General features: G+C 40.3%; 2 long non-coding RNA genes across 2 annotated transcripts; both read right to left on the bottom strand.

Moving 5' to 3' along the window:
- Positions 1 to 24921: 24921 nt before the first annotated feature.
- On the bottom strand, positions 24922 to 56154 carry LOC147574752 (uncharacterized). The gene is made up of 2 exons (XR_015243289.1): positions 56031 to 56154; positions 24922 to 25180 (listed from the first exon to the last, which is right to left on the bottom strand). It is a non-coding gene; the product is annotated as an uncharacterized LOC147574752 (long non-coding RNA).
- A 1108-nt stretch (positions 56155 to 57262) lies between these two features.
- LOC147574751 (uncharacterized) lies at positions 57263 to 66738 on the bottom strand. Its single transcript, XR_015243288.1, has 3 exons — positions 66675 to 66738; positions 57968 to 58428; positions 57263 to 57598 (listed from the first exon to the last, which is right to left on the bottom strand). It is a non-coding gene; the product is annotated as an uncharacterized LOC147574751 (long non-coding RNA).
- Positions 66739 to 72089: the final 5351 nt, after the last annotated feature.

The following is a 72089-nucleotide window of genomic DNA, read 5'->3' as shown; positions in this document are numbered from 1 at the left end:
GCATCCTCTCCGATTCCCCAATAACTGGTGTGGATTTGAACTTATCACTTCCTATTCTGTGGTCAACTCAGCAACATTCCCCTCTTTGCAAAGTGTTATAGAGCACCTAGAATTTCTGTAAGTAACTTGAACTCACCATTTGAGTGCAGACAGCTGGGATGTGAAACACCCAGAGTCGGTTATCACAGGGATAGGGAATCAGGTGCCCGCCCCTATGCTCTCTAAAACAAACAAACAAACAAAAATGCCCACAATGTTAGGGCACTAGACAGAGGTTTCCAGGCCTCAGAGGGTCTATATTGTTACCTTCCTAGGAACTCTGAATCTAAACAAATCAGAGCTGCCTTCATGTCATATAATCTTCAAACAACTGTTTCTTTCTTAGATTAACCTGATTGATTCCACTCAGCTCATACAGAAACCAGGACTAAATGTCTCATACAAATATCCACTCCCTCCTCCCTCAACTTCCCCTCTCTTTCCCATCCCAACACCCACACATGGTAAGACCAGAAAGGCGGGAAGATACAGATCGGTTACCTTCCAAGCTTGGAAAAATCTGTGGGAATCCATAGCCATGGTTTCCAGATCGTATTTTTAACCTGATTCTGAGAACTAAAAGTCACTCTTACTCAGAACTGATGTGGGAAGAAAAACACGTTTAACTTTCTAAACTTGGAAAAGTTTTTTTTTTTTTTTTTTTTTAAGTCATCCAACTTTTCTCCAGCTTGGAAGGACCTAATTTACATAAATCCCCTCACCCTCACTTTACCTCTGACAGTGGAATTCTAAACAAAGCAATCAGGCTGGCAGATGAGTCAGATTTGCTTATTGTATTGTACTCACACATGTTAAAGAATGGTACTGGCTCCTTCTTGTTATTTATTAATGTCAAGAAGCACAATTTAAAAATCCTGCTCTTTAATTTTTTTTTCTCTCCTGTGACAGGCAGATTGCTTCCCCCTACACCTCCTTGAAAGCTTACTAAATATTTGAGCATTAAGAGACCCTAGTTTTTCCTCTTAAAACTAACTAGAAACATTTATTTTGATTAAACTTTTTAGACAAAGAGAACCTTCTGATTTGGGGGTCTTTCAGGCTTTGGAATAAAATGATTTTAGGTAAATTGGCTGCTAAAATTACTGTTATTATGCTCATAAAAGCTGCTAAAAATAATCAGTTCATAGGGCAAAAAATTCATATATTATAGCATTTTCTTCCTGACAGATGTTTCAGAAATTGGGCTTGGAACAGAAGCTAGGTATTTTTTCAAAAATTGTAGCAGAATTAAATTAACGAGAAAATGACTATTATGTCTTTAAATCTTTAATAGCACTGATATTTTATATAAGCTGAGCTTTTCAAACACTTAAAATGATAAATGCCCAAAGGCAATTTGAGCCATATCTGTCTCTTTGTTTCTGATCCAATTCGGGAATGTGGGTAAGCAATAACAAACCCCATGTTAGCTGCTTTCTCTTTATTCTAAACATTTTTTGTTTTGTTGAGCAAATGTGCTGTCCCTCCCTCTATCAGAAACTGGCTGTCTCCTACCTTTTCTCCGTCCCCTTTAGGGCACCAGCTATTTAAACAGGAGAAATAGAGCGCTTCCCAGAGACAAATCTTTGCTCATGTTGTCAAGCATGGAAGCAAACATTGGCAGCAAACATGAACAGCAATGAGAAAGAGTCATTTGGAATTTACTTTATTTTTCCCCCATTTGGACTCAGCACGAGTTGATTGGTGCAGTTACTAGAGAGGCATCCCTAGTAAGGAAGTGCAGCCTGAGAGCACAGGGCATGTGATTTTGTGTATGAAAGAGGTTCTCAGAGGTTGTTCTCTGCTCCATCAACCACCGACTCCCCCAGCCCATCCAGCCTTCATTTCCAGAGCATCAGCCCTCCACGTTTTCCTTTTAAACACACAAAAAGTGAGCTAATGAAACCTGGCTTTATCATTTATTTCAACGTTTCCCAATCCAGAGATGAGTGAAACGCTAATTTCTTACCTAAATTCCGTTTCTGGCAAGGCCAGCCTTTTCCCTTTGTTTACTGAGTCAAAGCAGTGATGCAGAATACTCTTTTTTTTTTTTTTTTTTTAAGAAACATGCAAGAGTCTAGTTAAATGTGCTTCCTTTGAGTTATTTACACTCACCATATATTTGTGTAACAGTTTATAGCTCATAAATATTATTTCATATACCACATCGTTTGATTCTACTGACAGCCTCCCAAGTGAGGCAAAAGAGATATTGTCTCCAGATGCAAATAAAGAACCTGAGGCTGTGAGAAGTTCAATGACTTGCCCAAAGAGGGTACCCACGTACATTCAGGATCAAGACCAGTAGTGACTCTCATCTGAATCTCAGTCCAGTGCTGTCCACTGCAGCAAATTGTCTTTCTCCCTGAGTCCCATTTGGCATTTCCTTTGAACCGCCTCAAACTTCTTTCACGTCAGGTTCCTGGACGTGGGGGTACCTACGGTGGTTTGGTATACAGGCATTTATATGGAAGAAATGTACCTGCTGCTAAATAATGGCTTTATATTTTAGCGCTGCCATAGTGAAGTGGGTGCAGGTTGCAAACCACGACGCCTGGAGATATTTTTCTAACTTATCTCTATGGTATTAGTCCTTGAGTGATCAACCATCCTCAAATGGCATTTGTTGCCTTCTGTTTGCCATGAACAGTGTCAGTGTTGGCTATGAATGGCAGTTTCAGGAGGAAATTGGAAGAGCTCATGCTGGGAAGGCTAGTGTGGGTTCAATTTTATCCTGTGTGATCAACAAACACTTATGTGAATAGAGGTGTCTTTCTTAAGGCATATGTTTTTACATACTCCCCTTGCAATGCCCTACAAAGAGAAGGGATCCTTTAATGAAATGGAGATCTATCCTGCGCCTTCACGGCTGCCTTTCCATTTGGTGTTCAGTCAACTGTGTATTTAATACAAATATTGCTTCAGGATTTCCAGAGCAGATAAGAAGGCTGATGTCAGGATGCAGTGCAGAGAGAATCTGCACACAGGTAGCCCCGTGAAATTTAACTTGGTGAATAATTACCATGATGATCATAATTAATAATTATCTTGTGCCAGTGGAGAATTGTACTAATTGGTAATCTCTTCTCTTAAAAGTCCTAATATTTTATTTCTGCTTATTGCTAACTATCAAGTGGAATGCTAATGGAAATGTGGATGACTGGTATCGTAATAATTATAACTGTAATCACATTCAGCAGCTAACCTCTAATTAAAATAAATCAGATGATGTAGAGAATTGGCTACATACAGTTGTGTTTCCAATAATATATCTTATTGGGAAAAAATTACTTTCCTCCACAGAAAGCCTTTGAAGATCAGATCAAAAATTATGTGGATGTGTTGTATTTCTAAGGAGATGTTTTCTGTGGTAATAAGTAGGTTAATTGCATATTCATCAGGTGATGGAGTTTCAGGATAAATACAAGTTAGCATATAATAAGTACCACTGTTTCTAATGGAATTATAATATCGGCACCATGCAATTATATGCGGGTCATTCTTGGATGTTCAGCTAGCAATGAATATATGTACACAAACCTGAAATTTCCTGACTGAACTCTGAAAATCAATCAGCTAAAAGTATCTATGTGATTTTTAAAACACAGCTGTGTGATTACAGTGTGGCAATTTTTATTTATGCTTCTGAACATTTTCCAAAGTGATGCCTACAATTAACAAATATATACACTATACACACATATATACATATATGTATGTGTGTGTGTGTGCGTGTATGTGTATCCCAAACATCCAGTCTCAGCTATCTTTAATCACTCACCAGCAAATAATGGCAAGAAAGCTGCCAATAAATGCATATATGTCTATCTTCATGTAGATGGAAATTGAGGGGAGGATAATCTCTTGAAATGACAAATCTAAGTAATAACTAAATGCAATATTTTTAGGGACATTTTGTACTGCTCTCTGCATCTCCCTGCTGTACAGCCCATTTCACTTATTCAGTCAGTGAACTTTTTCTGTAAAGGGCCAGATAGTAAATATTTCAGGCTTTGTGGGCCATACAATCTCTATTACAGCTACTCAACTTCGTTGTTTAGAGAAAACATCCATAAACAATATGTAAAGGAGTGGGCATGGCTGTATTCTAATAAATCTTATAAAAACAGGTGTGGAGCTAAATTTGGCCCACAAATCATAATTTACCAACCCTTGATATAACACAAAATATTTATGAGCACTTATATGCCAAGTGCTGTTCTAAGAACAAGAGGTAGAGGGATGATAAGAGAGGTAAGACTCCTTTTCTTATCCAGTTTCTGCACTAGTAAATAAATACCTACTACATGCATGGCAATATGCTGGGGAGATATGACAGGGAATGAGATACTTTCCTTGCCTTCTAGAAGTTTAGACTTTTGTGAAGGGTTTAGATTCACGCATCAATGCTAATAATTGTAAGTAATAGTTGATGGAGCGCAGTGACTATGAAGTGTTGTGAGACTTCAAGTAAGGAAGATATGAACTGTTGACCAAGATTTCGTCAAGGTGTGTCATTTGAGGATTTACAGCAACAGCCACATCAAAGGCAAAGAGTTGTGAAAAATGAGGGCATGAGTGTCCAAGGAGAACACTAATTACAGAAGTAAGAATTAGTGGCAATGAACCTGGAAAGGTAGCTTGGGCTGGATTGTGCAGGTCTTCAACTGTCACACTGTAGACTTCAGACCATATCCATGGTGACCGGTATGGGAGGAGCTAGACAATGACAAGATGTTTCTAAGAATTAAATGGCAAGGCAAGATCTGAGTATCAGAAGAATGAGTGTGGGGACCATAAGGAAAGTATACTGGAGAGGGAAGGCTTTGTGGAACCCCAGGTTAAGGCCATAATTCAGAGTGTAATGTAACAACCCTGTGAGATACAATGAGTCCTGAGCCAGCTGTCTGTCTAGGAGCTTCTTTAGAAGGGGGTTAAAACATCTTGCTCTGAAGATCTGATTATAGTCTGAGTTCAGCTGTCTTATCACACTTATTATTAGACTTTAATGAGAGAAAATGAAGAAAGAGTGAGCAGTGGCAAACAGCCCTCAGAGACAGGTGAAAAATTCAACACACCTCTTTTCAAGTCTGATTGGGAGCAGGAGAGAGGGTCACAAAAGCTGGTATATGCCATTCATTTTTTTTTTAATTTTTTTTCAACGTTTTTTATTTTATTTTTGGGACAGAGAGAGACAGAGCATGAACGGGGGAGGGGCAGAGAGAGAGGGAGACACAGAATCGGAAACAGGCTCCAGGCTCCGAGCCATCAGCCCAGAGCCTGACGCGGGGCTGGAACTCACGGACCGCGAGATAGTGACCTGGTTGAAGTCGGACGCTTAACCGACTGCGCCACCCAGGCACCCCTATGCCATTCATTTTTAAAATGTTTGCTTCCTTCCTAAATGTGCCTGAGTTCATCTCCACCCCCCTTTCCCTTTACACACACACACACACACACACACACAATTAAAAGTTTATTGGATTCTCAGGCCAGTTGAGGAGAAATCTGGGGTCACTGGATTTTAAGGTTCGCTTCAGAAAGGATCCTGGCACTGGGACTTGTAGACAGTGTGACTACTGAAATTCTGCAGTCTCTAAGTGACTGTTGAGCTCCAGAGGTATGATAAAGATGGCTGAGAATCACTGATCAGATGTATCAGTTCAGAAAAGGAACCCAATGGTAACGATAAACAATGGAAAACTACTTAAGAAAGTGATACGATATTCAATTTCAACAGATTTGAATTCAGGCGTTGATCCCATCTGTTTACATCTCCGACTATTTCTACATCTGCCTTTTTTTTCTCTGGGAACCAAAAAGCCCAAAGTGCTCCATCAACATGGAAAACTGGCCCCAGTGGGTATAGTTAATCTTCTACAAATATATGGGGAGATTCTCTCTCATGCAGACATATATACAAGAATGTTCATACAAGTTTTGTGTTTTAAAGAGAAAAATTGAAAGCTACCTAAATGTGAATCAACAAGAGTGGGCTATCATGTTATCAACATCGATAGATCTCAAAAACAAAACAAAACAAACAAACAAAACCCCTAGCATTAAATTTTAAAAAGACAAATTATGGAATGGCACATTTTATTTCACACCATTTCATACATTTCATAAATTTGAAACACAGTAACACAATAACAATACTCTGTTACTGTCCAGATATACAGATAAAAATGTACACATATTATTTAAAACTTATGAAAGTAACTTCTTTTGGAACAGGAGAAGGGAACACGATGGATGGGGACTTCAACTTCATCTGCGGTATTTTGTAACTTTTTATTCTAACAAGATTTAAGGAAATGTTAAAAAATTAGCAGGTCTGTGTGGGATGATTCTTTGATCACAGCATTCTTAGAGGTAAGAAATACATTGTTCAACCCTATTTTTTTAAAAAGAAGTTTTTAATGTTTATTTATTTTTGAGTGACAGAGAGAGAGCAAGAAAGCATGAGCAGGGAAGAGGCAGAGAGAGAGAGAGAGAGAGAGAGAGACAAAGAATCCAAAGTAGGCTCTGTGCCATCAGCTCAAAGCCCAAGATGGGCCTCAACTGACTGTGCCACCCGGGCGCCCCTCAACCCCATTTAAAAAATAATTATGTTTGAAGGGTGTACAGGCTGATTTCAAGCCAACTTCATGTACTATGTTTCCTGACTTTTTATTTATTTAACAATTTATTTCATTATAGTCACCTGTTTTACTTAAATACTATTGATTAAAATATGATTTTCTTGATTAAATATTGTTGTTTAATTACAACTCCCATAAGATAAGAAACTTTTAAGATCAGTTTTGGCCAGGAGTGTTTACCTAGAAATTTGCAGTTTGGCTCAAAAATACGGACAGTGTTTGGCATCTGTTGTTGAAAACCGGACAACAGGCCCAAAATGAAGTCACTCATGCTAAGCCCAGCATCACCAAACCGAGACTTAACTTAATTACAGTTTCAGCCAAAAGCTGAAATGGATTCGTAAACCAGTCAATCAGGAATCGGTTGATCAACACTAGTTGGGTCATCTGCCTGATAGACCCCTTGTCATTCCTTAAAGGAAAGTAACCTTGTGATATTATCAACCCTCTTTTTCACTAAGTATAACTCTGCTATTCCCATTCTTTTTCTACCTATAAATGTCTTTCTTTTTTTTTTAATTTGTTTTAAGTTTTTTTAATTTTTGAGAGAGACACAGAGAGAGTGAGTAGGGGAGGGGCAGAGAGAAAGGGAGAGAGAGAGAATCCCAAGCAGGCTCTGTGCTGTCAGCACAGAGCCCGATGCGGGGCTCGAACTCATACCGTGAGATCGTGACCTGAGCCGAAACTAAGAGTTGGACTCTTAACCGACCGGGCCACCCAGGCACCCCTAAATGTCTTTCATTTTACACAGCAACTCAGAACTCCTCTCTTTCTGCTAGATTGGATGCTGCCTGATTCGAACTGATTTTTGCTCAAATAAATTCATAAATTTTTAATATGCCTCAGTTTATCTCTTAACATGATAGAAGTGAAGTTTGACCAGTCAAATCAAGTATATTTTGCTCTCAACTGAAAAACACACCAAGAGAGCAAACAGACGGGCTGAGTACCCCTAAAACATCAGCCAAATAAAAGCTCTAAGGCACAAACCTTTGTGAAAAATCATATACATATATTTAAATCACTGAGATCATCATAATGGAGGGAAAATCAGAATATTGTTTTATTTCCAAACACCTATATTACAGACAGATTTTTGTCTATAAACTTTGGCCCTCATAGGGTCGGCTGTTCCTCATAATATTTTCAGTGTTTAGAGCATCTTCATTCAGTCCTGTAATGCCTTTTGACTTTCCATCTCCACTCAGCGAGAGACCCTTCTGGACTTTTCCACCGTTCTTTGGAAAAGTGTCCTCTGCTCAGGGATCAACTGGCTCTGCCTCGAATCGGTGCGAACTTTCTGGAGTCCAAAGTCAGTACAGGAAAGTGGAGCGGCTAGGGCCCAGGGGCACTGCGCAAACGGCTGTGGGGAGGTCTGCGGCTCAACGCTAAGAGGAGTGTGGGAATGAAGAACACGGACGGGCCAGACGTCCCAGGCAGATGCCAGGCAAAAGGGAAAGAAACTCTTCGCCAAATGATGCACCCCGGGAAAACAGGGAGACACTTGAAAGGCCTGACTCCAGTACCTTTGTTTCCCGCTTTGCCTGGTATCTTGTGGAGGCTGCTCTTTGTTTTGCCGTCGGAGATCATGCAGGAATCAACTGCCAAACATGCCTTCCACTGCCATGCCATCTAATTATAGCCCGTAACACGCCGCGGTGCTGACAGTGCTGAGCTATTGACTCTCGACACTCTCTAAAGCTCTTAATTATCTTTTCACATAAGCCCCTTTCAGACCTGTCAACTTCTTTGTATTGTTTAGGGAGGGAAAAAAGTAGCATATTAAGATTTCAGGACGATGCACTCAGAGGCAAACTTGCAGTTACACTTGTGAGTGCTCTTGAATGTCTGTGCTCTCATACACGCCAACAAGTGAAGAGGGTTTCGGATCGTGAAACGGAGCTGCAGGAGGACAATTCTGCTGCCAGCGTGCAGTGGGGGTGAGTAAACTTATCAGGCAAAATAAAGTTAACCCAGACTTTAATCAGTCTGTCACTGAAGTCTTTTTTAACCTTTTTCTTCTTTAGAGTTCAAATATATATATATATATATATATATATATATATATGTATATATATATATATATATATATATATATGCAGCACACATATATACAGTGTGGGTTATACATATATATCTTTTCAGTGAAAAAGATATATATATATCTTTTGTTTTCTATATATATATATCATATATATGTATATATATGTATATACCCACACTCCGTGTATATATGTGTGCTGCACATATACCTACATGTATATATACAAATATATAGGCATATATATATTCACATATATACATATGTATATATACAAATATATAGGCATATATATATTCACATATATACATATGTATATATACACATACATGTGACTGATATAAACAGTGTCTGAAAAAAAGTTTTAAAAACTTCATTCAAAACCTTGCTAAGTTTTTAACTCAGCGTGGGATTTGGCAGTTTCAAAGAGATATCTATGAAAAGAGAAGCAATCATATTTCAAGGTCAGTATCAGACTAAATTATCAATCCTCTTGTTTGAGATATGACTATAGAATCAACTTTTTTTAATATTTTATTTTTGAGAGAGAGAGAGAGAGCATGAGTGGGAAAGAGTCAGAGAGAGAGGAAGACACAGAATTCGAAGCAGGCTCCAGGCTCCGAGCTGTCAGCACAGAGCCGGACGTGGGGCTTGAGCCCATGAACTGTGAGATCATGACTTGAGCTGAAGTTGGACGCTTAACCAACTGAGCCACGCAGGCATCCCTATAGAATCAATTTTTAAATGTTCTTTTATTTCTTGTTTTAAGAAAGGCCATTTGTTAGCGTTAAAGTATGTGTACGTTTAAAATCTTAAACTTTTAATGAAAATAACAGATAATTTTAATTATGATTTAATGTTAATCTTCAGGCAGGTGGGTGACAGTAAGGCAAAAAGGGGCCCATAGGATGGGAACGTGTGAGTACCCATAACCGTGTGTGTATTTATCAGTCTGACCTTATCAGTCCCTGCAGGTTTCTCCTCCTTCCCAACAGAGATAATGCAGAGTGGACTTCAAAGGGGAAAGCCCTGCTGTAGCCCTGACTAGAAAATTCACTACTCTGTGCAGTTTTTAGATTCTGAGTTAGAAAAGAATAGGATGCCTCCAGGCGGGAGTTAGCAGGAGGGAAGTCCAGTAGAGAGGCGTAAAGTTCCAAGGGGCAAATAGCTGGGCGGAGAGGTAGAAACCTCCACTTGAAGTCTGCATCCACTATTCACACATATCAGCTCCCAGCAGCTCTAATTAGATGTGAAATGGGACACTTTCTAGAGCTACCTCCTTGCTGGGTCACAGCATCCCCAACTGTCCTGCCTTCAGTAAACTGCTTCATATGGCAATAAGTAATGTGGAATTTGGGGGGGGGGGGGAGTTTGATATAGGAAAATATATAAGAAGGTACATAATACTCAGAAGAAAAGAGAAGATTAAGAATATCCATTAGGATGCTGGCCAACATAGGTAAGTGGTAGAAACTTACTTTTCATCTCATAAGCAAGATGTGATCAAAATATTTCTGTAAATCAATGTTTCAGAATTTAGAATATTTCTCTTATAGAGACAAGCTTATCAACAATGGTAATTTTTGAGACTCATCTCCCCAGATGCATTTTACCCACAGTCTAACATGTTGTTTTATAATGTATACAGCCTAGGGAGCAGTATATGGAAATAGGATTATGAGGACCTATTGATATGAAATATCAAGTGTTTTTCTATGGGTGCCTGGGTGGCTCAGTCAATCAAGCGTCCGACTTCAGCTCATGTCATGATCTTGTGGTCCGTGAGTTCAAGTCCCCCCTCAGGCTCTGTGCTGTTATGACAGCTCAGAGCCTGGAGCCTGCTTCAGAATCTGTGTTTCCCTCTTTCTCTGCCCTTCCCTCGCTCACACTCTGTTTGTCTCTCTCTCTCAAAAAATAAATAAACATCAAATGTTTTTTCTAAAAGTTACCTTAAGTCACACCTTCTTAAATTGAACATTTTCAACTTGTGGATTTCATTATATGTCAAATAAAGTTTAATAAAGTCAATTAATGTCAAATAAAGTTTATTTTGTTTTTTTTTTAATTTTTTTAATGTTTATTTATTTCTGAGACAGAGAGAGACACAGCAGGCGTGGGGGAGGGGCAGTAGAGAGAGAGAGAGGGAGACACAGAATCCGAAGCAGGCTCCAGGCTCTGAGCTGTCAGCACAGAGCCCAACGCGGGGCTCGGACTCACAGACTACAAGATCATGACCTGAGCCAAAGTCGGATGCTCAACCGACTGAGCCACCCAGGCGCCCCAAAAGTTTACTTTGTTAAAAGTCTAAAAGGAGTTAAGGGAGCTGCATTTCTCCCCCTTCCTCAGTCTCAGATATCACATAATAGGAGAAAAGACAGCAAATTTCAGTTTGCCTTATCAGTGCTAAAGCTCAACTAAATGAAAGTTATAGAAGTGCTTATGAGCTGGCCTCAGATCAAAATAGAATTTAAATTGTCATCTTTATCTAAAAACTTGATCTAATCTGCAATTAGTATATTTGCCAATGAATTGGTCTTGTTAGGAATTTGAGACTTGGCATATCAGCAATATTTATCTCCTTTAATTTGTTTACCAATCTGTGTTAATTGCAGAACAATCAGAAAACAAAGATGTGCCGGGGTGGGGGGGTTGGGGGGGGTTGGGGGTGGGAATCACATTTGATCCCACCTTTGGAGATCCTCTTACAATCAACTTTTGATTTTTTAATTCTAATTAGAGAATATGGTTACAGACCATTCAAAGAGATAGGAAAGCCAAACATAATCTATATTTGGTTTTGGAAATTCCCTTGGATTTGATTTTTTTTTTTTTAATTTTTTTTTTTCAACGTTTATTTATTTTTGGGATAGAGAGAGACAGAGCATGAACGGGGGCAGAGAGAGAGGGAGACACAGAATCGGAAACAGGCTCCAGGCTCTGAGCCATCAGCCCAGAGCCTGACGCGGGGCTGGAACTCACGGACCGCGAGATGGTGACCTGGCTGAAGTCGGACGCTTAACCAACTGCGCCACCCAGGCGCCCCTGGATTTGATTTTTGAACGTCAGCAAATCATTCACACATCAAACTACTATTCTCTTCCTGCCTCGAGAAAGTAATTATTTCGTAATAAAGGACTTCTTTTCTAGCTTCTATGGACTAGAATAAATACAGTTTCATGTCCCCATTATTAACTCAGGTAAATAAGGTATAATTCCAATATGATAATTTTCTCAATTCAGTACTGATAGGAAGGTACAGCCACACAGAGAGTGTCACCCAGCCCCAAAGGCACACACTTACACAGGTACCCCACCATTTGGTTTGTTAACTTTGCACTAATTAAGGCATAAGAAAGAACCATTGAAATGTGATTGTGTTTTTATTACTATATATATATATAAACATAGTATATTAACTTTAATATATTATATTAATATATTATGTTATATTAATTTTAAATATATTATATTAATATACATATTAAATTGCTAAACCTGTTATTTCTTAAAACATGAGGACCAGCTACATTAGAGTTATAGGGTGTGAGATTGGTGTTAAAATCCAGATCCCCAGGCCTTTCTTCAGATTTACTGATTCAGAATTTTTGGCAGGGGCTGGGGAACCAGAGGTCAAGAGTTTAAAACACACTTTTCCAAGGATGTCAATTTGCATATATATATATATATATATATATATATATATATATATATGGAAGGTTGCATATATATATATATATGGAAGGTTTTATCACTATCCCCTCCAAAATCTTACTGCCATGCTTTTTAAAATTTTCTCATGTATAAGAATGATGGTGTTAATAAAGCAAACAATAACAAATTATCTCTATTTCTCTCTTCATGTTGCTTTGGCTTCCCTTATCTTTTCCTTGCGTTGTCCATTTCTTGGCCTTGACTATTTTTTCCCCTCACTAGTACAAAGCTCATTCCCCAAAATCTCTGTTCCTTCACATACTCAATTACTTGGATTTTCTGACTTCTGTCTCTAATTTACTGCCATCACCAACATTTATTTCAAGTCTTCTCTAATCTTATCTCCTGTTAATCTCACAGAATAAACCAGTTTGGAAAATGCTAGTTTGGATTTTGTTAGGGAAGGAGTATTGTGAAATGGAAAGAGTGGGCTCTGAGATCAAACAGACTTGGATTGTAATCCCCAATCTTCCATTAACTCATGTTACTCAGTTAATAGCTTAAATGCACTGATCCTCAGGCTCTTCATGCATAAAATGGGTACAGTAATGATTACCTGATAGTTTGGTTTTTCTTTATGCTATGCATCAGAAAGTAGCGGGGCATCTGGGTGGCTCAGTCAGTTGCGTGTCTGACTTCGGCTCAGGTCATGATCTCACGGTTCGTGGGTTCAGGCCTCTCATCGGGCTCTGTGCTGATAGCTCAGAGCCTGAGGCTTGCTTTGGATTCTGTCCGTCTGTCTCTCTCTCTCTGTAACCCTCTCCTACTCACGCTCTGTCTCTCTCTGCCTCAAAAATAAAAAATAAACATAAAAAATTAAAAAAAAAAAAAGTAGAATCAGAACCTTACAAAAGCTACCTTGGAGAGATGTTCCTTTGACCCATATGGTCACCAGCGCTTGAAGGTAGATAACTCGCCTTCCCACCTGCCAGTTGCTCTCCTCCTTCTGCCTTTCCCAACCTTCTCTGCTAGCCCTGCCATCTCTTCCCACAACTCCTGCTCTTGCTTCCTGCCTAGCTGCCATTATCCCAGCCTGAAGCTCTGTGGTTTGATCCAGAGCAGATGAAAGGGTACGACACTGGAGTCAAACACAGCAGGATCCAAATCTGGACTCTGCTGCTTACTAGCTGTCTGACTTTACTTTGCAAGTTATTTAACCTCTTTGAGTTACAGTTTCCTCAACTCTGAAATGAAATCTAACACCCACCTCCCCGGGTTCTGTGAGATTTAGGCGTGATGAATCTAAAGTGCGTGGTGCCACGCCTGGAACACAGTAGGCAAAGTAGCTGGGGTTATGTCAGGTTGCTTCTCACAATGCCCATCGATGATTGCACCATTCAATCTAAGTCCATTATACCCATGCTGACTTCCTGAAAGAAAAGAAGCAAATGTTCCTCCTGACTATGATCATGTCATAGTTTATTTAAGTGAAGAGTCACAAAAACTCTTTGTGCACGTTTTTACACAAACACGGGCAAGTCAGATTAAATTGTTAAACCCGGATTTGCTAAAACATGAGGACCAGCTACATTAGAGTTATAGGGTGGGAGATTAGTGTTAAAATCCAGATCCGCAGGCCTTGTCTCAGATTTACTGATTCAGAATTTTTGGCAGGGGCTGGGGAACCAGAGGTCAGGAGTTTTAACACGCTTTTCCACGGATGTCAATTTGCACTGAAATTTAGGAAACGCTGATAAGTGAAGGCCACTCACTGAGAGTGAGTAATGAATTTAATTTGAAAAGTTCCCAGTATACAAAATCATTCTCCAACTGCATATGTAGTTTTCTTGTTGTTGTTGTTAAAAAGGCAGTTATGAAGAATAAGACTATGAAGGATCCTGTCGCTAAAAAGTCCCTAGTCAACATCGTTATATTTATTTATAAAAATCTTGGTTAAAATGCAATTCTGTGGTCCTTGGAGGTGCTTCTAATTCAGAGGCTGGATGCCTTTCATTCTTGTGCTCACCACCAATCCAATGGGCCAGTTTCCTTCAGTTCGTGGTCCTCTCTCATCATGAGTCCTTATACTAACATACCTTCAGGAACCACAGAATCATTTATTCATGAACGAGACTTATTTTCTGAGGCTAACCCTTGGCCACAAAATCTCTCTTGTCTGAAAGTTAGACCATGAGATAGCAATGTCCATGTATAAATGGTTTTATGGTCCACGTTTCCACCAACCACACCCCTCCCAAAACAAGTCAAGTTCACTCAGACAGGGCTGTGCTTTCTTACCTTCACCACATTCCTGGTGAAGCCTCTTCACCACATTCCTGGAGTGATAATTTTCCAGAAAGTATTGCTGGCCAAAACAAGCTCAAGAGGTCATTGGTGCACTCTTGTGTTGACCACTGGGGAATCAGGGCCCTCTGTCTCGCACAGAGCCAAGCCACCTTAGCCAGCCCCAGGAGAAGATGCAGGGGAAAGATAGCATGTCTGAATCAGTGTCACCCTGACTCTCATGAGCACCACGTGGCCACGACTGTTGAACACAAGATCCTCTTAATGTCCTGTGGGGATGTGTGAAAAGTTTGGTCTTTCTATACTCATTAAGGGATCCTTTAATCAAAATAATTACCATGACTGTATTATAGACCAGATAGTATGTGAGTTATTCTGACCCTAAATTTTAGCAGACACTGGCTAGCTGCTCACCAATTCCATCTCATCTTCTCCCCAGGCACAAGACTCGAACACATTCTCCAACCAACTTTGCAGAGAGCTGTGACTATAAGCCAGAATTTTAGCCAATGGGAATTGAGCAGAAGGGGTACATGCAACTTCCAGAACTGACTCATAAAAGCCTTCCATGCCATATCTCTAGCTACTTTGCCTTTCCAGTGGCTTCAAACAGGGCAATGTTGGAAGACACAGAGGTCCCCAAAACACACTTCCAACTCAACTGCAAAAAAAAAAAAAAAAAAAAGATTTTTTAAGGATTGTTACTGAGAAATGAATTCAGCTTTAAAAGAAAGATAATCCTTGGCAAGCGTTTACAGAACATCTCATTGTCCTCAGTAGGGATGACAGACAATGTTCCCATAATCTTAGGTAAAAGAAAACCAGAAGAGATAAATAACCAAAATTGTCCAAAATGATGAGGAAAGGAACTAGCATTCAGACTTTGGTCTTTTGACCCTAAAGCTAGTGCACTTCCTCAAAACCAATGTTGCCCTTTGAGCTCTTGATGAAAGCTCTTAGAGCCACTTCTCATGGAGAGCAAAATCAGGTCAACTTTGTTTGCCATCAGTCAGATGTAGTAGAGAGCATCACTGCTTGATTTCAGGGTTGATTCATAATTTGTACAAAGAACTTAGGAAGTTGGGAGTCTCCTGGATCCTCCTAAAAATGGATAAGGCCCTGCTTCAGGTTCTGATGCACAATTTCAAGTACAATGCTATCTGCAAAATCATCTGCTCTGATTTGAGGTCCTGAATTCCAAACTCTGACTTAAATCATATCAAACTTGCTTCTGACTAACATTCTGATTCCAAAGCTATTTCATTTCACTTACCCAAGTGTCTGGAGTTGAAATCACCAGTTTTTAAATCACTCTTCTCACATCAGAGGTCAGAACAAATGTAAGCAACCAGGTTCGTTTAAATGAGAACCAGTAGAATGATGGCGGCTGTGTTTGTTCCTTGATTCTAGACCAGAAGAAGGTCCCTCAGTCTGTCACTAATTTTGTGCTTTCTATAAAACTTCTACTTGGCAAAGGATTAGATGTTGGTTTGTTTTGTTTGATAGACCTTTTTCTTTTAAGCTCAACAGAGCTTGCCTTTATGAGCTGCACTGACTTCTCAGTTGACTCTGGGGCAATCCATCCCCTTGGAACACCCAGTCTGCTTCTCCCGTCTGCTTCTCAGCATGAGAGCAGCGGAGCTGAGCCGGCACTGTTAGCATAACAATTTACAGCTGAGATTGCCGCATTCCCAGCCTTTCAATGTGACTGTGTATACAAGCATAAATATGCCCAGAGACAAGGGAAATATGTCCAATTATTTTATTGCATTATTTTACAATGTACATCATGTCTCTCCAGGCATTGAAAATAGCCCAAGTAAAATGCAAATAAAGATAAATCCTGTGATCATCAAAACAAGACCAAACCCAAAATATGCCTTTGGTTTGTGGTCAAGTATGTTTGGGTAGAAGGCTTTTTTTTTTCATCGTTGAACTCTGTTTCTTTTATGTTATTTAAATTAATTACACATGGAAATATTTCTACAATGAGATATGGTGATGGTTTCCTGAGAACAAAGCTCAGTGGAAAATCTTAGATTTGTTTGGGGACGCATTTGATGCAAAATAATGCCATCTTTTATTTAGTTATAAGCTTGAAATTTAACAACAACAAAACACTGCATATGGTAATTCTCACTGTCAATCTTGTTTTTCTTGTTCAAGAAAGAAGAAAGGAGAAAGAAAGAAAGAAAGAAAGAAAGAAAGAAAGAAAGAAAGAAAAAGGAAGGAAGGTAGGCAGGCAAAAGGAAAGAAAAACCATTACACCAATGATAAAATTTTCTTTTTAAATTGTTGTAAGACCCAGGAAATTGGGCTTCCCAGTTTTCTTTCTTTTTTTTTTTTTTTAATTTTTTTTTCAACGTTTTTATTTATTTTTTTTGGGACAGAGAGAGACAGAGCATGAACGGGGGAGGGGCAGAGAGAGAGGGAGACACAGAATCGGAAACAGGCTCCAGGCTCTGAGCCATCAGCCCAGAGCCCGACGCGGGGCTCGAACTCACGGACCGCGAGATCGTGACCTGGCTGAAGTCAGACGCTTAACCGACTGCGCCACCCAGGCGCCCCCCCAGTTTTCTTTTTTATATATTACATTATTTAGCATTTATTAAGCATCCTTAGCTCACAATATGTTATTTACAATATAAGAAAGAAAGAAATAGTTTCACTTCGAAGTGGAATACAAGTACCCATTTTATGCTGTGTAAATAGATTTCTAGAAGTATTGGGTCCCACTTTGAAATTCTGACTTGAGCCAGGTATAAGGTGAACATTTGTTTCTTTCCTGTTTAAAGTTTATTTACTTATTTATTTTTGAGAGAGAGAATGAGTGGGAGCATGAGAGTGAGCAGGGGAGGGCAGAGAGAGGGAGAGAATTCCAAGCAGGCTCTGTGATGTCAGCTCAGAACCCAATGTAGGGCTCAAACTCATGAGCTGTAAGATCACCTGAGGCCAAAATCAAGAGTTGGTGCTTAACCAACTGAGTCACCCAGGTGCCCCAAACCTTCATTTCTAATAGACAATTCAATGTACCCGCAAACCTTGGTTCTCTCAGAAGAGATGTTCAGAGAAGCAGCCTGGACACCGAACTAATGGGAAACGGTCTAATTATTTCATTAATATATTTCCTGAATTACTATAAGTAATAAAGACAATAGTAAGAATGCTAGACACTTTAAATACAGTACAGGTGTATAATAAGAAATGGTTGAATAAATGCATAGAGGTATGAATTAATAAATAGTTGAGTGGAACTTCTTCTAAGACAATTTTCCCTAGGCAGTGCTACGATTTGTATGTCATATCCCAGTTTTAAAAGTAGTAGATAAAAGCCTGGCTTCAGAATCTTCAGTGTTGCTCACTAGATGTAAGAGGCCCTAAGCAAGTTCCTTAAACTCTTTACAGCCAAAGCTCTCGACTGTAGAAACCAGGTTATAATGCATAACCTGTACGCCTATGGTAAGTGTGGCAAAGCGGGGAAGTGTCCAGATTTGAGTCTTAGTAGTATTTGCATATAGTTTGCTGTATCTAGAAAACAGCTGGCCACACCTCCCATAAGCACATTGGAGTAGAGGCTGAGGAGCTTTCCATGAAAGAATCCAAGCTCAGTTCACTGCTAGGTTCAGATACACAAGGATACGTCTGGTGAGCTAGAGACACTTGTACAACTAAAATCTCTTTGCAGGAAAGCCAACGTTATTTCTTGAGAATAAAACACTCGTGCCAAATGAGAATGGAACAAAGAATTGAAACAAATAACAAAAAAATGTAAATAAAAAAGGTTAGTTAATACATCTATCACCTCACAAAATTACCACTGCTTTTGTGTGTGGTGGGAACATTTAAGGTACTGTCTTAGAAACTTTCAAATGTATATTACAGTCTTGTTAACTATAGTAACCATTCTATACATTCAATCCCTAAAACTTATTCATGGTATAACTGGACATTTGTACCATTTGACTGACATCTCCCCATTTCCCCCACCTCCTAGTCCCCGGCACCCACCCAATTTACGTAATGTCACATATCAATTAGATTTCAACAAAGTTGGAAAAATACATATAGACATACATAAAATGAAACAAAACCAAAAACCTCAGTTTATGGAATAAAGGAACGAAATGGGGTACCATAAAAATCTATTTATAGCAGCAAACTTAAGAGCCTCCTGGGGGGAAAGTCACATTAAGCAGTAATGGAGTGAAGGACTATGAACTGACCCACTAACAACGCCTTTGGTCCTCTGAATGATGTCTGATATCCATATTGCCTCCTGACTCAACAAGAGGCGTGGTAGGAGGGATTAAAAACTGAAATAACGATTTATTTTAGAAGGCTACCCTATACCTGGCAAAACCATCATGCTTTGTGATATTTTCAACACTGTACAAACAACAAAGGAGAAATATTTTATACCACTTTGCCATGGATGGTCACATAGCTTTGCCATCACAGGACTTGGACTCATCAGTTGGAGGCTCCTAGCGGAAGGGAACATGAGGGCACATTCAGTGGGGCACAGATGTTCCCTAGCAGACGCCAAGCGAGGTGGATGCTCAAGAGAATGCGTAGTACTGAAAGGGGGTGCCCACCAGGACTACACTTACTCTGTAAGAGTAAAGAAGTCTGTTCAATGAACATGTTCTCTCCAACCCTCGATCAATAATAAAATCGGTATTTAAAATCAAAAAAGAAAAAGTCACATATCAGAGATGAAAAGCCACAAAATGTTCACCCATCATGTCTTGAATTTTAAGATTTTACTAATGTACGTAGAAGTTAACTGACAGAACTAGAATAACTAACATGCTAAGAGACCCCAGGGTTTCTAATTCTTATGCTTCATGCGACCTTCAAGTTCAACCTCTAGTTTCAGATTCATGTGAACTTTAAAACAAATTCACAAGTTCCATTTTTTAAGTCACTATGATTTTCGAGGCTTTCTTAAAAGGGTGTTAACAACAGATCACCCAGGGCTTATTTCAATCACACCCCACTCTGGAACCCAAAGAAGCAAGGGACAGTTTGGGGAATTGTATTTTAATGTATTCACATTTTTGCCTGCAGACATGAAATGGAGTGGGTGAGAGTAGTGAAGTTCATGATTATGTGACAATGGTTTTAAGGGACTGTAGCCCTTATTACAATCATGTAGGAGATTTATGGGTTGATAAGATATATTTATCAAAACACACTTTAAGTATTTAGTGTGAGAATTTGCAAATGAGTAGTAGGTGAGTCAGACACCATGAAGACTATAAAATAAACCTGCTTAGGTGGTGTGTAGGTGAGGCCAAAACAACGAGTTGACTTAAAATTTTCAATTACCAGACAAGAGGTTGGGGGGGGAGGACAACTATAAATTTATTGCTAAATTTAACTGGCCAATTTAGTCAAAAAGATCATTTTTTTTTTACAGACCACTCTGAATTATAAAATTTCTAATGAGAAAAATAATATACTATAGTATTTTAGTATACTGTAATATTTTAGTACAGTATAATCATACAATAAAATATTACATTTCTTGGGTAGCCAGAGAATTGCCTGCAATGCAGGCACGGTTTTGAAACAGAAAATGTAAACGGCATAGCAATTTCCAGGAATAGCACCAACAATTTCAGCAATTTCTAGAGAAGTAAACTAAATGAAACGACTTACAAAAATTATTTAGGTAAAATCTGGAAACTATTTTGTAGCCGTCCTTGATTAAAATAGCATTCCATAGCATAGGGTCAGTAGGAGAAGGCATTTTTCTAATACCAGCTATCTCCCCCAGTTCTATTTTGGAGATTTAATGGATGGAAAAAGGTATTTACTACAGCAAAACGAAACTCCTTTTAACTGACCCTCCATTCATCTACAATGAGACTGCACTCCTTGGATAGCATGCGTGGACAGCGGTCCATGATGTGATCAGTGCTGGTGGCCACAAGCTTCTTTTAGTATATTTACCTACGTCTGCTGTCACTTGTTGATCTGTATGCTTAATAAGGAACAGTTCTGTTTGTTCCCAAAACTATTTAAGCAAGTTTTTTTTTTTTAAAAGATGAAATATGAGGACATTAAAAGAAGAATTCTAATTTTTCTGAAAACTAAGTTGCATTCTTCCTAAAAACTGAGTAAAAATGAGTTACTAAAAAAAAAATGCTATCGCATTAAGTGTGATGAAAAAATTGTAAGCTTTCCCCTTTTAAACTGCTCTGCAAGTATCTTTAAATGCTCATTAGTCTTTACATAAGCCACATGTGAAAAATGTATGTAATAACTTATTGGAATATTTACTCAATAGAATATCTTAACTGATGATGCCAAATTCCAATTACTGTAATAAAAGAAGTTTGATTAATGCCAAATAAGAATTCAAGTGTATTGATTGGCCAAAACTCTACATATATATATATATATATATGTATATATATATATATATATATATATTTCACAGTAAAGTAAGATGTGTAAGATATGTGTGTACATTGTATAAAATATGTGTGTATATATACATATATGTTAACGTATGAATCATATTGCACGACTACACACTTTAAATGAAATTTCTTTTTAACTGGTCAAATAGTTAGGATAATTATTTCTAATAAGAGACCTTCTACAGGATAATCATGCATCCTATTAAGCTATCAGCCTAAAATTGATAGAAATTCAAATAACTCTTGCAATGCTAAGACAAATCATGAGACTCAAGTGACTTTTCCCAGTTAAAGAAAAATAATGGAAATTGATTGGGAAAGTACAGCTTTACCCAGCCTTGTTCCAACACACTGTAGAGTAGAATTGTGAGCCAAAGTATGAACAAAACAGGTAACAAAATACAGAATTCTCAGAAAATTGAAAGACCAAAAGAAAACATCAATGCAATGAAATTGAAGAAATTGAAGTACAGTGAATTGAGGGGACAGTCAAGAGCTCAGTCAAAAAACAGAGTTTGGGTATCAAATCTCATATGCATATAATATTTGTTTTCATATACTCTGCGTTTGTGTGAGTATATATGTATATAAGAAAGATGCTGTAGAATTCAAATTAATTACAAATTTATATTATATAACATACTTTATATATTTAATGCATATATGTATTGAATGTGTCTGTGTGTAAAGTTTCTTCTACAGTCCATAAAACCCCCAAGCTTGGAAACATATTTTGCCTAAGGCACTGCAACCCTTAAAGAGTACTGTATACAGGGCAGCTGGGTGGCTTAGTTGGTTAAGTATCCGACTTTGGCTCAGGTCATGATCTCATGGTTCATGAGTTCAAGCCCCGTGTTGGGCTCTGTGCTGGCAGCTCAGAGCCTGGAGCCTGCTTCAGACTTTGTGTCTCCCTCTCCCTCTGCCCCTCCCCCACTCATGCTCTATCTGTCTCTCTCTTTCAGAAATAAATACAAATATTAAAAATTTAAAAAAATAAAGCACTGCATGCTATTAATTCACAAAAGGTTCGATTTTTGGAATGGGATACTCAGAGATCTTAGAAGTCACTCAAGTCAGAGTCTTATAAGGACTTTGCCCCTCTGAAACTAATGAAAGAAGATAATGAAAGACACATGAGGACTAAAACACATCTTGCTGCCCAAAACTAAAATCCCAAATTTTGCTTATTTTGCATAATTATCATGTCTAGCAAAAATTAATAAAGTTCTGTACATAATTTAAAATTTTTAAAAAATATTTATTTATTTTTGAGACAGAGAGAGAGAGAGAGAGACAGAGTGTGAGAGGGCATGGGGCAGAGAGAGAGGGAGACAGAATCCAAAGCAGGCTCCAGGCTCTGAGCTGTCAGCACAGAGCCTGACGTGGGGCTTGAACTCATGAACAATGAGATCATGACCTGAGCCGAAGTCAAACGCCAAACTGAGTAAGCCACCCAGGCACCCCAAGTTCTGAACATAATTTTTAAATGTCTGTTGGATAATTTATACAGAAATTTATTAAAATAAATTAGCACAATGGGTATGTTACAATCTTTTATTTTTTAACAAGTGTGTGTGTGTTATTCTCTATCTATATATAAAGATAAGTGTAGATATATACATGCTGAGCATTGGCTATTTCAAGGGACAGAGATTGATCAAGGACATGAGGAAGTGAGAAGGACAGAAATTATTAACTTTTTATTAATATATTTCTGTATTATTTAACATATTAGGTTAAACATATATTACAACTAATTTTTAAAATCTGATGTAATAACATGAATAGAACACAATACAAATAGTGCTCTTCAGTGAATGGTTGGGTTAAATCTAGTTCCACATTTTGAGTTGGCAGGAAAAAATAACTTTTATTCATATTTAAACTATTCTTAGGGTGTTCTAATGCAGTAATGATACCCTAGGTATTTCATAGCAAATCACCCATTGAGAACAACTTGAAAATCCGGACAAAATATTTTTTTAAATATTTGGATGCAATGAGGAATTAATATCTCATTGAAAAATTATGGTGTCAAGATCCAAGAAAAGAAAAAAGTCTTGAAAGTTGAAATCAGCATTGAGATTGCTTTTCTTTTAAGAGTATCTTCCAATTTCAGAAAAGCTGACTAAAAAGCTAAGTTTTTGAGTGGGGTGACCAAACTCTCACAAGTATATGGAGATACAAATTAAAACTGGGGGGCTCAGGGGCGCCTGGGTGGCGCAGTCGGTTAAGCATCCGACTTCAGCCAGGTCACGATCTCGCGGTCCGTGAGTTCGAGCCCCACATCGGACTCTGGGCTGATGGCTCGGAGCCTGGAGCCTGTTTCCAATTCTGTGTCTCCCTCTCTCTCTGCCCCTCCCCCGTTCATGCTCTGTCTCTCTCTGTCCCAAAAATAAATAAAAAACGTTGAAAAAAAATTAAAAAAAAAAAAAAAACTGGGGGGCTCAGCAATGGGGGAAATAAGTCCATGGAAAACCTTCCCAGCTTTCAATTAGGAGTCTGAAGGCCACAAACTCCCTACAGGCAAGGGTAAACCAGAAATAAATCGATCTTGGCAAGATCTAAACCTGTTTGGGGATTATCTCAATTCTTGACTGGATGAATGTGACCTGGGATGGCCAGTACTCCTAGAAACAAATGTAATTCTCATTGAGGAAGATAATTTATCTTCCTCAATTTATCACTTTAATTTGTTATATACAATGTCTAGCACTCAATCAAAACTAACAATATATGAGAAGCTAAGACAGTGGGATTGAAAACTGAGAGAAACAGAGAAAATATAGAAACAGACCTATAGACCTATAAGGGATGCTAATCAAACAGAGATATCACACACAAGTTTTAAAACGGTTTTGCTTATTATGTTTAAGTATATCAAAGGAAAGACTTAGACTTTCAGTGCACTGAAAACTATTACACAAAGACTATTCTTTTTAAAATAAGTTACTTTCAGGGCACCTGGGTAGTTCAGTCAGTTGAGCATCTGATTCTTGATTCCAGCTCAGGTTGTGATCCCAGTGTCATGGAATCAAGCCCCACCTTGGGTTCCACGCAGAGTCTGGAGTCTGCATGGGATTCTCTCTCTCTCAAAATAAAAACAACTTAAAAAAAAAATAAGTTACTTTCTTCTAGACTACATACTCTGTATGACTTTTAGAATCCTTTTAAATTATCATGTCAGTAGCTAAGAAGCCAATTAACCCAAACAAAATGACCTTTACAGTGCTTTTATCAACAATACCTGTTTTCTCAGACATTTTAAAATTTAGAGAACACAGAATTTCTTTACCAATATTAATTTCATACCTTCCAGACCTATGGTCGTTTATGATCATTTCATATTTTGAAAAAACAGTTTTGCTCTCCTTGATAAGTGACTCATTTCACCCAATTGTCAGTATCTCCCTTCTTATTCCCATGCATTTTTCAATTTGGTCTCTTTCTTATGGAAGAAGCCTCTTAACACCTTCCTAATTATAAGTATTATGAATGTTAATCAGTAGCTACGGAAAAGTTATAAAATGTATGTACTACAGAGAATATACTGTTAACCTGTAAAAAGTGAGAATTTAATGACAGAATAGGCAAACATTAAAAAGACATAAAATTATATGAAAATAAATGAAAAATTAAAATCAAGCTTATTATTTCTTTTGTTTAGAGAATAGTAGCTGCTCCAATGTTTACTTGAAAAAAACTCAATTCTGAATTGATCTCAACTTTATATTTGTATGCATACATACGCACTCATCATATTTATAAACAATGGGACACATACACACTCACACACAAACAACATAATGAATGAACATAATTTGTTTTTTAATTTCAAATTACCCCCCTTTGGTCTGAAATCAAAGACGCAAAGTTTCATCCAAAACACCCCCAAATTCTAGGGATGCCTAGGTGGTTCCGTCAGTTACACGTCCAACTTCGGCTCAGGTCATGTTCTCATGGTTTGTGAGTTTGAGCCCCACATCGGGCTCTGTGCTGACAGCTCAGAGCCTGGAGCCTGCCTCAGACTCTGTGTCTCATTCTGTCTCTGCCCCTCCTCCACTCGCACTCTGAAAAATAAATCAACATTAAAAAATTTTTAAAAACAAATTCTAGAATTCTGGTTTCCTTTTTCAGACAATCTAAGTGGATAAAATTAAAAACATTCATATCTAAAATACCAAAATGGAAATAAATATTATTAAACAATCTTGGATAATAAATCATATGTTAAAAGGTTGATGAGAAAATTCCTGTTTTCTGATGCTGTAGCTTATGGTGTACCAGTGTTCCTGGAGAAAAAAAAAAATGTTTGAAAGTCCCATAAAATACAAAACATCTATTTGTAGGCATCAAAGAGTTATTGTGACAGAAAAAAAAAATTGATGGGCCCAGGTTGTAAGAGAAGAAAAAATAATTGAGGCTAACTCAACTTCCTGCCTTATGATGTTTCCTAGGACATTTGTAGAGCCCTAGCCTGAGGAGACAGGCTGGATAGGAAAGCAAGGGGTGGTTGATAAGACATGGGGAGTATTTTCAGGCAATCTCATTAGCTCAATGCAGACAAAACTTGAAGTTTATGTCTGCTAAGGTAGCCAGATATGGAGGGAACTAAATCCAGGAGAGAAGCTAGGTGCAGAGAATTAAACCTAACACTTAGAACTCATTTTATTCTTGAGTCATTTGCTGATTAATCTGGGAAAAGCAAAATGCCAAGACTCATCAGATGAAACTAGCTGAAAGGCATATGAAAATTTTGGTCACCCCTTTGTGCTAAGAAGCAAAAGTTGGACCAGCTCTTCTGTCTGTTGTGTCAAAGCCAACAAGCCACCATCTAAGTCACTTTGCTTACTTGTGTCATGATTTAGACTGTGCTTGTCAGGGACAGCAACTAAATATATCACAAGCTTAGAAGAGCAAGTTAAAGAAATTAGAAAGATTATTGACTAGCCAGAGGCAAAATGAAAATTGGTTGGTGCAGACAGAGACTGAAACTATGGGTTCCTAAGGTTAAATGTTGCTTAAACAAGCTTCAGCCGCAGCACTGCAAAGTTAATCAGAATCATTTTCCACTTTGCAATCAATAGCTCTTCCCAGTTCGGTTGAGTATGAAAAAGGGGAAGGGGAGAGACTCTGAAATTCGGCCAGGTGAAACAAAACAAACTTCAGAGTACTCAAGTGAGATTTTTCCTCTTAAAATGGAATATCACCACATTATAAGAGACCTGCTTTGCACCTGACATTCCACGTATTGGTATCTAAAATGAGTATTTAAAACAAATGTATTAAGTGAGAAAGGAGAACTTCTTCCTGAGACTTTTTTTTTCTTCCATGGTATTCACTTTCACTCCAGATATCCAAGAGTCTTCCTCTCTCCTTTATATCCCCATACTCTCTCAAAATGATCTGAAAGGAGACATTTATACCTGAAAAAGAAGGCGTTTATGCTATGGAAGTCAGGTGCCACATCATATATCTTATTTTTTCCCCTCAGTGAAAACAGTTGCCATGGGCTCTTTGTGTAGGCAGACATAATGGGTCACCTTGGAGTATGTCCTAAGGAGTACCACTTGACAAAGGGGATGCTCACAGAACAGACCCTCATCTGGGAAAGAACAACATCAGTTTGGATTAACAAACAAAGTATCCGTTGTTGAAAGAAGGCCTCTGAGAAAGTAAAGGAAAATTTGGTCAGAGGAAGTCAGGGGTGTTTCCAGGACAGAAGGGTGTTATACGCAGCAAATCTCTTCTTCCTAAATTTTGGTTAGGTGTCCAACTTCAGCTCAGCTCATGAGCTCATGGTTCATGGGTTTGAGCCCCGAGTCAGGCTCTGTGCTGACAACTCAGTCTGGAGCCTGCTCTGGATTCTCTATCTCCTTCTCTCTCTCTCTGCCCCTCCACCACTTGTGCTCATTCTCTCTCTCTCTCTCTCTCTCTCTCTCTCTCTCTCATAAATTAAAAAACTTAAAAACAAAACAAAACACCATAGGAAGTTAAAGAAAAATAATGCCAGATAGAAACAAGGGTCTACAGGAAGAAACACATAGATAGACATAAAGGCTGTATTTTTTTCATTCTATTAATATTTTAAACAACATATGATGGCAATAGCAAGAGGAAAGAAAAGTGACATGGGACTACACTATAAAATATAAGTTTCTTATATTTTATTTTATTTTAATTTTACTTATTTTTTAAAGCATGGGCCCTCCTGCTGGGGCAACTATAATCTTCTCTATTCTATTTTACTTCAGTTTTTAATTTTAGAGAGAGACAGTGTGAGTGGGGAAGAAGCGGCGAGGGAAAGAGAGAGAATCTTAAGTAGGCTCCAAGCTCAGCACAGAGTTCAAGTCAGGACTTGATCCCACAACCCTGGGACCATGACCTGAGCCAAAATCAAGAGTCTGACACTCAAATCACTTAGCCAGCAGCCCCAATTTTCTTATATTTTAAATGAAAAGGTGCAACATTAACTTGAAATAAATTTTGATAAATTAAGAATGCACAATTGCTAGAAAGCACTGAGAGCAGAAGGCAAAATGAAAAAAAAAAAATCAAAAAGCAAGTGGAGCCAATAGGAAACAAATAGCAAAATGATACATCAGTATCCACCCATGTCAATAATTATATGGAATATACATACACATTCTACACATTCAAATTAAAAAAACAAGGTTTGTCAGAATAGATAAAACAAATATGATCCAAATAAATACTACCTATGAGAGACACCCTATGTATATGAAAACAGAAAATAAATGGAAAATAAATGGATGGAAGAAATACACCCTGCCAAGAGTAAGCTTAATTAAGCTGGAGTGGCAGTCTTAATATCAGATACAGAAGACTTCAGGTGGCTCAGTCGGTTAAGCATCTGACTTCAGCTCAGGTCATGATCTTGCTGTTTCCAAGTTCGAGCCCCTCATCGGGCTCTGTGCTGACAGCTTGGAGCCTGGAGCCTGCTTCAGATTCTCTGCCTCCCTCTCTCCCTGCCAGTCCTCCACTCACCTCCACTCACGTTGTGTCTCCCTCCCTCCCTCCCTCCCTCTCTCCCTCCCTCTCTCAAAAATAAACATTGAAAAAATTTTAATGAAAAAGGTACAGAAGACTTCAAGACAAATAGTAAACCAAAGATACAGAGGGATATGTTATTACAATAAAAGAATCAATTTGTGAGTTAAAATAATAACTCCATATGTGTTTAATAACAGAACTTCATAATATATTAAGCAAAAATTGACAAATTAAAGAGGAAAACAGAAAACTCACAATGACAGTTGGAGATGTTAGCAACTCCTCTCAGTACTGACAAAATGAGATGAAATAACCAGAAAATACATGAAAAATTTGACCAAAACTGTCAGCCACCTTGACTGATTTCTGAAAAAAGACTCCTAGGAACTGAAGAATATTCATTCTTTTCAAGTACAAATGAAGCATATGCTTGACCATAAACAAGATTCTGTAAATTCCCCAATATTAAAGCCTGACAAAGTAGATTACTGGACACTAACAGAATTAATTTAGAATCAAAAGAATTTTTAAAAAAGTATAAGTTACCTCGAAAGACTCTAATACGTGGTAGTTAAAATCACGTTAAAGGAATTTTTAAAATTAAGAAATATTTCTTATTGAATGATAAACATAACATATCAAAATGCATAAATAAGTAAATAAAATAGAAAAGAAGATTGTCAGTAAATATGGAGGGAAAGATGGAGTTAGAAATATCATCTAAGGCTAGAGAGGATTAAAGAGACACATGACAGGTAAATGCCATGCACACTTGTGGGTTCTACTCTGGATTAATGTTAAATTTTCAAACTTCAATTAAAAAGTGAAGACAGGCGGGGGTGGTGGGGCACCTGTGTGGCTCAGTGGGTTAAGTGTCTGACTTCGGCTAAGGTCCTGATCTCAGGGTTTGTGAGTTCCAGCCCCGCATCACGTTCTCTGCTGTCAGCACAGAGCCTGCTTCGGATCCTCTGTCTCCCTCTCACTCTGCCTCTCTCCCACTTGCTCTCTCTCTCTCTCTCTCTCAAAAATAAATAAATATATATATATTTTCAATGTGAAGATTGGGAATTGAAATTCATCAGATGCTTTTTCATCAGTGGAAGCAGTCACATAATTTTTTTTCTAATTTGATTTGTTAATACAGTAACCAATTTTTATGTTATGATTTTTATGCTGTGGAAGCATCTTTGCATTCCTGGCATAGGAAGGTATCATTCAGTTAACACATTGTTGATTTCAACTTATTCATATTATATTCAGGATGTTTACTTCAATTTTTAAGTAAGGTTGGCCTATGATTAAGTTACATGTAAAATGCTGCCACATTTTGTGTATTGGGATTATGCCAAATGGCAGAAGGATTTAGGAAAGGTTCCATGCTTTCTCTGCTCCAGAAAAATTTATTAATATGAAAATGATCTATTTCTTAAAAATGTAGAAGGCTTTTTAGTAAAATCATCTGAGCCTGGTGTCTCTTTAGAAATCATTTCCACATTTTCAGTTTATGCTATAATTGTTCTATGTAGGCATACAGGGGTTCTACTTGGTGTTGAAACTAATTTCGTTATTTAATAATTTACTAATACTTTATCCATTTGATCCAATTTTTCATAAGTTTATATTCAAAAGCATATGGAATATTTTCTTTCAAATTTTATATCTTTCATAGGTATAATTGTGCTTTTTGTTTGTTTCTCAATACTATTTTTGTATCTCCTGGTGTTTGTTTTTTTTTTTTTTACCATACTTGTTAATGTTTCCTATATTTTATTCATTTTTTAAGATAGCATTCAGTTCTTAAATGTTAAATGTTTATCATTTAGGTTAAATTTCACTAATTTCTTATTTTAATTTACCAGTTGTTTTCTAGTGCTTTAGATTTATTTCCCCCTAATTTCTTGAGTTGAATGATTAAATATTTTCTCCAACATTTCTCATTTTCTAACATAATAATTTCGTGATTTCCAATAAGAGAATTTCCTTGAATAACACTTTGGCCACAATACATTATTATGTAGTATCATTTCTGACCTAGTAGTTAGTTAGAAGACTGGTTTTTAATTTCCATGTGGATAGATTTTATTGTGCTCTCTTGTTAAAAAACATATTCTAAATTCTAGATCGATTTTATCTGCTTTTCAGCCACTTTTCAAAGTTTTCTTTCAACATTTGATGCTAAATGCCGAGATAACTCTCTGGCTCAACATTTCTCTTCAACAATTCATTCTTCTGCTGTGTCCGTTCTACTACTGAATGCATCATCTGAGTTTTTCTTTATACCCATGATGATGCTGTTGAGATTTTAATTGACTCTTTTTAATAGAAAAACTGTTCTTTCTTTTTTTTTTTTTTTAAATGTTTATTTATTTTTGAGACAGAGAGAGGCAGAGCATGAACTCGGGAGGGTCAGAAAGAGAGGGAGACACAGAATCCGAAGCAGGCTTCAGGCTCTGAGCTGTCAGCACAGAGCCTGACATGGGGCTCGAACTCATGGACCGTGAGATCATGACCTGAGCCGAAGTCCGACGCTTAACTGACTGAGCCACCCAGGAGCCCCGAAAAACTGTTCTTTCTTACAGAATGAAATATCCTTTCTTCTTCACCTGAGTATATTAACTATATTTATTTTACATTTTCTATACTATCTTCACTGTAATGATCATTAACACTTCTATTGTTTGGTGCTTCTATAAAACAGTGTTCATTTTCCTTAAATATTAGTAATGTGTGTGTGTGTGTGTGTGTGTGTGTGTGTGTGTGTGTGTTTGCTCATTTTGCATCTGCTATTCCATGGTTACCCACTGAGAGGGGGCTGCATGTTTCTATGTTATTAATGTATTTGATGTATTCTCCAGTCAGCGTTAGGGGTGTGGCTTATTCAAATAGTCACACCGGTTTGACTTCATTCGATTATTCTTTAAATTACCTAATCCACTAATGACATCTCCTTCTTGCCCATAGTCACTTATTATTGCATAACAATTTACAGAGATTTCTGTGGGAATCAGTATGCAGATATGCACACCTAGTCTTCCAGTTTGATCCAGGCCTTGTATGTAATGTAGTAATAATCCATTTATTCCAGTATGCAAGATTTGCATTTATTAAGCATCTATAATACATGGAGAGTGTTTTGTTGGTTGCCGGGAGATAGAAAATACAAAAAGAGCCCAGAGTTTAGGGAAAGGGAAAAATGTGTACACAGACAATTATAGCACAAGATGGCATGCATGAAGAAAATAAAAATATATACAAAGTATAGGTGGGCCAACAGTGTGCTAAGATTGGTGGGGCAAATTCAGTGATGAAGAGTATTTTATTACTAACCCTGTTCAATCGTGATAATTAAAGCAGGCCAAGAGTTTTATCACTGTTTTTTAATTTTCTACAAAGCAGAGCACAAAATGAAAGCCTTCTTGCCTGCGCATATGGCAGACTGCTTCCACTGTTCCCCCTTATAGTGACCCTTGGGGGCTCAAAAAGGGATGTGATACACTTTAGTTGGTTGTATCGTTTTACATACAAAAAGTCTCTGCAACTTGGCACGCTAAGAGAAGGTGAGGACGGAGAAGAGGTGATACACATAAGAATATTCAGCTGGACATAGAAACACTTATTGATGAATGGGTATGGACAATAAGGGAGTGGGCAGAGTCTCAGGTGCCTCCCGGCTCTTGGTTGTCAAGGCAAGGAAAAGAAGACACGGGTTTGTTGGGTAGCTCATGCAAAGAATATGAAATACTAGAACGTTCAAAGGGAAGAACTAATAGCTGGTTCTGTAAACAGACTGCCAAGTTCAACAAGGAGATTTGGGTTAGAACACACATCTTGTTATAAACCAACGACTCTCAAGCGTTTAAATGTGAGAAGAACAACCAAAACTGCCTATTTAAAATGCAAATCCCAAGGTCCCTGGGAAACCCTGACGCCATCGGAAGCAGGTGAACCCAGGAATCTGCCATTTGAAAAAGCTTAGGCGATTCTGCCGAATCTGGCCCTTGGACACATGTCAGTAAAAACCACTATAAACACATCAAATTAACAGCCCAGACGAAAAGGTCTCTCTACTACATGACACCAATAATGCGATAAAGTTCATCAACTCCGTGACTAGTAAATCAGTTGAGCCTAGGTCCCTCAAATCATCACAAGTCAATTAACTGTCTTTCTGCCCCATCATTTTACAACAGCATGTATGACTGATTTTGCTCCTGGTTTAGAAATAAGCAACAGTTTATAGGCATATCACATGGTACCTTTTTAGCAGAACAGAATCAGCAGATAAGGAGTGACGTTGTTCATATTTTTCGAAAGCTAAATATTTGGACACTTAACAAGGTCAAAGTGCAAATTACTGAGAGTTCAGGAAACAAGTGCAGTCTCCTTTCTTTTATGCAGACAGAAAAGAGCTGGGCTTACAAAAATATATTGGAAGGATTGAAAGAAGCATTTGGAGGAGTTTGGGGAGGACATGAGGATTTTAGGGACAGTGACTTGAAAGGAAGTGCAGGATTGGAAGTGAGAATGCCGATATTTTAGCTTTTTTATGTGGTGCTATAAATTCTTTGCAGGGAGAATTTGAATTGCCTATAAATAAAGTAACTTACACCTTCTCATTTCCCTTTGCAAATATCTGTAATGTCTCCATGATGAGAGATCCCAAAGAGAAGAATATTGCCGGTGACAGGAATTTGATACACTGTTTTTATTTTCTCAGACACCTGTTAAAATTATCAATAGATCAACTTCTTTACAGTAGATTCAGAAAAATAATATTAAGTAGTAGGCTTTGTAAGCTGCAGGAAACTTCTCCATTTATCATTTCTGTTCTACCTGGGAAATGTGTTTCTTTGTCCCAAGAAATTGCAGAGCTGGAGTTAGTCTTTAAAGTGAAAAAAAAAATAACAGTGCTGGGGGAGGAGTTTGAAAATGTATTTCAAGAAGTTATTTATATGTTCTCCAAAGCATTTGCCTGTGTCTGGCAAAGGAATAAAGAAGCATTTTTATTTAATTGGGGGGGGAAGGGGATTAATGGGAGGTTTTATATATTAACTATCAAACTGACCTAAGATAAATGTATAGTACTCTTTTAAGAAGTTCAAAAGGATTCTTTCTGTTTACATAAATAAGGTTGGAACTGATAGGAAATACAAACCACACGTTCGTTATTTGAATGGTCTTTTTTTTTTTTTTTCAGCAAGAGAACTATATCTGGTTATTTGCCTCTTCAGTTAGAATAGAATGGGGAGAAACTGAAGCTGGACCATCAAAATAATACTGAAGTTGGTATATAATTTCCACAAGGAAAACTTCATGGAACCGTAAAGTTCAGATCTGAGAAGGAAAGGCTTAAAAGGGGTTCTCTCCCAGCTGCCTTTAGGGAGAGAAATGGGGCTTACTGATGATCAATTTTCAATCTATATGAAAGGAAATGAAACAAATAGAAAAGAGGGTCCAGAATTAGGTACGTGGAACAATTTACAAACAAAATGATTATTAGATATACAAATATTTTATCAGGTGCTGTTATTAAAAAACATGACAAAACCATAAACCTTGTATGTATCCCTTGTTAAAGACTGAAGGGAATTTTTTTTAGAGGCAGAACAAAAACAAAACAAAACAAAATCTGATCAGCTCTCCACATTCTTTCTAGACTTAAAAAATTCTATGATTATTTAAAAAAAAATTTTTTAAAGCGGGGGGGGGCACTTGGGTGGCTCAGGTGGTTGAGCGTCTGACTTCAGCTCAGGTCATGATCTCGCAGTCAGTGAGTTCGAGCCCTGCATCGGGCTCTGTGCTGACACCTCAGAGCCTGGAGCCTTCTTTGGATTCTGTGTCTCCCTCTTTCTCTGCCCTCCCCCGCTCATGCTCTGTGTCTCTTGAAAATACATAAACGTTTGAAAAAAAATTCTATGATTATTCAGAGCAGTTTGTATGTATAATGAAGTCTAAGGTTTGTTCCCTACCTCCATCCCAATAACCAGCTAAATGCCCTTTGCTCGTCATCACCGTGCTCCTTAAATTCATTTTGCCTGATTCCTCATGCATTGTGTGATTGGGCACATGGGTTCTCTCTTCAGAGAATCTCTCCTGTCCACTTCTCCTTCCTCACCCTCACAGCATCGTTGCTTCCCCACCCCCACAAGCCACCTGCAGCCGGCCATGCCATCAACATTGTTCTGATCACTTGACAATGAAATATTGGATGAGTTTGGACATCTTCCTTCCTTTCCACCAACCACCCTCATATATCCTCAGAGACCAGGTCGATTGTTCCTTCCCCCTGTGCCTGGAATTACTTGCCATTGTCTCTGTATCCAAGTGGAACTTCTGTTGTTCTAATATAGACATTTGTTACATTGCTGTTGAACAGGTTATAACTTGAATCCCGCTAAAGTAAACACCGCTGAAACCCATTTTATGGCCACAAACAATGGTCTACTTATCTCAAATCAGGTACAATAGTAATAAAAGTAAAAGCCACAGAATCTCCAAATAATTTCACAGTGTTTGAAAAAGATTTGCTCAAAGTCAGATGCCCTAGATTCGGGTCTCGTTTCTGCCACAAATCAGGTTTGTGACTTTGGACTTTAGTGTAAATATCTGTACAATGACTGGTTAGTAAGCGTCAAGGACGCCTTGTCTCTCAAAATGTAGGATCCTCTGATAAAGGTCCTTGAAATGGGATCCATTAACTACTGAGATTTGTGTTTCTGACTTTTCTTTCCATAGCAGCCATGTTCCATATCTTCTGGGCCCATGGTGCTCTGGTGCCAATAACTTCTCTCCAGTGTCTATATTAGGGCTTTTCCTTAGTTTACTTTGTTTCTTGTAGTATTCTATTTCCCTTCTATTTTCTCTTCCCCGACTGTGTAAACTCATATTGGGTTTGGGGGCCTCATAACATCCTACACATTTGTCTATCACAATACTTGTCACAGGATGCAGGGACCATACCTTACTCATATCCACATTTCTGGTGCCTGGCCTCCCACCAGAAACATAGAGATGGTTCACTCATTTCTTATCAAAGGGAACTAATAATACAACACAATCAGGAGAAATAGTAACAAATTCTCAGACTTGTCACTTACTGCTATCTTTCTGTGTGTTTGATATAATTAGAATTTTATTTTTATTTTTATTTTAAAGAGAGAGAGAGAACATAAGCAGGTAGAAGGGCAGAGGGAGAGAGAGACAGAGACAGAGAGGATCCTATTCAGGCTGTATGCTCAGCACAGATCCCAAGGCAGGGCTCAATCCCACAATCCCGGGATCATGACCTGAGCTGAAATCAAGAGTCAGATGCTCAACCGATTGAGCCATCCAGGCAGCTCTGATATAATCAGAATTTTAAAATAAACCTTAACTGAATGTGACTTCTAGGTCTTTAAGCTTTTGGTTGAGGTAGTGTTGAGAGAAAGATCTACATTTTGTTGGCTGATTATATTACATTATGAGAAAAAAAAGCAGGATTTCCAAAAAAATTCTGGAAGTTCAGTCTTTTGTTTTATTCTGAGCTATTATTTTTATAATTTTGACACGAAAAGCCATGGAATCTTAGGGTGTGAAAGAACCCTCAAGAGTCTTGTCGTCTGATGACACTACCTAATCTGGGTTATGGAAGAACAATTCATTTACAAGATTTGATAGATATTCTGAGAAAAAAAATAAAATGATTTAAAAATAAAGGTCTGTGAGCAAAAATACTTGAGAAATGGTAACTTTTTAAAAAATCAACTTTGTTGTTCTTGTGGTACTTCTCATTGCCTTTAATATGATAATATTTTTAGTGAATTTCTAAGACTACACAATTATAAACATTTCCTTGACTTTTTGGTTATAGAAAATTTTTGTAATGAAACGCACATTAATATCTTTCAGAAGATTTTCCTTAAGAACAAGTTGGAAGACTTATAGCTTATCTATTAACTTCTCTAAGGAAGACTGTAGCTTATCTATTAACACATATGGTTAGTTAGGAGTATAGACAGTTTTAGAACCCAGAACAGTTAGATGCCCTGTTCTATCTGCTTCCTGTGATATCATGGGTTCTAATATCAATTTATACTTCTCTCCAATATTTTATACTACTTCAGAGCAGAGCACAACACCCCTCCCACAAAATGTTCAATAACTAACATTTCTATATAGTATTATAAAAATTTGGACTCATTTCTAGTATCATTACTCTTACCTGAAAAAGCCAAAGAAATGCTCAATTAAAAAGTCTTCAAGATTTCTGGCAAATGACTCACAGCATTGGAAAAAACACCATAAAATAACTCTAAGTAATATTCTATACACACACATGCACATACATGTGAATAATGTGTGTGCATATATATGTGTGACCATCTATATAGATGAAGCTTTTTGCTCTTCCCATTACTATTCTTTTAAATAGTTATACATTCTTGATTTTTAAATAAATAAAATATATCAGTTAAAATTACCAATTATAGAAGCAAATAAGAACTCTATGGTACTTTCTAATCTCGCACATATTTGTTTATCATTTTTCATTGTGCAGGATAAACCAATTAACTTACAGTTTCAAAAATCATCCTTTGAAGACAAGCAAAATATCAGACCAAACTCTGCATTCGACCATGGTATGTGGCTTGAGGCATCTTACTACTTCAAACTTAATTTGTATCAAATTTCCAAATGTGAATATTTACAAAATGGAATTACAATGGCTTATTGCCAAGAATTTAAAAAGAAATAAAACTAAATTCCTTGTTGCAATGACAAAATGCTTAAAGGCCAATACTATTAAGTATGCAAAGCTTTTTGCACAGTTTAAGAGAAATGGCATAGAATTTGGTCCCAAAAACTATTCTGTTCCTCCATGGCTACAGAAATCTTGCAGGAGAATCAAGTCAGATACCCCTTTAGCCTTTGAGTTCACTGAATATGGAAGAGAGTTTACACAGATACTGCTGGTAATTCCTACACATGTAGAATATATATATATATTTTATATATTCCATGTATATATGGAAGAGAGACTCATGGAATCCTAGACCTAGGAGAAAATGTAGAAAGAACATTTGATGTTTCAATAATACTACTCTCCAATAAGTTAAGAGTACCAAGGTCCAGTGAGATATGTTCAAGCAAATATTTGATTGAAAAAGAAAACACCCATTTATTGCTTCAGAATCTGGCTAGACCATAATACATATAGTGGCAACACACACACACACACACACACAAGTCAGATGGATTCATCCAAATAGAGTGGAGTGGAGTGGGAGGTACCAAGGAGAATTATTTCCAAGAACAGCACTAGCAAATATCTTTCATCACTTACATATTCATTCATCTAACAAACACACATCAAATGTCTAGGTGGTTCCAGTTAAAGAGCTCATACTAAACAAATATTTACTGAGGAAACAGTTTGTACCAGACAATATTCTAGGTGTTGGAGATTCAACAGAGTAAACAGGCAAGGTCCCCATTCTAAAAAAGCTTACGTGCTACCAGGAGAAATATTCCATAACCAATCTCAGACAGTGAGGAGTGCTCTGAAGAAAATAAAAGAGGCTGAGGTGATAGGTCGTTGGAAAAGAGTCATCTGATGACATGACAACCAAAGTACAGAAGAATCCACCCATAGAGGGATTTGGAGGGAAAATATTCCAGGCAAAGGGGACAGCGGATGAAAAAGATCGAAGGCGGGAGCATGAGGTATCCAAGGTGCAGGAAGAAGGATACAGGCATAATGAGCAGGTGGGAGGGAGGTGCTGGATGAAGTGAGAGTGATGGTTCGGGCCAAATCATGCAGGGCTTAAGCAGTAAGATTTTATTCCATGTGTGGCAAGAAGATATTGGATGATTTTACGCAGAGGAATGGCATGCTCAGATTTACCTTCTTAAACAGACCACTTTGGCTCCTGTACGGGGAATTGACTGCAGACAGCAAGAGGAGCAGGAAAAACAGTTAGGAAGCTAATGGAATACTTTATTGGAAATGATAGTTTAGAGACTTAGACTAAGATGTGAATAATAAAAGTGTGGAGAAGAAGATGGATTCCAGTTGTATTTTAGAGATCCAATTGCCTAGAACACTGATGGCATCAATTTGGGTGAGTTAAGGAGAAATATAAGAAGGGACTCCGAGATACTTGAGCAACTGAGTGGATGAGGGTGGGAGGGAGCCTTTACAGATACAGGATGGCGTGGAAGAGACACGAGTGATTGTGCATATACGTGCGTGTACATGTGCGTGCATGCGTGTGTACGTGTGTTTGGCTGGGGACAGATTGTGTACTAAGTGATTTTTTTAAGACGTTAAATGGAAGTTGCCTATCAACACTTGAAAGAAGATGTCCAGTGGCACTTAGATGTAGGATGCTGGAGTTGGGAGGGATGTCTGGTTTGGAGATCCAAATTTGAAAGTTCTTAGTATAGAGATAGATATTTAAAGCCATAGGCCTGAAAGTATTCACCCAACGAAATGGTAAAGGCAAGAGGGCTCCATTCCAAGCCATAGACACCAAAATATTGGAGCAGCCACAAAGATGAGGAGAAGCCAATACAGAAAGCAAAAGAAAAATAACTTTGTACGCGCACCTGTGGTCGTGAATGGAAAATGTGACCAGTCAACAGAAAGTGGGTTTTCCCTCAGCAGTGTTGACAGCAGCGGTTTCTGTCTTATCTTTGCAGTTCTCCAGGTCCTCTTGAGAGTAGATCATAGCGGAATTAAGCCGGAATATTCCGCTGCCCAGAATAAAGAAGATGTCATGAGTGGAAATCCACAGACCAGTCTAGATGAGACGAGACACATCCTTGGACAACATCCTTATGCCTACCTGAAGACAAACACCAAAAGCAGCTGCCCTCTGCAAAGTGAGGGGGAGAGAGGGAGGGAGGGAGAAAGAAAAAGGGACAGAGCTCCTCCCTAGACTGTCCTTTTCAATGGCATTGGGCTCCTTCCCCACTGTGTCTTCTTTTGTGGTTTCTCTTAAGCTGACCACTGCAGACACAGCAAGCCATAGGAAGAACCGTGGACAAACATTTTCATGTGATCTGTTGTTGTCGTGTTGTTTTTCTCTTAAGTTCTCATGTTTTAGGATCCATTTTCTAATAACGAAGTAACATCGCTGTCAAAGTTCAGAAGCCTTGTGGGGAGGGCTAGGGAGGTCAGGCTACATTGAGTAGTGGCTGATTTCTGCCTTTTCATTTTTCAATACACACATCTGCTACCTCTCAACCTATCAGCTTCCATGCAGCCCAACTAAGATGTGAATTAACTGACATGTATTCAAGCAAGAAGTTATGCTTTATTCCTATTCTCAGCTATGACATTTGAGGAAGATTGTGTGATTAGAATTTTAGGATTGTACTGATGCCGGATTAATTCTCTACAACTGTTAATGGAAGTAAAGGTTTATGAAAATAATCCATTAACTTTGACTGCCTTCCCTTTCTTTAAGGTTCTTTGGAGGGCTGTTCTTGAATATTAATGCTTGTTGTTACCACTTAATTCTGTATCCTTGTACCATTTCTCTCTGCAGTATCCTTTTTGAAACTCCCAGGGCATCCCCTTCTTACCAAATTCACCTGAAAGAATTTTAATTGTCCAGAGATACTCTGTTTAGTTGAATTTCCTTATTAGCAATGAGTTAACCCCCAAATAAAGCAAACAGCATGGCAAAATAGTGTCGTCACCAAAAGGAATTATTCAGCTGCAGAACAGAATACCCCACCAGAATGACACATTCAGGAGTTCGTTTTCCTCACATGACGAGAAGTCAGGAGGAAGGTAATTGCTGCTGTTGGTTCTGGGCCTAGGCGTTAAGAGATCATGCGGCTTCCATTTTGGAAGCTAGCTGTTGTGTAACTAAAGAAGTATGTTTCCTGTTGGAGAAAAGGCCATATGATGAGAGTCGCTGGCCGGTGAGAAACAACATGGAGAGAGAAGCAGTGTGGAGGAGACCAAAGAGCTTCAGCCAACAGCCAGCACCAGGTCCCAGATGGCAGAGGAGACCATCTCAGGTCTTCCAGTTTGCCTGAGCTTGCCCCCAGTGAAACTATGTGCCACGGGATTGGGCCATCCTCTGCCGAACTTTGCCGTAGTTCCTCATTCATAGATTCACATGCAGTAAAATGTATATTGTTTTAGGCTGTTCAGTTTTGGGGCGGTTCATTACTTAGTAATAGAAAGCAGAAACAGAAGGTGTTAGTAAGTTCTCATAGTGATATATTTCCCCTGGTGGAGCTCAGCCTTTTATAGAACTCTCTGTTTCTCTTTATAATCAACGATGCCCGTTTAGATTGTGTTTAGGGTTATCAGACTGCTGCAGTTACTAGAAATACAATATGTGTGTGTGTGCGTGCCCGTCTGTGTGTGTGTGCGCGCGTGCCTGTGTGTGTGCACGCACGTGTGTAGGTTTCCGCATCAGACATATACATGCTTTGAATAAAGATCAAATACCTGTTGACGTACCAGTGAATGCCAACTGCAAGGAAAAAATGATGAGAAAATCCATGTGTTTTTTTCACTTTTGTCTAACTTCCTACTCTCACGGACAAATCCTTTACTTATGGATTTGTTTATATTAGTTTATATTAGTCTTGTTTATATTAGTCATAGTATCTGGCATGTTTCTTTGAAACTTCTTTTCCGAAGGCTCTGTTCTGCATGAAGTGGGCACTCTATAAATAACACTAATGTCGACAATCAGGCCTTCATACTCTACTTGAACTTTTTCAATATGTTTTCAAGCCACCAGCTGATGCCATTTAAGTTTTAAAACATTCTTCTCATTTGGAAGTACAGATTTTATTATTTTCATCTTGCATATAAAGCAAGTAAGACATTGGACATCTTATGGTAAGTCTACATATATTTAGCTACTTAACAATAGGCTAGAACAAAGTCAGCCAAAACCTTCACCCAGATCTTCCCTTTTTAGTACACTGTCCTTTTCATACCCTAGTTAGGGAACAGGGCACCGAAAGGTGCTGACATCCCATGGCTTCTTTGTGTGTCCAAGAGAATCAAATTCTTGAGAGAACAACCTTTGAAAAGCAACATATGATAAATATAAGCCTTTTACCTCAATGAGGAATACGTGTAAAACAGATATAATCTATGTCTCAACACTCAGCATCTAACAGGTTTTTTTTTCAATTTTTTTTAATGTTCATTTATTTTTGGGAAAGGGACAGACAGAGTGTGAGCTGGGAGAGGCAAGGAGAGAGGGAGATACAGAATCAAAAGCAGGCTCCAGGCTCTGAGCTGTCAACCCAGAGCCTGACGTGGGCTTGAACTCAGGAACGGCGAGATCGTGACCTGAGCCAAAGTCAGACGCTTAACCGACTGAGCCACCCCGGCACCGCTCAGGGTCTAACAGTTTTAATAGCAAACAAAATCTGCTCAGCCTTACCAAAAGCTTTCTGAAATTAGTAAGCCTGCCAACATGCTGACCAGCCTTCTATCAGCAAATTCCTACTTTACCTATCTACACTCACCTAATTCTCTTCTCTTCCATTCTGTCCATATCCAAAAAGTGACAGAGAAAACACTGACCCCCAAGACAAATACAACTCCGACACAGATTCCCAAAAAGGAAAGAAAGAGAGATTCTCTATTAAATTTCCTCTTGGCCCTCTGCCTGATTCTCATTAATCCCACCATGGTCACATGAGCCAGACGAAGGAACATGTAAAAGATCAGTTTTCATCTTCCAACTATGGCGAAGAAACATAGCATTACATTCTGTAACCCAGATGTAATTAGGAAGATTACCACTTAAATGTAAAACTGAAGGTTGGTCTTTCACATCTTTATTAGTCATAGGAAGAAAAATGATTAAGCCTGCCTTCCATTAGGCTTGCTTTGATTTCCTTTTAGGTCCTGGGAATGTGAACCAGTGTTTGTTGTCAGGACCGCCAATGTTTAAACCTTCCGAGCAATGTTGGATTCAACAACTGAACACATTAAACAGCTAATGTATAACACACACTCTGTTCTCAGTCAAAAACCCACAGCAACTCCTAAAACATTGTAAGCCAAAGCTTTTGTCATGAGACTATTGTAAATCTGTGATCAAAATCTTCTTTGAATTTTGTTTAAAGCTTTCTGCAGGAGGACGCCCTTTTAGAATACGGGTTCTGGAAGTGTTTATATCAGAGGCATTTTTATTAAAGTCCAAACCCCAGCCATTGCTGGGAATTCAGTACAGCTAATCACTTTATCTCAGTTTGGAGTCAATACTCCTCTATGTACTAACTAGGGTGCTAAATGGAGAATAAGTCTCCTGATGAAAGAGAACAGAAACAGGATGTGAATATGGGGGATTCTCAAGTTTTCCTTTTGTCTTTTTCTTCTACCTCTCTCTTCTCTTTCTTGTTCTCTTCCAATTTCTGCCATGAGGTTCAGATACAGGTGCCCAGAAAGAAATCTGCTTGTGGGGAAAGTGGTCAGAACATTGATTCTTTGGGGGGGGGGGGGGGGGGGCGGGGGGGGAAGGAATGTTGGTAAAGGTTGAAATTGGCTGAAAGATACTTGGGGGCTGCATTATCCCAATTTCCTACTTTTGTATCATCTTAGGAAACTCTGTAACAAAAATATGTTTTTATATTCCATTGGACAAAATCAGTTCACCAAAGCAGCTAATACTGGTAATGATATCTGAACAACAGAACTAATGGTAAGTTTACTATTTCTCCTTGAAAAAAACAGTACAGGGAGCCTGGATGGCTCAGTCAGTTAAGCGTCCAACTCTTGGTTTCAGCTCAGGTCATGATCTCACATCATGAGTTTTAGCCCCGCATTGGGCTCTCTGCTGTCGGCGCAGAGCCCACATTGGATCCTATGTCTCCCTCTCTGTCTGCCCCTCCCCTGCTCATGCTCTCTCTCTCTCTCTCTCTCTCTCTCTCTCTCAAATACAAATGCGTACGACTTCAGCTCAAGTCATGATCTCATAGCTGTGAGTTCAAGCCCCACATCGGGCTCTGGGCTAACAGCTCAGAGCCTGGACCCTGCTTCGAATTCTGTGTTTCCCTCTCTCTCTCTGCCCTTCCCCCACTCACTTTCTGTCTCTGTCTCTCTCAAAAATAAACATCAAAACAACAATAAATAAATAAACAAATAAATAAACATCAAAAAAGAAAAAAAACAGTACATTTTCATGTTCCTTGATCTATACTGTCAAAAGCCACAAAAAATTTTAATGTCAAAATGACTTAAGGATCTGGTAATCATAGGCTAGTCAGAGGATAATTTGACTCCAAATGTCTGAGTTAAAGCTACTTCATGTAAGTAACAAAGATTGTGTGTTTATTTTTTTAAAGTTAACCTTTTTAATTTTGTTTGTAACTTAACAATGTGTTCCAATTATCTATCACTGCATAAAGAGCTACCCTGAAATTTAGTGACTTATAATAGCAACTATTTCATTTGCTCGTGAATCTGTAGATTAGGAATTTGGACAGCAAGAGTGTCTTTGCTTCATGATATCCGGGGTCTTAGCTGGGATGATCTAACTGGCTGGGAATGAGCTGGACTGTTCAGTTGGGCTTACAGGTCTGGATCTCACTTCTTACAGTTGGTGAAGCTTCTCAGTTTCCCCCCTTGTGGCCTCACCACATACCTAACTGCACATACTCACAGCACTGCATTTCTTACATGGCAGTGGGCTTCCCTAGAGAAAAAGAGAATGATGTCAGGCTTCATAAAGGCCAGACTGAGGACTGGCATGAGTGATTTTTGCTGTATTCTATTTATCAAAGTCAATCTGGTCAGCCCAGATTTAAGGAGAGGGACGCTTCCTCCTAATGGACGAATCAACTTGCCCAAAGAGGGAGGCAAGGGACTGTCGGTGGCGATCTTTGAAGACTATCCATCACATATTGTTCACTCCGTCTGCCTGTGAGAGCTTTATATTTGGGATACATTTTGGATTTTGAACCTTGAGCACATTGGAAGCTACCATCATCTAGTGGCAACTTATTCTCATATTTAGAAGGTAACTAAAAGGGCAAAGAAAATCTTTTGGGCAGTGAAATGATAAACATCTTTACACTATAAAAGGATACCCTTTCTCACAAATTAAACTGAAATTACTAGTGTAGTAAAGACACAGAGTTCAACTTATACTATAATGCAGACAAAGGGGAAATTGTAATTTTAAAATTCAGTCACTGATCTGTCTTGATCTCCAAATAGCTACCCACTGGTGAGCAGGGGGGAAAAATGTATTCAATATGCTCTCTGGCTTAGAGCAACGATCTATAACCTAAGAAGTCCACTAGGCAATGTTCAGGCTCCCCCCGCTCCTCTGTTTATCTTCCAAAGAGCACCCGAGTGCAGGGGAGAGAGGATGCCCCAGCTGCTCCCCTCAGCACTGAGGGAAAGGAGCCTCTGGGCTTGTTCTGGTCGTTAGATATTTGCCTGCTGGAAGGATCTCCCTTCTCTTCCTGGTCGTCATGCCTCCTATTGGTCTCTGGTGTTGTCTGGGGCTGATACACTTGTGGTCCGTTCTTCTGCCTTGGGAAATGCCCTGGATAGGGTTACCCGAACAACCTGGCTTCCCCTTACTCCTGCTGGCTACAGATACCGACTCTGCCAAACCCTGCATCTGGACCAGTGAACTGCACCAACTCCAGCCCCTCCTGAGGGTCGCCCCTCCTTGCACGGTGGATCCCGTGCCGCCCCACGATCTTTTCAGCAGCTCATGCCACTGGAAAACTAAAGGCTGCCAAGAAACTCTATGCTCAGATCCTCTCCGCCTGATCGTCCTCTGCAAAAGAGAGTTAAAATAGCCTTGATAACGCTATCCTACCCTAAGGCCCACTCACAAAGGTGGCCCTTGGCTGGCACCTGAGAACTTGGATCTGGGGAGAGTTCCCACCATACTGACTGATAAGAATGAATTGGTATCTCTAAACGGTTTGTGCAAACAGTGGGGTTTATACTGAACACCTGCTTTCCTCTGAGTGTCTGGAATTTTGGTATATGCCAGGAAGAGAGTGCCTTCATGATCAGTTCCCAATAAAAACCTGAGGCACTGACGGTCTAATGAACTTCCCGGAAGACAACATTTTACACGTGTTGTCACAATCATTGCTGGGGTGAATCAAGCATGCCCTGTGTGATGCCACAGGGGAGGCCTCTTGGAAGCTTGCATCTGGTTTCCTCCAGACTTCGTCTCAGGCACCTTTGCCTTTGCTGATATTGTTTTGTATCTATTCGTTGAAATAAATCATGACCACGACTAAGACTACATGCCGAGTCCTATGAACCCTCCTAAGTAATTATCAAACCTGGGGGTGGTCTTGGGGACCCTGGTACATCCTCTGCTACCATGATGTACTTTGATACATGAATATCAAGTATCAGAGTGCACGGGCCACCCTGCAAGAAGGCTTTCCCCAGACCCCAAATGAGTTAGAAAGAAGTCTGGAAAAGGTGGAAATCAGGACCCACTTACCTTCACTCCTCTCTTCCTTCTCCCTCTCTCTTTTCTTCTCCTGCTATTCACCCAATCTGAAAAGGGGGGACACATCACTTACACGCCTACTAGATCAAAAGTTGTCGTTAAGCAGGTCAGGCCGTCAGGGGCTAAAGAAGGGTCTTCTCTACTCTGGACTGGAAAATCCCCTTTCAGCTCAACAGCCTGGCTTACAGGTTTTTGTCTCACTGTTAACTCTCAGTTTGCATGTGAAACACCATCCATCTCCTCTCTAAGGTCCCTGTGCCAGATGGATGCCTTGGGTGGAACAGGATTAAGAGCTTGCACTGGCAAAGGTAGAGGACTAAGACACAATGATAAATTTTCAAAATGTTATCCACATTATATTAGGTTAAACTTTGTAGCTCACTTCAGTGTGAACAAAAAACTACAAAGTCTGTGTGTGTGTGTGTGTGTGTGTGTGTGTGTGTGTGTGATCCCCATACACATCCCCTCAGGCCAATAATAGCATATACATTTCTTCATGTATTCATAACTTTACTTCCTAATTTTCATCTTTTGTTTTTCAATTTTGGAGAAGAGATAAATTTACCTAATTGGAAGGGAACCCACAGGCCGTTTTTCCTTTGTAAGGCAGCTCTAAATAAAATATTGGATTTAAACCATCACTACAAGGGAATGTTTAGTGTTGTACATAATCCAATAAAAATGTTTTTAATACATTGTCCTAAAAGTAAATTTTCTAGAGGAGGCTAGAAATGACAACAAGCTGAGTCATCAGTGTTACCTAGTCCAGAGGGTCTGAATGACGCGGGAGGCATGAAAACCAAAAAAGGGCTCAAAAGTCAACTGATTAAGGACCAGCACATTCCCGTGATGGGAAGCAGCCGCGCCCCTGGGACAGCTCAGAGCCCTGTGATAATACCTTTCTGTTTTTCCCCAGCTTTACTGAAATATGATTGACATATAACAACGTGTAAGTTTAAAGTGTACAACGCATTGATTTGATGCACCTATACATTGTGAAAGGATTACCACCATGGTGTTAGCATATCACACAATTACCATTTCTCGTTTGTGGTGAGACCATTTCAGATCTACTCTGAGCGACATAATCCACTCTTCTAACTCAGGTTCGCCTTACTACTTCCCTTCCAAAACAACCGTCTCCCCTACTGATTTACCAAGATCATTAAGGAAATGAATGGCATTCGGGCAAGCAGGCGTTACCTGATTTCCCCCTGGAGTTACCCAACCCTGAATTTCACTAGCACTTGAGGTAAAAGTAGCTTGGCCCGGACCTTTCAGAGAAAGGTGGTTGTCCCCATGTGGCCCAGTCTGATTTTATGATCAGACTGCCTTTGTTTGGCATTAAGGGGAAATCCAAAAATAAATGAACTGGGTTCAGAAACCCTGGATGAAAATAACGTTGAAAGGTGCCGTTTACCGCTGGCCGCCGCGCTGCAGGACTGAGCCCCTTGTCTCTACCTCCCCCCCACGTCCCCTTTTATGTGACAGCAGCTGGCCTGCCGCCAGGGCGTATTTAACATGAAGCTCTTCGAGTACCACTGCAAAGCCCCCAGCAAACACACACCTCCAAACTTAGTCTTACATATGTAGCCAGAGACATGGATAAATATAGAGACCTAGAAATACATACAGAACTCCCGAGAAACGTGCTCTGGGCCAGAAACATATTGTGAATATGCAAATATCTGTGTCTGGTACTGAAGCTTTGCCCTTTAGCACGTGCTTAACTCATCTTTCTCTCTTTTTCTCTCTCCATCATGCCGCCCCATCACCAGTATCTTCCCATCTGTTTATTTTTTCCAAACTTCCAGTTAAAAAAATATGGTGGCACCTCTTAAAACTAAGAAAAATATGGTGCCACAAATATCACTGCCAGGTGTAACATATGATGTGGCTTCTGGGAGCTGGGGAACGAAATGTCTAAAGAAGGCTGCATTCAAACTTTCTTACAAAGGTTACCGGAAATGGATTTTATCCATTCTGTCTGAACTCTGTTCATTCCTGGTTAGGTTTCAGGTCTGCTTTGTACTTTAAAGAAATTGTATAATCCAGGCCTTGTCATCAGCTCTCTTAATTTATTTCCCTGAAATGACAGGCCTGGCAGAGGCAGGCCTGCCTCTCAAACGTCTGGATTACAGCGTAGCTATGGAAACAGGAGTTAAAGTGCCCTGAATGTCAAGTTACACTGGTACTTTGCACATCGCGTCCTATACGGACGGCACATCATTTTACATGCTGACCAGTGCAACTGCGTCCTCTCCCTGGTTTACAGGAGATGGTCCCAGAGAAGGAGTCGTGCCCATCTGAACCTTGGAGTCTTCTCCAAGGGAAAGCGTGATGGTGGCGAATTTGCTGTATTCTCTAAAGATCTGGTTCAAGTTCTCTATTTTACCAGAAACTAAACTGAACTGAACTGAAATAAATTGATAATATAATATAATATAATATAATATAATATAATAAATTCACATAAACCAATAAGACAGAAGAAGGGAAAACTGAACACACTTTCCACCCCATGGGCTAATATTTCCTTCTCTTGTCTAAAAAAGGAGAAAAGGATCTAAGAAAGGATCCCACTCTAATTCATACATTCCCCCTAGAACTGTCATGAACATTTCAATTCTCAACATTAAAGATCTAGGGAATGTCAGCATCATTATAGAGAAGAAACTACTTTCAAAACCTCGCCAGAAACATTGCCCACCACTAATCTGACATCACTCAGAAAGAACAGGGAGCGAAGAAACGGATTGTTCTGGAGTAGCCACAGTGTACCAGCCCAGCGACCAGACATGAGTTATTGTATTTCATTTCATCTTTGCAAACAGCACTGCAGGGGAGATATAATCCCTGTTTTATGGGAGAGGAAACTGAGATTCAGTGAGGTTAAGTAATATGCTCAAGGCCTCAAGGTTATAAGTGCAACAGCCAGAATTCAATCTGAGGTTTGTCTACAAAGCCCACGTTCTTTCCACTGAATCAACCTAGACAGCGAGTTTGGGGCATGTGAGGCCAAACTGACATACCCTCTCCTTGGCACGCTTCCCTTTCAGTTTAGCTGGTTTAAAAAGACAAGACATCACATCTCTGGTTGGGTCACAATAATTAGGTGTGGTTCCCTGACACTGAAATCATGTTGGCCCGGCTCCAACTTCTATATTAGCATTACTCCACTGAAATTTTATCCAATCCTTGATGAGTTATTAAAGCAGAGTCTAATTCAAATGGATGTAGAGAAACTCTATACTTTTAAACAACAGTGGCATAAAATCTAATGGATCCTATATGATCCTTTTTTAAATACTTATTACAATTTTTGATGCATCACTGGCCTCATGATAGGCAAAAAAACTAACAGACAAAAAAAAAAAAAAACCTACAGGAGATGGAGCAGGAATATTCCTAAGCTCACCTCACTGCAAAATAAGAAAAAAAAAAATTTTTTAAGGTTATGCTTCTGAAGGGGTATGATGGAATATGTTTGTATCTGACTTCATGCGATTATTTCTATGTGCAAAATGAATGCAAAGCTAAGTGATTACAGGTAAGTGTCTATACTTGGGATTTCACGAGCGATGAGAAAAGAGCCTCAAAAAAACCAGGACCCACAAGAATAGGGAAAAGCATTGCAAATTGGCTCCTGGAACTAGCAGCCATTGAAGAAGTTATGGTGAACTCCGCTGTCCTACTCCAGCCATTCTCATAGGTTTTTTTTTGTTTTGTTTTTTAAATCTGTACTAATGGATAGATGTAAAGCAACATTACCACTAATGCATTCTGGCTTTGAGTTACAATATTCAAACTGCATCTTTCAGTCCTGAGGGATCATTGCCACAATCCAGGCAGTGTGAATCCAATTCAAAGACGCAACTCTCCCGCTTCAGTGAGACCCATTTACCCTCTCCCTGGAATAGGGATGGCTCTGGAGAGGTTAGCCAGCAAGTCTGAAAGCATGGTGCTGAGCAGAGGAAGAGAATATGCATCTCAGTTCTCTGCAAAGCGAGCTTCCTTCAGCGTAGAGTTAGTTTATATTGACTGGGAAGTGGGGGGTGGGGGGTGGGCACTGAAGGATCCCATGTGTTCTATACTGAAGGACAGAAATTCCTGACTTGCAATAACATGGTTAGTGTGGAAGGATCGCTGTGTCTCCCTCTGCAAGGTCATGCAGAGTCTGCTTTATAGAACAGGAGCTAGGTGGAACAGGAGGAGAATTTTTGCTGTTCTCAGAACACCTGACAGCATCCAAACCACATTCTGAGACACAGAAGGAGGGAACTAATACTCTGTGTATGAATTATCCTTTTGAACATTTACAATACCACGGAAGATTGGACTTCTTATTTTCATTATTCAAGATCTCAGAGTAAGTAAGCGGTGATATCAAGATTTGAACTCAGAGATGCCTGCTGCTTCCACGACTCCTGCTTGCTCTGAAACCACACGGATTGCTTGTTCTGCTTTGCCAGAGCTGTGGTCATTCCAAGCCCTTCCTTGAGTGTTGAGTGGGTCAAATGCACGAATGAGCCCAGATTCTAAGTCCAGAATTAGAAGGACTCTCCAGTCAGTGATTAGAATTAGCAGGACTCTCCAGTCAGTGACTTCTCTTCTACATTCTCACTATTTTCTGGCTCTCACCAACCAGAGCTATGTCCCATCTTGAGAAATCCAATTCCTTTTTCATCCTGCCTCTGCTTTGGCATAACCCTTTTACACTTATTTAGGAAACAGCAACTTGAGGAGGGGCACAGGAAACAACATTTTTTTTTTTTAATTTCAAGCTTTAGGATTTATTTATAGGCATCTAGCCATTCAACATTAATTGAACACTTACTATGTGCTTAATATGTTCAATGCTACAGAATGCAAGCGTTTTCAGTTAGTTCACAAGGTTAACGATAGAGGTATGAACAGAATGTTTTGAGAACAGGGGACAGGGGCAGATACTTCAACATGTGAAGATGAGGCGAGGTGGTTGAAGGAATCAGAGAAGGCTTCTTAGAGGAGGTTACATGTAATTCAAAATTAGGCATTCTCCACCTAGGCCAATTATTGCATGAACCATGTTCATGATTCAGGGTTTATTCTGCGTGTGTCTCTTGTGTAAGTTTTGCAAAATTTGTGCCGTTGTCTTGGGAAAGGAAAAGTATTCTGAGGTTGTATTTTTTTTTCAGCAGTGTCAAATTGATGGGAAACTTTGAGACTTATCTGGAACGTCCTACACATGCCCCCCGTGGGGGCCCACCTCTTCCTGGCTGATGCAGTTGCCTGCTTCGCTTGCTCCAAACTCACGTTGTGCCCCGGGAGGACAAGCTTCCACTTCCTGCCAGTTTTCCTCCAGGAACAATCAAGTATGTTTGAATGAGGCGAGGCCACATGAATTCACCGCTGACCAAAGTCAGCCAGAGAAAGAAAAGGTGAGTTTCATACCTAGGAGCTTTCTTAGATGCTGCGACAACTCTTTCACACATAACTCCATCTCTTTCCCCCAGGCCTAAGTGAGAGGCACAAAACTTTCCAAAACCCCTCTCCACACCATCCTCCCTTGTGGAGCTAGCTAGACCCCACGGGGCTACACCTGCAATTAGCATTTGCTCGGGTGGTGTGGTTTTGTCCCGTCGTAAAGGCTTTTTCACAAAGTACGGTCCCAGTGTCCAGGCAGCTAGAAGAGATACAGTTTGGCACGTATGGGCTCTCTGCTCAATTTGATCGAATCCCAAGTGAGTTCTTGGCTCGCCTCGCTTCTGTGCTAACAAGAATGCATAAAAGGGTTTTCCCTCCATGTTTTGTCTATTTCCCCAAAGGTCATGGCGACTGCCACATGTTCCCCTAGAGGGATTGACTCGACACATTCCATTGTGCTCCATTATCCTGAAGCATTTCCCCTCCTTCCATACAACAGATAGCCCACCCCATCAGCACAAGCCATTCAACATATGTAGGTCTCCACACATCGGTAAGAGATAAAAGCAGGCTGCATGTATGCATAATACCAGGTAGATCATGACAAAACTATTCATAATTATAATCCCCTTGCCATTTGGTACCTGAAAATCAGTTGGCATCTAGAACAAACTTTCATTCAATCCACTGATACATATAATTGGTGTATGTGCAAACACTGTGGGTTTTTTAATATTTCTTATAAAAATACATATCTTGTGATACTCCAGATAGCCTTTAAATGCATATGCACCACCCCTCCTTTGTTAGTCTTTTAGGTAATGTGCTCTAGAATGATGTTAACCGACTGAGGATGTGAGCGCAAAAGTGAAGATGGTTTTAAACCCCGCCAGGACGTAGAAGTATTACATTTCAGTCCCTGGATTCTTTTTCATATGTTGAATTGACTACACTCGATTTACTGGTCTGACTTACCGAGTGCTTTCTATTTATCCCCTACCCTCCAATCCCCCTACGGAGCTACTGTAAAAACCGTGTCCTTTAAACAGAGAAACACTCTGCTGCCCTGGTCGAATGCAAGGCTGCACTGCACACTTCGGATGGCTGAAGTTTTCTCTGAAATGAAATATCGGAGCCATAACTCAGTTTCTCTGGCAGTGAACCATAGAGGCCATTTATCAGGATGTGGCAGACATTTATCTCCTCAAATACTCCAAGGCAGACGGAAATAGCATCTAGCCTCCTGTCAGAATAAATAACCCGATATTGCCCACCACCCATGAAAAGACCCAAACAGATCCGTGGCCATATCTCAGCTAGAGACAAACGCAACCAGTCAGCTACAAACTTTGGTTCCCGCTTCCTCTGTGGGCATTGGCAGGCCCCTTCCGCAATGGGCTGACATTCTAGAACTGAGGTCTGCTGGCTTCTGGGCCTTTGTTGGTTATTTATTTATTATTATTTTTTAAATGTTTATTTATTTTTGAAAGAGAGAGAGAGAGACAGAGTGTGAGCGGGGGAGAGGCAGACAGAGAGGAAGAGACAGAATCCGAAACAAGCTCTAGGCTCTGAGCTGTCAGCACAAAGCCTGACATGGGGCTTGAACTCACGAACCATGAGATACTGACCTGACCCAAAGTCAGACACTCAACTGACTGAGCCACTTAGGCGCCCCACCGCGCCTTTGTTTTGACCCTGTTAGTAAGAAGTCCAAAGGTAATGTGTTATTTACTACCGTAAAGTTCCAATCTTGCCCTCTTTTGATTTTATTAGAAAAAGGACTTTTTCCATTTTCCAAACTAAATACAAACATTTAAAAAATTACCTCTGCCAAAGAATAATTTGGGACAAGATTTTCCCTCTTTATTTTTTTTTAATTTTTTTTTTTAACGTTTATTTATTTTTTTGAGACAGAGAGAGACAGAGCATGAACGGGGGAGGGCCAGAGAGAGGGAGACAGAATCGGAAACAGGCTCCAGGCTCTGAGCTGTCAGCACAGAGCCCCACGCGGGGCTTGAACTCATAGACCGCAAGATCATGACCTGAGCCAAAGTCGGCCGCTTAACTGACTGAGCCACCCAGGCGCCCCAAGATTTTCCCTCTTTAAAATCAAATCGGTCTCATACTTAAAAATGGTTAAAATAGTAAATTTTATGTTATGTGTAACTTACCACAATTCAAAGCAATTTTTAAAAATTTTTTTAATGTTCATTTTTTTGAGAGATAGAGAGAGAGAGAGACAGTAATCTGGGGAGGAACAAAGAGAGAGAGAAAAGAGAGAGAATCTCAAGCAGGCTCCCCAGGGCCAGCACAGAGCCCAACGTGAGGCTTGAACTCACAGATCATGACCTGAGCTGAAACCAAGAGTCTGATTCTGAACTAACTGAGCCACAAAGCAATTTTTTAAATAATAAAAAAAAAATACAGTCTTAAACTCAGGAATAGATAAAATAAGGAAAATGCCAGATTTTAAAATATAGTCCTTTCTTGGTTGTATCATTTATGCTACATCTAAGTTCTCAGAAGACAGGCACAGTGGTAAACCAGCATTTTTCCCCTGTAACGCTGGCCTTATGTTAGAATTGTGCGTTAAATTTCTGAGACACCCAAAGCTACACAGTGATACTTTAATTTATGGAATTTATAAACATAGCCAATTCCAGACATTGAAAAGGCTAAACTAAGCCTAAATAGACTAACCTAGGATTTCTAGCCAGTCCTTCCTCCCTCCATTCCCAAAGAGGATTTTGATCCAAATTTTGCATCTTTTACCGTTTTTTTTTTTATGAGAAATACTCATTGAACCTCTTGTCTTTAGCTAAGAAAATCTCTGACTTAAAATTTGAAAAGTTACAAAAAACAAAAGCATTTTCCTTTTTTTTTTTTTGAAAAAAAACATGGATTGTTTTCCCCAAAACTTCCCCCTACCCTTTTTTAAATGTCCTTTGTTATTATTATTATTATTTTTTTTTTTGATGGAGAGAGTGAGACAGACAAAGCATGAGTAGGGAAGGGGCAGAGAGAGGGAGACACAGAATCCAAAGGGGGCTCCAGTCTCCCGTGTGTCGGCCCAGAGCCTGATGGGGGGTTTGAACCTACAATCCTTGAGATCACGACCTGAGACGAAGTTGGACATTCAACTGACTGAGCCTCTTAGGCACCCCCCACCCACCCTTTTTAAAAGTAGCTTCATCAGGGGCGCCTGGGTGGCGCAGTCGGTTAAGCGTCCGACTTCAGCCAGGTCACGATCTCGCGGTCCGTGAGTTCGAGCCCCGCGTCAGGCTCTGGGCTGATGGCTCAGAACCTGGAGCCTGTTTCCGATTCTGTGTCTCCCTCTCTCTCTAACCCCTCCCCCGTTCATGCTCTGTCTCTCTCTGTCCCAAAAATAAATAAACGTTGAAAAAAAAATTAAAAATAAATAAATAAATAAATAAATAAATAAATAAATAAAAGTAGCTTCATCAGTGTTCCTGAGACATTGTTGAATCCTCAAAGAGAGGTGACGATATGCAGCCTCTGTAACTCCACTTCTCATGGCACACTGCCACGCCCTTATCAGGTGTCGACAAAGGCATGCTGGAATGATTTGAACTGGCAAAACAACGGAACACCCTTGAAAAGACATTCGCGAGACGACAAAAACGCCAACGTTGCCTTTAGACGAATCAGTGTCCGTTAAATAGCCAAACGCTGCCCCTGAAAAAAGAATTGTCCAGAAAGATGGCCAAAGGGTTTAGCCTGGTCTAGGCTCAGACGCCTGGCCAATGGGAGACACTTTTTGACATCTGGGTCAAGCCACATTTGAGCATCTCACTCTACAGCTATGTTTGCTAACTTTCCAAGCAGGTCGTATCTCACGCCCCCACCTCCTTGCACAAGCTGTCCTCGCCACATAGAGGATTCTCAATATTGCCACCTGGCAAATGACAACACACAATTTAACACACACTCAATGGTCTGTGAGGTTTTCTGTAACACTGCTCGGCGAGACTCAGGGGATCTCTCCTTCATCTCCCAATGCTTCTGTGTATCTCCCCACTAGACACCTCCCCTCATGTGACATCTGTTTGTGTACATGTTTTTGCACTCCCTCTAGATTATGTAGATTATGTAGTGCCTACAGAGGGGAGAGTCTGTTCCTTGCTTATCTTTATATCCAGGAAATGAGGGAGGAAGTCAGAAAAAAGCAAAGGAAAGGAGGGAGGGAGGCAAATAATCACAATCCTAGTGCCGAACAAAAGTGGACGATGCATTCATTCACTCACTCGTTCATTCTTCTCATTCACTCGAGAGACTGGGGTTTAGGAAGGCGCTCAGAGGAGTTAAAAGAAAATGCAAGTTGTTGTCTTAAAACCAAAAGATAAGCAAATCAGTGAATCGTTGGCCTCCAGGTCAAAATCAAGTGAAAATGCCAGAAACCCAGAAGGCTGTAAAGTTAAGAGGCACGAGGTAGGGCTGGATTGAGAGTTCACGGGTCAGGACATTCGGCCCAGTAGTCACTGCCCTCTTCACATGGGGCATGTGTGGTTTTCAGTTTTCTGCAGTTCCTACCACGCCCAATGCTTCATCTACCTAGATTCATTCAATTATAATACCAATCTAGACTCTGTAGGTGCTTGGGTTTTGGACCTATGACCTAAGGGACCCACTGAACCGACGATTTTTTGGAACTCACCCGATCCACTGACTTGGGTGCCAAGAATTTAGACCTATCTAGAAGAAAAATAGCTTATTACTGACAATGTTTTTTAACCACGAGGCCATAAAGCCTTTGGTAATGTCTCTAGCCTCATTCATCAAACCAGATATTCTAACAGTCGCTTGAGGGCAAGGAGCACTTGATGACAAATGACTAGTAAAATACATAAACACGCAGACACGGGCACCACCCTCACCACCACCTCACCACTACCGTGAGCACAGTAGGAACAAAATATACAATACAGGCCCTTTCCCCTCATGACACTGATTTTTTTTTTTTACTCCCCTCCAAGGAAAATTTTATAATTCTCTACAAGAGAATTATACAGTACAATACCTGTACAATACCAGCAATGATCTTTTCTTAGCTCTGTTCGAGTAAGAGTTACGATCCCATCACTCAACACAAAAATACAGCTGCTATCACAGGACAGTTGTTCGTTTTCAACAAAGTGGCAAACTGGTTGTGTTTAGTTCACGATTTTTTTTTTTTTTTTTTTTTTTTTTATGACGCTGTGCATATTTTTGCCTCCTTGAGAGGCAGGGCTGGAGGAGATGGTAGGGAACAGGAAGTCCTTGAAATCATTTGGCTTTATGAAAACAAAGGGTCTAAGACATTCTTCATTTGCTCTAACCATAATCCATTGGACTTGCATTTTGTGCTCTGTCTATCAAATCAAACCCTCCCTGAGGAAAAGCTGATTCTTTTAGGCCCAGTCTGTGCTCTGAGAGCGCAAGCCACATGGCCTACTTCGATAAGTCCCCATTACCACCGACTGCGTTGGTTTCGGGCCAGATCCCGAGGGTTCGTAAAATGGATCATTCAATCATCTGAGCAATCAATCCCGAGAGCTTGCCGATCTGGCCTCCCCTCGGCTGAGCTGGGGAGTGGCCTGCTTCGTGGCAGAGTGGACGTGGCCCCGGGAAAGCTGGGAAAGCGGCTGCAACACAGAACCTCCCCTTTCAAAAGCCTCCCCGCAGATACTTGGCGAGGGCAGCGGGGAAGGTGTGAAAACAGAAGCCAGGGCTGGGGTAGGAGGCTGGGAAATTCCATCCTAAACAGGTTTCACTTAAAAAAAGAAACCGGTTACTTGACCCTTTGCAAAAACCTCACGCCCCACGGTGCCCTTCGGGAAACTCCAGCCTCTCAACTATGTTGTCACACACTGAGCCCACACCCAGAGCGTTAAGTATCACTGGCTGCGGGACAGAAAAATGTCATCATTCCCTCCTCCTGGCTGGTGTCTTTAAATAGCTCCTCTTATTTACGGGTGTACATAGTGTTAATGTCCTTCAGTTGCTCCATTTCCAAGGATGGAAAAGCAGTTGCTAAGCATTTCTAAATGACAGCCCCAGGGTTCATTAAAAATATGGCAAACATTTGCTAAGCTCATTAAGTGCAATTTTTGTGTGTGTGTATCAGATTCCTCCTCTGCATGTTCTGCGTGACCAAACATCTATTAACCCTAATCCCATTGATGAGTCTGATACATTCAAACCGGCAATTAGACAAAACAAAAGGGATATTTATGGAGAGACTCCTAAATGGGCTTTCATATTGGTCTAAGCTGTTTGAAAACGACAATTTAATTCCCCTCTGTTAATCCCTTGCTTCCAGAGCACTCTCTTTGTTTGATTACAGGCTGTCAGATTTAGGGATTCTGATTGAATCAGAATTTGAGGCAAACTAGAAACACATAATAATTACGCCAGTTAAGCACCGTTGCCTCCTGTATAAGCAAACGAAGTGTTCTACAAATGAAGGTTCCTCCGCACAAAAGATTTCTAAAATGTGCTGCTTGTACAATTAGAAGCCATAGAATATGAATTAGGCGGTTGTTTCTTTGGATCTTTTCGAAAATCCTCCAGTTGATGACTTTGGTGGTAAAATATCATGCACGAAATCTGTTGACAAGGCAAAAATATTTTAAGACGGGCTCCCTCTGCTCTTCTTCCCCTCCACTCCTTTGCCTCCCGCCCCAACCGCGGCTGTGGACTCGTCTGACCCACAGTGGTTAATCTGAGCACCGGCTCTCACTTGGCCATTCCAGCTTTCCATTAACTCAGGGCCACGGTGGTGTTATTATTAGAGTCGGAAAGGATTCTGCATCACTTACATGGTGTAAAGCTGGACAAATAAACAAGTACTGACTATGGATGTCTCCCAACCGCACTGGGTCTCAATTTTTGAATGCGCTCTTTCAAATAGCAAAATGACCCTTCTCTAGCTTGTAAAACCTCTCTTTGTTTTCCCTCAAAGAGAAGGAAACTCACCCAGAGGAGTGGACTTTTGACAGAGTTCCCCAGCAGTAACATCATTTTCAAGTGGCTCTTGACCAGCTGAGCTTTTTCAAAGTGTAACTTTTATAGCCACAAAGGATCATGTCTTATTTGGGTTCATTAAATTTCCTCTTACTCTGCAAAGGGCTGACCAAAGTCGCAGCTGCCGAGAGAGAGAAGCCAACCCTTCATCATTCTTCAAGTCGATTCAGCACTGGTCAAGGCTCTATTTGAAAGCTTTATGCAGATTTAGACCTCATAATTTAGTCTCTGTTGGAAAGCGGAGAAAAAAAAAAAAAAAGAATCCCCTTGTTCTGGTAAGAAACAGATCTCCTTTCGCTACCGGTAAAGTTCTGGTGTCACCAATGTTAGCATGGCAGCAAGATGCAAGTTGACTTATGAAGTTTCTGCCTGACTGAGGCAAGGGTGCTGAAGCTCACAGGGAGTAATTTTATCTAAGAAGCAAAAAGAAAATGAATGTGAGTTCAACAAAAGCCAGACTGTCAACCCGGGATCATCCTCAATATCTTCTGCTCTCTCCCCTAGGGAACTACATTACCCAGAATCCCCTGCCACCAGGATTATGGGGCAGATGCTTCTAAGGAAAAGTCCCACTCAGCATTTGGAAAGCAGGGAGAAGCCCTTCACCTTTCTCCAGTAGCAACTGAGGTCTGGTGGTTTGTAAGTCTCTGAATCCTATTGAAAAATCACTGTGTGGCTGGCTATCATGGTTTCCCCCGGCTTCTTGCACTTTCGGGTTTCTTGGGCACCAACAATTCCCTCCTAACCTTGGCTCCCAAAGGCTGTCAATGATGTGCAAATCTCTAATTCCCTGTTTTAAAATACTTTCTGCTTCAAATATGTGGCCAGACTCTGACTGATAAGGTACTAGATATCCAGAGCTGGAAAAGAGGGCTGAGTCGACCGAGGCCAGACCACCTTGTGAAGGATGGGATCTGAAACTTAGTGTCGGGAGCCTCCTATCTCACTCAGGCATGTGAGCATCCTTTCAACAAATCATTACCGAGCCCCTCCAATATCCTAGACCCTCTGGTGGAAACTAGTGATAAAGAAATACGCTTCCTAACCCAGAGACACTATACTATAATAAGTAGGTGGGAAGGGGGGAGGTAGAGAACTACAGTTGCAATTGTTTAATGTCTTGGAGTCCCAAGAATATACCTACCACAGTGTCTTAAGTTTAAAATGTGTTCAGTAACTCATGAATGGATGATAAAATAAATGACTATATGAATAAACTGTGTGGTACATAATATATGCTTGGTAATTGAGCTATCCACGTTATAATAAAATATAATGCTACAGATAAATAGTAAGCCCAGTGGGAGCAAAGAGGAGGGAAGTCTTGGGGGAATCAGAGAGGGAAGGGGACATTTGAGCTGAGGCTTGAAGGATGGGAAGGAACAAGGTTCTATCGTTTGGACACGATGATGAAACACCAATGCAACCAGTTGAAAAGAGCGCTCTGGACCCTCTCGCTTGGGCATCTTCAGACCTGTCTTTCTGGATGAAGACTTTCTGGATGACTGAGCTTTCCCACCTGTGGGAAAGGGAGACTCCATTGACCTGTTCACTACCAGCCCTGTGATTCTATGAGCTCTCAGGTTGGGAAACCCACACATCACCCAAGTACGCCCTGTGAGTGACGCAGGCTCTCATTTCTGCCGGAGGAAATGAATTCAGGAAGAAAATGATAATCTACAGGGAGTAACACCCACACGGTTATCACTCAAATGATCCCAAAAGGCTCTGAATCTGATTGGAGTGGTGCTTCATAAACTTCCTTTCAAGGGGTTTCTTTGTCATCTTAGTAATTATGAAAGACTTTTATAGTCTGATTAAATATGTTCAAACCCTGTTCAATTTTATACTTATTTTAAAACTACACCCATTGTTTCTCTTTCCCTAATTTTCTGTTTCTTTTCTTTTTTTTTCTTTACATATGCATCTTTAGTATCATGAATTTCCCCTTTTTTCCCCTTCCCACCTCTTCTTCAAACATCTACGATAATATCCCAGGATCAACTCTAGGTGACCTCTTCATTTACCTATTTTTCCTGATGTATTTTTCCTGGTCTTCTCCTGGCAGAGTCCCAGATCTGCAGAGTGGCTGCAGGCCTTGCTAGTTTCCATGTTTATTGAATATTTCACTTATTTATTTATTGGTTCGTTCCACTTATGCGCATGGCAGTGCTCTGGGTGCTAAATATATAGCAGTGAACACATTAGGCAAGGTCCCTGCTTAGGGAATTACATCCTGGATATATTGTAAATTAAGTGAAAGGAATAAGTAATTTGCCACTGGGGTCCCCTCACATCCCTCTTCCAACAGCTGTTTTGTCTTGTGTTTCTCCCTTTACTCTGCTCACTAGCAAAACTTCTCTCTACCTTGGTTCCCCACAGCTGCCTGGTCCTCCCTGAAGATCCTCATCAAGCATGCCCGGGCCATGCTGGGCTCCACCTATCTCACTCAAATTGAATCAATCGATCTCCTATCCCCATGTTTCTCAAATCAAGATATGTGTACCATATACAAGAAATTTGAAAAACTGCAGAGAAAAATCCACTGCATTTTCCGAAGACACAAAGTCCACTAGATGATAAACGAGGATAGAGCAGAAAATGAAATATGAAATTAACATAAAAAATGTCAATATAATAAGGAAAAAAGAGACATCATGTGGTTGGTTGCTTTGAACTATGCCCTGGTGTCCCCAAGAGCAGTAAGAGAGAGACAAATGGGAACAGAAAGGGAAATCAAGACAGAGACAGAGGTGAGCTGGGAAGCAGGGAGGTACACATACGCTCTCCAGAACTATACCAAGAAACCCTTGGGGGCCGTGCCAGATCCCGGTTCCACAGGGCCTGGATCTCCAGCCTTATCCCCACACTGCTCTCCTGCTGAAAGTCCTCCAAAGGCTTCCTGTGGTGACCAGAAAAGTGACCTCAGCCTTCTCTGTAGCATCTGCCCTCGCCCAGATATCAGAGCATGGCTACCCTTCCCCCTACATATCTTTCTTCAGCCCCCGGGGCTTTCTTTTCTTCCTCAATGTGACCACTTGTTCCCTCCTTTGAGGTTTTGTGGGAGCTGCTGCTCTCTTTGCTCACAGAGCTCTCCATCCTACCCCATTTTCACCCACATCATGTCTTCAGATGGTTAGAATCTTTCTCCTTGTCATTTGCCTTTCACTTACATGACATCTTTTCAGGGACACGTGATAACACCGATCCAAAGGAGCCTTCTAGTCAATTACTCCAATATCTCCCTCTTTTATTTCTCGGCATAGCAATTATCACTATCTGAAAAGATCTTATTTGAGTATTTGTAGAGTTGATGTTTATCTTGGCCAACGTTGATTTCAAGTCCCATGAAAGCAGGATCTTGCCTGTCTTATTTCCTGACACATGCATTTCCCAAAAAGTCTGGGATACAGTAGGCACCCTGTTAATGTTTGCTTTGTCATTGAAGATTAAGGTAACACATTGCATAAGCCTTTCCTGAGAGAAAATGAGAAGAATGGCATAAAAAAAAAAAAAAAAGAGAGAGAGAAGAAAAAGTTGTACAAATGAAAATTTGTCTCTCTTACTTTATAGTTCGCCATGGAACCATGTCAACATAGCTATTTATATGGGTAGCTGATCATACCTACACATTCCCGAGAATCATTCATTTTGTCAGTCAAATTGAGATTTGTTGTTCTAGACATTGTGTCAGGCACTGAAAACCTAGAGATGAATGTTACGTTATTTATACATTTGAGGAAGTGGGGAGAAAGTTGCTAACAGTCTGGAAAGCGCTTTGGTGGAGTTGTGTACAAATTATTTTGAGCAGAAGAAGGACTGGCTAAGTCTTGCCTGGAAGAATTGCAGAAACAGCATTAACATATGTTTTGGGTTTGGAAAGATAAGAGGACATTTTATAAGCAGAAAAGAAGGGAAAGTTCAGTCTAGGTAGAGGGGCAAGAACGTGGGCCATAAAGTAAAATTGTAAGATGTGCTGATTTTATAATCAGGGGAAAAGCGGATGTTTCCCACATGGTGGGAAGCCAGGAAGTACGAGAGAAAGACAGTGGGAGGTGGACCTGTGAAGTGTCACTGCTGTCAAACTATAAGATCTGGGCAGTCCTGGGGCGCCTGGGTGGCTCAGTTGGTTGAGCGACAGACTCCAGCTCAGGTCATGATCTCATGGTTCGTGAGTTCGAGCCCCGCGTCGGGTTCTGTGCTGACAGCTCGGAGCCTGGAGCCTGCTTCGGATTCTGTGTCTCCCTCTCTTTCTGTCCCTCCCCCGCTCATGCTCTGTCTCAGAAATAAATAAACATTAAAAAAAATTTTTTTTAATTAAAAAAAAAAAAAGATCTGGGCAGTCCTTTGGCCACCGTGGGGTTATGGAGAAGTTTCAAGGGGAATGGTGACAAGATCAGAACTGTGTTTTAGAAAAGCAAGTGGAGGCCATGTGGAGAACGCTTGTCCAGTAGCCCTGCCAGGAGACCCAAGCCTACTGCATGGATACAAGCAAGAGAGGACAAAGGCCGCGCCTTGGGATGGAGGAAATCAACCCGGAGGTAGATGCGTTGATACTCACTCACTAATCAGATGGGTGTGGTGAGGAAGTGTGAGAAATTATGGACGAACAGGGAAACTGTCACAGTGGTCATGGTCACGGCAGGAACAGACTAGGAACACAGGAGAGAGACCGCTTTGAAGGGAATTCTCTCAAGGAGCTAATATGGTTGAACGCATGGCTCATTCCAGCAGCCCTGGCATTTTATTGGTTGTTAAAGACCTCTAAGCCTTAGCCAGTGGGTATTTAAAGGCTGAGATAAAAAGCATCATGACAGGCCAGCAGTGTAGGTATTTTTAAGACAGGGTGTCTGTCCCAGCATCCCGGCCAGTCACCCACAAAGACCGCGGCCTTCATTAATGGAGCATGGGCCAAACCCGCCGCCAGCCACCACTAACCCCCCCCCCAGCCCCCCACCCCCGCACCCCCATTGTTGTTGCAATCCATCTAACGTAATGAGACCGCTTTGCAATTCCATTATGATTCAGTCTCAAGTTTAAAAGCTGTAGTCAAACCACGAGGCGAGAAAGGCATTAGGGAAGTGTGGTGACATCCTTCGGAGTTCCGCAGGCCTCCCTGGCAGCCGAGCCAACCTCCTGAGCGTACCTCACAGAGGGTATTTGCCAGTCTCTTTCTCCAAGAGCATTAGTAAAAATCTATAGCTCCCGGTTGGATACCAAATGCAGCTGCCACATCCTGTGTGGTGCCCACAAAGTGCTTCACGTGGACAGGCAGCTTTCTGAGGCTGCTTTATTTCTTGTCAGCCATTCAGACCTCACTCCAACAGAAATCTTTTGTATTTAAGCTAGTGGCCACAAAACCAGAATGTGTCTTCTGGTCAAATGTGCCTTTTATATGTCATACCACGCTTCTTTTCCTTCCTGCTTTTTTTCTTTTTTTCTTTTTTTTTTTGTAAGATGGAAAAAATGCAGTTGGCTTTTCCTGATGCCACTTTCACTATGGTCATAAATGTCCTAACAGAAGCGTATCTGTTCACGTTGAGGCTGCTTGTGCCCAGAGAAATGCCATTCACAATTCAATAACTGTATTTGCCTTATTGCCTTGGAATAGAGGATACCTCAGTTTAAATTTTCTGCGAGGTCACTGACACACTGTCGGAGTTTGATTAGTAAAATGAACCAGTAAATCTCTTCTTTGGTTCAACAATGCTTTCTATAGTCCAGTTCTCAAGTCGTCTGGGTAATGTCTGTATGGTTTCGAGAGAAGAGCTCAGAGCATTCTTCTTTAGCTCAGCACTTTCTTCAGCCATCATAGGAGACTGAAGGTTATGGGTTTCCAGATCAAAGCTCTGAATTGGCCTGAAGCCTAGCTAATTACTCTGCTGGCACTCAGCCCCTTGGGAGATCAGATAGGCCTTCCTCACCTTCAATACTGCTAAGAAATGGGGAATTATATCCTGGATAAGGAACTGAGAGGAGTCATTCACTGCAGACAGAGTTGAACAGAAGTATCTGTTGGAAGACAAGGCCCCTTGGCACCATATCTGAGGCTCATGAATGACAAAGCAGATGTGAAACACCGCTGGGGGCAAGTGGATTGGGAAAGAGCTGAGGGACCTTTCCCATAATGCTAAACCTCCCTGAGAGAGAGCGTAGTCCAGCGGAAGGAGAAGCCTTCCTCCAGCCAGAAAACTAGCGGATCAAAATAGGCAAAACTTTTGTGTTTGGGCTTTAATGCTCTTTTAAAAGTGATTTTTAAGAGCAAGTCTATAAATCTCTTGGCTATTGCTTAAAGAAAAACTCTCCAAGAGTTCATAAAGCAAACATCTGTTCACATTCTTTGATCAAGGATCAATACCTTTTGTTAAGTGCTAGGAAATCTCAAAAACTCAACAAGCAAGGGTCTCTCCCCATCAAAGCTTCTCTTCCTATTAGTCTGAGGAGACAGACTGCCACAGAATTATAAAAATGCATACAGAGGTTGTTGATGGAAAAGAGATGGTAAAAATGTGTGAGGATTAAATGGACCTAACTGTCACGGGAGAGGGAAGATTTGATTTGAGCCTTGACTGATAATTTGAACTTGAACCAACAAGGTACGGATGGAAGAAAATTGTAGATGGAAAGGACACCAGAAGCAGATGGAAATATTTGAGAAAGTTGAGGGCGTGTCGAAGGAGTCGTGCGGAGCACTGATTTTTAGAATGTGTGGTTGGAAAATGGAGAATAGCAGGAATGGCCAGATTTCAAGTCTGAGAATTTGGGGATTTCTTCTGTATGCATACGTAAGGAGCCACTGAATGGCTTTGGGGAAGCAAAATGCGTGACCAGATCTCAGCTGCAAGGTGATGATGAGAAGCAGTGTGTATTTTGGACTGGAGGGGTGAGGTGCCAGAAAGAGTCTGGTTATAAGGGTATTATGAATTCCAGACAAGAGGTAAGGCAAATCTGAGAGAGAGAATTGGTCAAGGATGTGTGTAGTAGGCTAAATAATGGCCTTTCAGAGAGATGTTCACATCTAAATCCCCGGAACTTGTGTATATGTCACCTTACATGGCAAATGGGACTTTGCAGATGTGATTAAGAAAACTAAGACGAGGAGATTACAGGGCAGGTTCAATGTAATCACAAGAGTCCCTTATGTGACTGAGACAGAAGGATCAGTCAGAGAGAGAACATGTAAGGATGGATGCAGAGATCAGACAGGAGAGAAGATGCTATCCATCTAGCTCTGCAGGTAGAGTAAGGAACCATGAACCAAGCGATGCAGGGTCCCCTAAATGCTAGAAAAAGCAAAGAGGCAGATTCTCCCCCTAGAAAATGTACTTGCCGATGGCTTGATTTTAGCCCAAAAGATTATTTTGGACCTCTGGACTCTAGAACTATAGGGTAACAAATCTGTGTTGTTTTTCAGCCACAGCATTTGTGGTCATTTGTTATGGTGGCAATGGAAAACTAATACAATGTGAGACACAACTCCCAGGTAGGACTGACATTATTTACCAGCTGATTGCGTCTGTCAAATGAGAAGACTAAAAAGCTTATAATGGCTTAGTCAAATCACTGATAAAATTAATTAGCCATTAAAAAAAGACAAATTTGGCAGAGGAGAGTATGATGAGAGAGAATGATATTCAAAGGAAAGAAGATAGAAAAAAGAGACTTTAGAACAGAACCTTGGAGAACCCTACATTAGTCCTTCAGCATGAGGATGACCGAGGTCCCAAAGAAGGAAAGGAAAAGGGACTAAAGACCTGAATCTTGCTCTATGCCTAATGCTATGCCAACAACTCACAACATTCATCTTATTAAAGAGCTCATAGTTAATCCTTTCTGGATCTTACGTAATTTGTTCCAGGGCAATTCATAGTTTAACTTTAGGGATATTCCTCTGTATTCCATGTGTCCTCTTTTTGCAATATCTGTTCTGATCTATATTATACCTCCTACCTGTGCAACTTAGATGTCAATTTCCTTTGTCTTTCTCTTCAAAGCTCACCCGGAAGAACCCATCACAAGCTATTGACAGTTCTATTTAAACCCATCTGCTTTCAAACACTCCACCATGCGAGGCCACCCTGCCAGGTCCAGCCCTCTTGGTACCCATTCCGTCTTCCTTGGATGAAGGATGAAATTGGGATGAATTCCCAATTTCTCTCCCTTCTGTTAGGAAAAGAGCACCCCCTCCAGCAGTGGGCACTCAGATCCTGGAGTCTCACTGGCTTTTCAAAGAATTTTCCAAACAAAGACCTTCCCTTCCTCTAATGACACATAAGAGAGTAACATTTTCTCATTAGTGTTACATGTGTATTTGTGATACACAACCCCAAATTTTTGTGGAACAAGACGGAGTAGAAGTAAATAAATACCTTCTTGCCTTGACAAGACAGTGCCCACAATTCCCAAGTGCCTCTTAGGGCAGAAACCTGTCTGTCCAGGAATCGGAAGATATTCAACCCATTCCTTTCCCTTCTGTTGGGAATGCAATTAAGTAAACCATAGAATCAACATAGAAACAACACACTACTGTAAAACTGAAGCTAAGACAATAGGTCATTTGTCTACATCTTCTAAGAACTTTCCTTGCAAATTGTCCCCAACTGTCTAAACTGGCCTTAGCCGGTGGCTAAGGTGGCTCAGCTGGAACCAGCTGTCTTACCCAACAGTCACTATCGGCACAGCAACAAGATCCTGTGAGCTATTCAGGGACCCATGAAAATGTTTGAGACCTGAAAAAAAAAAAAGTTATTGACCTGAAAGGAAGACTGAGATTCAAAATTAATAAATGTTTAATTTAATGCCTATAAAATATGACACTCCTCAGATTTACCAATCATTAAATTCAACATTTGCAAAATGTCACTATAACTTGAAAATAATCAGTAGCATATATTTTCTCACTTTGTGAGAATTTTGAATCCGCAGTGATTTTGAAGAAATCAGTCAATCATAAAGTAAATGAGTTATTTGATATCAAATAATTTTGAAAGTAAGTTATAAAAATCTTGTCGCTTTATTTACAGAAGAATCTATATTTCATTTTGGATATGGGGTTATGTAAATGTTTGATGTTCTTTGGTGTAGAAATTCCAAAAATATGATTTTTTTTAAGCTTAAGCAGACTAAAATGGCCCTGACTGAAAGTATTCTATGAAAGATGCCCCCTCGCTTCCTCTTCTAGTAATGTTAATAAGGGTTGTTTTCATTCACTCTCTCATTCAGACTTACCTATGCCTTATAACTCTTGGATCTTTTGGGTACCTGGGTAACTCAGTTGGTTAAGTGTCAACTCTTAATTTCAGCTCAGGTCATGATCTCATGGTTTGTGAGATCGAGCCCTGCGTTGGGCTCTGTGCTGACAGAATGGAGCCTGCTTGAGATTCTGTCTCCCCCTCTTTCTCTGCCCCTCTCCCCCATCTCAAAATAAATAAATAAACATTAAAAAATATTCTTTTAAAAAACACTTGGGTCTTTTTGCCTCCCCTCTCCCTGTTCCCAAGAATAACTGTCTTCAGACATCCATTCACCTTCGCTCTTATCTTCTAAGGCATCTTGAACTCTTGTTTAAAACTGTCTGAGATTAGTACCCAGCTATACCCAGGGCCCTTCAGAAGCACTTGACTATGTATAGTGGTTGCTTTGGAGTTCCAGAACCATCCTCATGTTACTTCCTCTCAATATAAAAGTATAGTCTGTGCCTTATTAGAAACCAGAACTAGAAGATGGGGATGTGACTTGAACTCAGAACCTAGCGTGCTCTGTTGCTACCATCTGCTGCAGAACTACTCAAGAAGGAATTCATCTTTAGTCCTAAGCTTCCATTCGGTGGTGCTATGCTCAAATCCCCTGGAGAGTCTGTCCTTGGTGGTAAGGGGGGAGCCAAGAGTGGGGGAAGTACCTCTCCACCTACCAAGCTTTCTTGGGTGCAAGTTGGTCCAAGATTGCTAGCACCATAAATGTCTGACAGCCTTGCACACCCACGTAAAGATTTAGCCAAATGTTCCACATGACACTGAGCAAGGCATTACCTCTTCTGCGGTATAAGGACTTCTGTTTAATCGAAGATGGCCAACCGTTCTAAGATTCATTGGATACAACAATGACTCATTCCCTATCTGCCTACTCAGATCTCAAAGCATACCCAAAGCTCCGTTTACAAAAGGTCAAGAACACCACCTCTTCTGGCGGTTTATTACTATTCTAAATATGGGGGATAGGTTATCTCCCATATTTAAAATGTCTCCACTCGGGGCGCCTGGGTGGCTCAGTCGGTTAAGCGTCCGACTTCAGCCAGGTCACGATCTCGCGGTCCGTGAGTTCGCGCCCCGCGTCGGGCTCTGGGCTGATGGCTCAGAGCCTGGAGCCTGTTTCCGATTCTGTGTCTCCCTCTCTCTCTGCCCCTCCCCCGTTCATGCTCTGTCTCTCTCTGTCCCAAAAATAAATAAACGTTGGGAAAAAAAATTAAAAAAAAAAATGTCTCCACTTGACATTCGAATTTAATATGTCAGTTGCAACAGAAAAACTATTTTATGAAATTTGAGAACCGGGAGTTAGGAGCCATAGAATTATCCTAGGAATTCTTTCCACCCTCCAGATACTTCAGTAGATGCCTAAAATGGTGTGATGGGCAGCACCCTGATACCCCATGGAGAGGACTTCAAGTGTGCCCTACAGAGGACCAAGGACCAACACAGGGTATACACTGCCAGCATCAGGTCCCACAAGAGACCACCCTCATGGGTGATCCCCTCTGGCTCACAGTCTATTGCTCATTCATATTAGAATTTGGAGGAAAAAAAAAATGTATCATGAAGGATGTTCACTGGACTTACCGTGGGGATCATCTTGAAACGTATACAAATATTGAGTCATTACAATGTACACCTGAAACTATTATAATGTTATGTCAACCATACTTCAATTTAAAAAAGAAAAAAAAGGAAGAAGAAGAACGAAGTGGGAGACTGGGATTTAGAGCTCTTCAAATGGAGAGAGGTCACCAACCCTGCCCTTTTAGAATCCTGTGGCTTCAAATTCCCTATTCTGTCCGGTTTTCTAAATCTTTCCCCCAACCCAGGTGCCATGTGGCTGGGATGTTTAAAGAGGTGGAACTGAGCATCAAATGGTACTTGAACCAACTGCCCCCAAACCACTCGGGAAAAGCCAGCCTCCGTGATGAAAACCCTTCTCCCACAGTCAGAATCATCTTCAGGACTAAAGTTTTCCACAGGAAACCGAGGAAACTCCTGCTCTTTAAACACACACACACACACACACACACACACACACACACAGAGGCACCAGGATTCAGAAGGTCTGCACCCTTACTCTACCACTTAGCTTTTGGAAACCATCATCACTAAATTATCTTCATCATATTAAAATTTTCTATTGGCTAAGAACGCCCAAGACAGCAGAACGTATAGTTTGGAAATGGACCCACTCTCATTCCCGGGTTCAGCCTTGCTTGGACTTTCGTGCAGCAGTCAAAGGACACAGAGATGTACACTCTAGATTTTTTTTAACAATCTCTTCTAACGTGCCCGGGCCTCCAAAAATAAAGCAGGAAGTACACTGCTTGCTCCCATTCAGGGCATCCTGACACTTGGAAATGCATTTTGTCTGGAGTTTATGGATATACTTTGTAACCTTTCTGAGCCAGCCTTAGTTTCTGTTGCTGCATTTGTTTTACTGGCCTGCCTTCCTCAAGCCCACCCCTGCAGCCTGGGATCTTCCACGCGGGTGCACGGCTGAGAGTCACTCTTCTGCATTGGCTTCTGGTGACTGACAGGTCCCCTTCTAACCCCACCTCCCTGCTTTTCCCTTCCAGATATCTATTTCTCAACATCAAAAACAGCCGCATCTTTTCCAAATGCCTTCGTTTTCATACTCTAGTCTATATTCCTCGGGTTGTTAGCAAATGCCTGCTTTTATCAGAGGTTCAGTATCACAGCCAAGGCCGTGCCACGGTCTTAAAATGTGGATTGTTTGTTCACTAAGTCAGTGGAGGAGAACCTACCACCTGGGCAGAAGAGACAGGTGCCTCGGGGCCTGGACTCTGTCTCTGAGGGATTTGAGTTAGCGACTGTGTGCACTGTCATTCCCACGCAGGATTCCTGGCCTGGAGAAGAAAGAGTTGCTTTCCACCTTCTCCACCACAGGTACTGGAAGAAGCAGAAGGGGAAAGGAAGCAGCACCGAGAGTCTTCTAGGACCTTCCAATACCATGAGCAGAGCGGAGAAACACCAAACGATGGTTACACTCGACTCACTTAACCGCAGGCAATTCATAAACGAGGTACAGAATATATGCATGAAGAGAGGGAGCGATACACTATCAGGCATTTTATCGTAAATGAGGCAATTACCAGCATTTCCAGAAATGGTCCTAGCGCTATCCCTTGCTGTGGTCCAAACGCCTGCAGTGGCCACTGTTCCCAGCCGCATAATCTTAGCGAACCACAGGAGGTGGGAACTACTTAGGGGCCTTATTCTTTCAGCACTATTGCCATGGAAGCTCAAGTAATGTTTTCTCGAGAATTCTATATCTTTTCTCCTCCATGCTTTTATAGTCTCATCTTTTCTTTAAATATTTGAAAGCTTATGAGCCTACTTTCTACAGGCAATCTATTCATCCCTATAGGGCTTTTCAGAAGTGAGATTAGTTTAAGTGAACGGATAATATAAAATATGCCACTAATTTTATGCAGCGTTATATTTAGAAATATAGGCGGCCTCTCCAAATTATACTAATTTGCATTAAAATGTGAAATGGGCTTTTGTTTAAAGAGTTTTTGTGCTCTTTCCACAGAAAATCTTTAGCACTTATTGAAATAGTTAAATTAGAAAAACCTTCAGAGACTCCTCCGAATATTACCAAAAGATTTTAACATCTTAAATAAAAGCATCCTAAAACCTTTCCCAAACCCTCAGTGCAGTTCCCGAGTCTTAACCCAATGTCGTGCTTTTTTGCTCACTTCATACATCCTGATATTAGAGGCTAAAAAAGAAAAGACGCAGTTAGGAACTGAATCACACAATGACACAATTGGCGTTTTTAAGTTGTGAACGCCGTAACAAACTCTTCCCTTATGCGGGAATAAAAACACAACATCGTGGCAGGTGTTGTGGAAGGAATGTTCGCTTTATACCCCAAGTTTGGAAATAACATCTTTCTAAAACCATAAGTGCGGAAATAACATGTTAGAAGGGAAAGGAACAAATAATAGGATTTATTTGCAATGTTTTCCTGCCAGTGGTGGTGCAGAAACAGAATATCTACATTAAGAGTCTGCTGTTCTTAGCCGGCCCTGTTGCCAGCCTCAAAGGCCTTCAGGCTCAGTGATTCCAGGAGTCGGGCGATTTTCCCCCCGGCTTGCCCAAGCCATGCAAGCCCGAGGAGCCTTCCACTTGCATAGCTCCTGTTTAAATGCATATCCGATTACACTGAAACAGCAGCTTTCTAGATCTCCACCAGGCTGGCATTTTGTTCCTAAGAGAAACAGAACGAAATGGTCCACCAAGGGGCCACTGATGTTCAACTGGGTCTAGCTAAAATCACAAGCGGCTTGTTAGGAGCAGATGATGAGCCCTGGGATCCTGAGCGTGCGTGGGCCCCAATCTGTAAAGGAAGTGAGGCCAAAGTGGGGGCAGGCAGGAGACCAACGCCAGCTCCTGGCCATGACCCCCTCTACAAAAGAGGTGTCCCATGTCAACCCTTGAGCTTGCTTTGAGAAAAATTAAACGACCCCAGGGAGTAAAAAAAAAAAAAACTAGTTTTCAAATTTTCAACCTCATCGCTAACATCGAATAGCGTTTTCCGTGGCGTTTGGTTTTCTTGCCGTTTGCCAAGCACCCTGGTTGAACTAGCATTTATTGAGCACCTGCGATGTGCTGGGCAGCTTCACAAATATTATCTTGTGTCATCAGCCAATAAAACTATAAAATAAGCACTCCTATTTCTGCTGCATGGATGAAATATAGAATTTCAAAAAGATTAAATGACCTGCCCAAAGTTCACCGCTAGTACATGATGCGAGCAAGGCGGAACCTGTGTCCTTAAAGCCAGGTCCCCG

The sequence above is a fragment of the Puma concolor genome, chromosome D4, assembly GCF_028749965.1.
Source record: "Puma concolor isolate L17-30 chromosome D4, mPumCon1.1.hap2, whole genome shotgun sequence".
Classification (NCBI taxonomy): Eukaryota; Metazoa; Chordata; class Mammalia; order Carnivora; family Felidae; genus Puma; species Puma concolor.
The sequence above is the reverse complement of the archived record's forward strand: the minus strand, read 5'-3'. Positions and strand labels throughout refer to the sequence as shown.